The sequence below is a fragment of the Phoxinus phoxinus genome (assembly GCF_949152265.1).
Source record: "Phoxinus phoxinus genome assembly, chromosome: 11".
In the NCBI taxonomy this organism is placed as follows: Eukaryota; Metazoa; Chordata; class Actinopteri; order Cypriniformes; family Leuciscidae; genus Phoxinus; species Phoxinus phoxinus.
The window spans coordinates 24,314,902-24,369,450 of record NC_136886.1 but is presented as its reverse complement, the minus strand read 5'-3'; the positions used below and the strand labels follow the sequence as shown (position 1 = coordinate 24,369,450).

The 54,549-nt window shown below is 41.7% G+C and overlaps 2 protein-coding genes across 2 annotated transcripts; both read left to right on the top strand.

Annotated features, from left to right (window-relative positions):
* The first annotated feature begins 12,329 nt into the window (after nt 1-12,329).
* aldh1l1 (aldehyde dehydrogenase 1 family, member L1) lies at nt 12,330-28,557 on the top strand. The gene is made up of 23 exons (XM_079629077.1): nt 12,330-12,461; nt 14,725-14,870; nt 15,570-15,804; nt 16,340-16,505; nt 16,695-16,796; nt 16,905-16,994; nt 17,097-17,237; nt 18,475-18,600; nt 18,781-18,872; nt 19,001-19,148; nt 19,394-19,513; nt 19,601-19,728; nt 20,247-20,397; nt 25,575-25,645; nt 25,780-25,885; nt 25,978-26,065; nt 26,252-26,345; nt 26,619-26,718; nt 26,839-26,937; nt 27,232-27,397; nt 27,477-27,579; nt 27,779-27,978; nt 28,065-28,557. The coding sequence occupies exons 2-23, from the start codon at nt 14,741-14,743 to the stop codon at nt 28,118-28,120; spliced, it is 2,712 nt and encodes a 903-aa protein (XP_079485203.1). The 5' UTR covers nt 12,330-12,461; nt 14,725-14,740; the 3' UTR covers nt 28,121-28,557.
* Nucleotides 28,558-36,363: 7,806 nt separating this feature from the next.
* ddx17 (DEAD-box helicase 17) lies at nt 36,364-47,919 on the top strand. The gene is made up of 14 exons (XM_079629320.1): nt 36,364-36,611; nt 36,702-36,761; nt 36,959-37,115; nt 37,309-37,405; nt 38,737-38,870; nt 38,973-39,038; nt 39,204-39,345; nt 41,413-41,573; nt 41,793-41,965; nt 42,097-42,207; nt 42,285-42,346; nt 42,443-42,502; nt 46,683-46,916; nt 47,078-47,919. Exons 2-14 carry the CDS (start codon nt 36,712-36,714, stop codon nt 47,599-47,601), a joined length of 1,971 nt encoding a protein of 656 aa, XP_079485446.1. The 5' UTR covers nt 36,364-36,611; nt 36,702-36,711; the 3' UTR covers nt 47,602-47,919.
* Nucleotides 47,920-54,549: the final 6,630 nt, after the last annotated feature.

Sequence of the window (54,549 nt, the reverse complement as noted above, 5' to 3'; positions counted from 1 at the left end):
AAACAGAAAGAAAAAAAAAAATATTCTAAAAGCAAGTTCTTTAAGTCATCTTTAAGGCTTTCACATTGTAGGGGTAGGCTACCTAAAAACTAAAATTGTGAAGGATAAAGGATAAAATAAATTTTAACAGGACACATCCAACCAGGGTAAGAAAAAAAAACACAACATAAGAGTAGCCCTATTACAATTTTGGTTGGTGTTCAGTTTTGTACTAGTTCAAAGGAATATTTTTTTCTTCTATTCAGCACATATTTTAATTTCAATGATTCCACTGGTAGGTATGTGATATAATCCATATTCAGAAAAATTACTGAAATAGTAGATCACAAATAGCAGACCGGCCTACAGATATTTTTAGTAATTTGCTGCATGCTGCATTCTACTGATGGTTATATGTATTTGATTAATACGTTTACTGATCAAAATAGTAGAAGTACAAGTATTTTAACCTAATTTTTACCTCACTTAAAAAGGGTTTGTGGATTAGGAAATGTTACTTGAGTTACCTTTCGAACGGTCACTAAACTCCCTTTCCTCGATTTACTGAAGTTTATATGTAAAACACATTTGCAGCTGCACAGCTAGCACTTTGAGCATCTGACTGCTCATAGGCTGTGGTGGAGCAACTGCACACCCAATGGCGCTGACGTGTGACCAATGAGCGAGCCCTACGCCATGCACGTCAAAGCCCCCCGAGGGACGTGGCCTTAGCCTATAATAGCCCCAGAAATTCGGCATTATAGCAGATCTTACTCCTTTAGCGACAACTTTACTGAACTTTGCCATCGAACAAGCCCTTTCAGCCTTTCAGCCATTTTCTCCTGACCCCGTCTCACCTGTGGCTATCCGGCGACGACGTGATATCCTTTTAAAATCTAACTGTCTTAACTTGTACAAGGCGATAGTTCCAAATGCCTCGCTCATCCTGTGCCACGTGCGGAGGCAAGCTGCACGAGGTCGACGAACACTCAAGCTGCATTTCATGCCTGGGACCCCACCACGCAGAGAATGCACTCTCGACTGGCGGAAGTTGTGGCCTGCAAGGGCATCCCCATCTCCGTGCTGCAAACTCGGCTAGCTCTCTCTCGAGACGGCGACGCCGCATCACCTGCTCTTCCTTTTCCGGCGCTACTTCACCCAAAAAAAAAGAAGCACCGCAGCCAAAGGCGCCCAAAGCATGGACGTCAGTGAACGCACGCCGGCCACGTCCCCACGTGGTTCACTGTCGCCAGAGCAATCACCCTCACCGGTCCTGTTCGCGGGAGATCAGTGCGTATTCCGCCTCCGGTCAGGCTGCGCCGGCCCTGCACACGATGTCCGTGTTGCAGGTCTACCAGGCCAAACTCCTCCAATCCATGGACGAGGCTGGCCCGGACCCCGAGGCCTTCCGTGATCTCCGAAGCGCTAGGACTTAGCCTTGTGTACTAGCCTATCGAGCACTACCTCTGCCTTAATCTGACTGAGATTAAGGATGCTGACAAGACGAGGTTCCTCGACGCCCCGGTATCCGGCTCCGGCCTCTTCGGCCCGGCGGTGACGGGGTTCTCGGAGAGGTACACGGAGGCACAGAAGGCGTCCCAGGCCATACAACACTTCTTGCCAAAGTGCTCGAGCTCAGCGTCCAGCAGACCCAAGCCAGCACCGTCTTCAACGCAGCAAGCTAAGCCAGCGAAGCAGGTCTCTCAGCCCCGCCCTGTGGCTGACGCCCGCCGCTTTCGGCGGAATGTTTTCCGACGCCCCCAGCGCCAGGGCCCGCGTCCCAGCGTCATGCTCAATGTGGTGCCGCTGAAATGTCATCCTAGCACCAAAGGTAAAGAGAGAGGGCTCGTGTCTCGTGCTAGCCGGACAACCCTCGAAAAGACCTCCAAAACTTCCCACAGTTCCCTGTTCAGTTCAGGCAGCTGGGGATTTTATTATTGTAAACAGGCCCGCAGCAGTGAGCGCATCTCTACAAACAAACCAAAACGACCCAAATAAAGCACAAAAAGAGTATGTTTCACAATCATAATTCATGGGTCCCCCCCCCCCACACACACACACACCAGATGGCCCCCTCCCTGTTGTAACACTGGCCTGCACAGTCAGTCCAACACTCAGTATGTGCACAAATCACAGTGTAAGGGTGCCAGGTCCCCATATATTAGGCAACCTATCCCAATCAGTGTGTCGAACCCTAGCCACACGGGTACTGGCCTGGCAAGCCATCCCAGATGTTTCGAGTTGGGTCATAAACACTATAAAGCGTGGTTACTCGCTCCACTTTGCTCGCAGACCCCCAAAGTTTCAGGCGGTTGTCGAGACTTCGGTGTGAAGCAGTGCGGGTCACGTGCTTCGCGCCGAAGTGCAGAATTTATTAGCAAAAGGGGCGATAGAGATAATCCCCCCGGCGCTAATAAATTTGGGTTTCTACAGCCGCTATTTTCTAATCCCGAAAAAAGACGCGGTCTCAGACCCATTCTAGATTTGATACGTTTGAACAAGGCTCTCATGAGACGGCCCTTCAAAATGTTAAATATCAAACATATCCTCGCGCAAGTTCGCCCCGGAGATTGGTTTGTCACAATGGATCTGAAAGATGCATACTTTCATATTCAGATAAACCCTCGTCACAGGCCATTTTTGATATTCGCCTTTGATGGTCAGGCTTATCAATACACCGTTCTACTGTTCAGTCTGTCGTTAGCACCCTGTACATTCACAAAGTGTATGGATGTAGTGCTTTCTCCCCTGAGACATCAGGGGGTGCACGTGCTAAATTATCTCGACGATTGGCTGGTACTAGCACAGTCGAGAACCGAGCTTCTAGCGCACAGGGATTTGATTCTCGGCCATTTGAAATGCCTGGGTCTCACAAGCAATGTTACCAAGAGCAAACTGATCCCCAGTCAGAGCATCTTTCTGGGTACGGTTCTAGACTCTGTAACCATGACAGCGCTGCTCACACGAGTGGGCGCTCTCTGTGCGGACGCTGGCAGCCTCGTTCAGAGCGTGCGAGCGCACGCCCCTCAGGAAATTTTAGAAACTTCTCGGTCTCATGGCGGCAGCATCATCAGTACGTCATATGGGATTACTGCGTATGCGCCCGCTGCAGCACTGGCTGAAGCGCCGTGTGCCAACCCATGGATGGCAATCAGGCACCCTGCGCATCACGGTGAATCACGGTTGTTTGAGAACACTGATTCCCTGGCGGGCTCAGAACTGGTACAACGAGGCTGTGACCATGGGAGTGGTTTCCAGGAGGAAAGTGGTGTTAACAGACGCTTCCAACCTAGGTTGGGGATATGGAGTGTGTTTGGAGAGGCCTCAGCTGGTGCTTGAAAAATCGTTTTGACCCAGACTCATGTGAGGTACCTGTGGTGCTCTCTTTCCTACAGGAGCGGTTGGATGCGGGTCGTTCCCTGTCCACGCTCAAGATGTATGTGGCAGCTATTGCAGCGCATCATGCTCTGGTAGCTGGCCAATCATTTGGGAAGAGATGAACTGGTGGTATGGTTTCTGAAAGGGGCTAGGAGGATTAACCCCTCTAGACCTCCTTCTGTGCCTCCTTGGGACCTTTCCACGGTCTTGGGGGCTCTGAAGGGTCCGCCCTTTGAACCGCTGCAGTCGGTTGACTTTAAACCTCTCTCGCTAAAGACTGCTCTTCTGTTGGCATTGGCATCTATCAAGCGAGTAGGTGATATGCAGGCGCTCTCTGTGAGCCCCTCCTGTTTGGAGTTTGGAGTAGGGGACTCTAATGTCACTCTCAAACCCTGGTAATGTACCTAAATTGCTCTCAACGCCGTTCAGAGCGCAGGTTATCACATTATTAGCCCTTCCCCCTTTTGCCGAGGATGGGGAGGTTAATCTTCTCTGCCCTGTCAGAGCACTGAGAATCTATCTGGAGCGTTCTGCATCTTTCAGACATTCAGAACAGCTTTTTGTCTGCTTTGGTGGCCGATCCAAGGGGGATCCGGTCACTAAGCAAAGACTTTCTAGATGGATAGTGGATGCCATTTCTATGGCTTATACCTCAGTGGGTCAGGTCTGCCCCATAGGTATCAAGGCCCATTCGACCAGAGGCATGGCTTGGTCATGCTTGGTCATCTTTCCCATTCAAGATATTTGTGATGCGGCTGGCTGGTCCTCGCCTTCCACATTTATGAAGTGTTATCATTTGGAGGTGCCTTCCCTTCAGGTGAAGGTGCTTTCGGTATGATTAAGGCCCGACGGTGTCTGGTCTGATCTAAATACTACTGTGCATAATCACATATATAAAACCCGCTTTTGCTGGTTAAAAATTCCCATACTGTATCCTGACGGTGTCATGGTTATTGGTTATATTTTGTCGGTGTTAGTGCTGACACATGTATATTACTCTAGACCCGACGGTGTATATATATATATATATATATTGGGTTTTCTGGCCTGTTCTATGTGCTCAGGGGTCCGGAGTCACTGTGGCAACCAGTTACTTACTGTGCGGCGTTTTGCATGGCGTCCCCACTGCTTATAATACTCGGTTACTATCGTAACCTCAGTTCCCTGAGATAGGGAACGAGTATTGCGTAGCCGGCCGCACCATAGTAACCTGGAGAGTTGTCGCTTCAGTCGTTAAAACCTGCTATAATGGCGAATTTCTGGGGCTATTATAGGCTAAGGCCACGCCCCTCGGGTGTGCAGTAGCTGCAGCACAGCCTATGAGCAGTCAGATGCTCAATGTGCTAGCTGTGCAGCTGCAAATGTGTTTTACATATAAGCTTCAGTAAATCGAGGAAAGGGCGTTTCCCCCACTGTGTATAGCTACGCAATACTCGTTCCCTATCTCAGGGAACTGAGTTTACGATAGTAACCGAGTAGTTCTTGCTGATTCATTCACTTCTCTGTAATAAGGGTCAATAGACATCTCAGATGTCAATCATTAACTCTAGTATGATAATGATTTTAGGCTGACTGAGGTCCAGTGGGAACTGGATTAAACCAGGACACACTTTTTTCATTTGCAAAATATAATCTTAAACATATGTAAAATATGCAGTATAGCAATAAATAGGATTTTGAATAGTATTCTAAATTAGGGTGTACTGTTTGTCAGCTATATTGATATATTGGCATTGCTGTTTGTACATTGCTGTTGTACAAAACAGAAAGTATTTTAATAAAGAATAATATCTTCTTTTTGTTTTAGTGTTAAGTGTTATACTATCAAAAGTGTTGCATGCTGGTGTTTTTAGTATTTATATGATTTTTGGAATGATATAATATTAATACCATGGCTTTTGGACATGGTATTCTTAGATTTATTTGGTTATATAATACGGTAATGGTTTAATACCGTAAGTACCATTGCATTACTATCTGATACTAAAAATGCACCACTACAGTATTCTTTAATAAGCAGAATCTCAGTTATGAGAGGTCAAAAATGCTGGGTGAACTGACAGCGGAGACATTTTTCACATGCGTTTCAAAAACTGCTGATAATGCTGGACGTTCTAGTGGATTCAGTCCACTAAAATCAATTGTTATATATATTTGTATCTACATGTCAACTAACTATCATTACATGTTAAATAACTCTCACTATAGTATTGGTTGACTGGTAGGGTAAGTTAGTAGAATAAGTTGATATGTACTTGCAAAGTTAAGTAACTTGCAAAGAGTCCGTATAATGTCTGTTGGGAACCATCAAAATAAAATGTTAGCAGATATTAATCAGTCTACTAATATATAGTTCTGGTGCAATGTTACTTCAAGAGAATTTCTTAAGGGGAGCATCAAAATAAAGTGCAACTAATAAAATGTGCACTTTTTATAAAGTAATCATGCATATATTAACCCTGTATTGAAACCAATCCTGGACCACACTAAAGATAAATGCCCTACTTTTTGCAGACACGCCTCTGATCCCTGGCATTTAGGATAGTGTCACAATTCTACAAGAGATAGGACCCAGACGCAAAGGAGCAGACAAGGGTTTTTATTAACAACAAAGACTAGAGACAGCAGGGACAGTGAAGTGTGAATCAGTTCAACAGTAGGGCAGGGCGGACGACAGGCAGGATGGGGGACCACCGAGACGACAGTAAGATGACGGGAGTTATAAAGGCAGCGCTAAAGCAAAGACCAGGCAGGAACAAGGAAATCGTAGCTCGATGTAGATCTAAGATGTTGCACCAGTCTTGCTGCCAGGTAGAGGCTCACAGAACCAGAAGCTTGAAACAGAAGTTTGATGCACCAGTCAGGCTGCCAGGCAGATCCGAGTCAGTGGCAGGGGACTCAGGATACAGGGCAGGAACACAGAAGAACATACAAGACAGACAAGATATAGTAACAATTAAGAACCAAAAAACCTGATAAGATAAATAACTAGAGAAACAAAAGTAGAGAAATAAATAACAAAAACTAGATCTAAGATCACAACTGGAACTACAAAAGAAAAGCAAAAAAGTCTATAAAAAGTCTCCCACTAGACAGGGAAAAAAGAACGTAAAATAACTAAAATTAAAATTCGAAAACAAAAGAGAACTCAAACAAGATTATAAAGACAGAGATCAAAAGCTATAAGCAAAACAGAGAAACAAAAAAGCAACAAGGATACTCTGATACTAGGAAAGATCAATAAAAAAAACTAGATTACACGCATGGCACAACAATATTTTCAAGAGCACAAACTGGAAAAGACCACAAAGTACATACACAAAACAAACCATAATATAGCTGCAAGCAGCGATTACGGGCCCAAGCCGGTGGCACCGCCACCCTGGTGCCTTTAGTTACACTAAAGGCACCGGGCTGGCGCTGCCACCGGCTTGGGCCCTCCATCGCTGCTTGCAGCTATATTTATTTATATATATATATATATATATATATATATATATATATATATATATATATATATATATATATATATATATATATATATATATATAAAGCCGCCACCCCGTTGCCTTTCGGGTTCCTGTGCACGACGGGCAATAACGTAACCCCGCTTTGACTGTCGAGAAGAAGTCTGCTTTAGAGCTTGTATCAGTGTGAGTCTTTCTGCTCCCCTCCAAACACACACAGAAAAGGGGGGGGGGGGGCTGTCTGTGTGTGTGCCCTCCCTCCCTCCCCTCCCCCCCACTCCACACACACACACACACACACACACACACACACACACACACACACACACACACACACACAGAGAATGGCAGGGGGAACTCTGTCAGAGAGAGACAAAACCACATTCAAACCAAAATATCTGACTTCCTGTTGGTCGGAGCTAATGACTGTAAATGAGAAAGTTGTCCGGATCGATAAGCACAATATACAGACCGAGTTTTGTGACTGTAGGTAAAAATAACCCACCCACTTTAGTCAAAAGTATCTTGAAAGTAACACACTTCCTGCTGCCAGTTGGTGGCGCTATAACTTTGACTCACAATAGTCACATCCATGTGATCGCCCTCTTACAACAAACACACTGCTGAAGTTTCATCCAGATCAATTAATGTATGAAGACGTTATAACACATTGTGTTTTTCTTTTCTCGCCATAACTTCGTTTCCTCGCCACGGCCAAACCGTTCGAGATATCAAAAATCCGTCCGCAATTTAGCGTCCTCAATGTCTTGACTTCATGCTGACCGAGTTTGGTGGCGATAGGATAATTTTTCTTGGAGGAGTATATCAAATTCCAGGGGCATGCATTTTCATACAGCCCATAATAGCCGACTTCCTGTTGGACTGGTGTAAAACTTAGAGCACGAAAGTTGTTCGGCCCGATTAAATCTATATGTGTACCGAGTTTCATATTATTACATGCAAACGTGTTTGATATATGGACCAAGTTTTTCGGACCACGTTCAAGGGGGCGCTGTTGAGCTCCCCTGCCACGCCCGGGTACCAGCTTCAGCCCAGCCCTGATGGCCGCAGATTCTGACCTGTGTGCAAAGTTTCAAGAGTTTTCGAGCACGTTAAGGGCCCCAAAAGTGCCCGAGAAGTCCCACACAGCAGAGAAAGGGTTAAAATAAAGCCCCCCTCCTCTCTCACACACACAGACACTGAGAGAGACTGGCAAAATTCCCATCAAATCACATTCAAACCAAAATATCTGACTTCCTGTTGGTCGGAGCTAATGACTGTAAATTAGAAAGTTGTCCGGCTCGGGGAGATAAATATAAATACCGATTTTTGTTACTGTAGGTAAAACTAATACCCCATTTTTTACTAAAGGTGGCGCTACTGAGCCCCTCCACCGCGCCCGTTTCTGAAACTTCACACATGCCTAGTACCTAATAAATCTGATATGCATGTTGAGTTTCATGCAATTTGAAGCATGTTAAGAGCCTCAAATGCACCCAAAAAGAATATAAAAGTTTAAAGCGTTGCCATGGCAACAGTATTTAAGATATCAATAATTCTTTCACAGGTCTACATCTGCCGTGTGTTTACATTATACACATAAAGTTTGAAGCAAATCGGGTAAAAATAAGAGGGTGAATTCAAAGCATTTTGAAAGTGACACACTTCCTGCTGCCAGTTGGTGGCGCTATAACTTTGACTCACAATAGTCACATCCATGTGATCGGCCTCTTACAACGAACACACTGCTGAAGTTTCATCAAGATCAATTAATGTATGAGGATGTTATAACACACTTCCTGTTTCCAATATTCGCCATAAATTCGTTTCCTCGCCACGGCCAAACCGTTCGAGATATCAAAAATCCCCTGGCAATTTTTCATCCTCCATGTCTTGACTTCATGCACACCGAGTTTCGTGGTGATTGGTTGAATCGTCTAGGAGGAGTATTTTAAATTCCATTGCATGTGTTTTTTAAACTACTCCAAATAGCCGACTTCCTGTTGGGCTGGGGTAAAAAGTCAGAGCACGAAGGATATATGAACCGATGAGATCTATAAGTGTACCGAGTTTCATATTATTCCACGCAAGCGTGTTTGATTTATGGACCAAGTTTTCGGACCCCGTTCCAGGGGGCGCTGTCGAGCCCCCCTGCCACGCCCGGGTACCAGCTTCAGTCCGGCTCTAATGGCCGCGGGTTCTGACATTTGTGCAAAGTTTCAAGAGTTTTTGAGCATGTTAAGAGACCCAAAAGTGCCCGAATAGTCGTAAGAAAAATAATAATAATAATAATAATAATAATAATAATAATAATAATAATAATAATAATAATAATAATAATAATCCGAAGGAAAACAATAGGGCCTTCGCCTTTTCAAGGCTTGGGCCCTAAATATACAATATAAAGGGACCAGAGCACATGAGGATCAGGTGAGCACAGTTAGTGAAGCGTGGACTAAACAAGGGGGCATGGTAACAGGAAACATGGAGGTGGGACATGGGGGACATGGTAAACCAAGACCAAGAAAGAGCCGTGCTCAAACACAAGACAAACATAGAAACATGAAACCAAGACAACACAGACAAGGCTGCTAGGGCAGAACCCTGGCAGATAGTTGCCTATTAAACAGATTTATTGGCAGTGGACACACTTAATACATTTCTAAACTTATTTAACTTCTTATGCAAGATCGCTCAAATAATCTAAACTGGAAGTGTGCATTGTGTCACTGCGTCATCTGCTCACTGATTTAAATGGGATTGCATTTGCTGTATACAGTGCCCTTCAATAATACAGGTATGTATGAACAAAACGGGCTATGGAAAAATTTATTCGCCGTTTACTCATTGGGTCACAAAAATCTAATCTCTGTAACATTTTACAGTGTCCTTGTTATACGTTACATGTTATTATAGTAAATTACTTTAAATTGTGCATAATTACATGCCACTAACCCTAAACCACACCCTAATCCTATAATTGCATGTAGTTAATTATTATTACTTAAATGTATAATTATAATGTAACACGGACACCTTAACCTTAACTGTCACCGTCCCGTATACGGGACGCCTATAAATTTACTTCACAATTATTATTAAAACCTAATCTAATCATGACAAACTATATTATCATTGGAAAGGTTTAAGACTCCTAAATAGATATTTTAGCACTGTTTTTTGTTACAAAAATGTAGGAACAGTAATAGATACATTTCTGACAAGAGTGCGCCTCAAAAAGTACATCATAACAGGAGTTCTGACCTTTGTCACAAAAAGTAGATGCACCCACTTTTAACAATTGAAACTTTGGTTTTCATGCTAAAAGTTCATAATAAAACATATAATCTAGTATTTGTCAATACAAAATTATAAAATAATATTATCCTCTAAAAAGTATAACATATATTATCCTCTAAAATATAATATTATCTTTTTTTATCACCTTTTTTATTACATCACATTTTTTAGTAGTTATCATAAATTATGTATCATTTGAAAGCTTACAAACTCAGAATTCATCCTGTGAAAACCTTTTTGAAATTGGACATTGCGTTACCATAGAAACGGTACTCTAAATTATTTTATCTGGCTCCTCCCCTTTTGGGCATCATCATGTTTCATAATTTATGATCAAAACCTTTTCTAATCTTGACAAAACACATTTTGTCAGTAAGGTCTGAGTCTCAAGGTTCCATATTTCGTAACAGAAGTGATATTTGGACAGAAATGTATTAATTTGTTACAGCAGAATCATGCATACAATTAAATTAAATGGAACGTATATCACCCGGTGGGTTCTTTTGGTATTACGCCTAAACAAAATCTCATGGGAACTTCAATTTTTGTGATATCAACTTCAAATTTGGAACACAACTTAGTTAGATATATGGCTTTAATTTTATAGTAAAAAATGTTTTGTAAAATATATATTTTATATAAAATAAAAAATATGAAGTACTGTATATTTGATTTACTGTACATTTAATCTTCCATAACTTTTTCATAATACATTTTTTTTAAGTGCTTTCACTTCAGCAATAATCTGCTGAGTATTTTCTTTAAAACAAGACTCAGGTCTATATTCCAAAGCATTCTTGAATTACAACCATTTAAGTTTGAATAGTGCATTTTAATGTCCACTCTCAAAAAGGGGGGTGACAGTTAAATGGTTTTTAAAATGAAGTGTAGCCTAACCCAGTAAAACAATTGCAAGAAATGTTTTTTTATCGTAAAACAATTTTTTAATATATATATATATATATATATATATATATATATATATATATAAATATATATATATATATATATATATATATATATATATATATATATATATATATATATATATATATGCCTCAATTATTGGCACTCTTTCATTTAATACTTTGTGCAGCCTCCCTGCAAAATTACAGCTCTGAATCTTCTCCTAGATCTGAGACCATTTCTGCGTGCAGAACTTTCCAGATGCTTCATAGTCCAGAAATGTGTACTCTCCTCATAAGCTCACCCACACAGGTTTTATGGGGTTCAGGTCAGGAGACTGGGATGACCATGGCAAAACCTTGATTCTGTGGTCAGTGAACCATTTTTATGTTGATTTTGATGTGTGCTTTGGATCATTGTCACTCTGGAAGATCAAACCACGATCCAGTTTAAGCTTCCTGACACGTGATGGTGTTGATGCATCATGCCATGTATTCTATGTTTTTGATTTGAATTTTGATTTAATTTTGATTGAGCCCATGATGTCATGTATTCTAAGTTGTACTTATGTGCCATCTGATCACAGTTTTGGAGACTTAAACCATTGTATCGGGCCAATAAAACATCTCATTGATAACATCTCATTTGATTTGTTCTCTGTAATCAATCAAGTGAACTTTTAAAAAATATATACAATATAAATAAGAATATGAAGAATATGTCAGTTACAGTTGTACTCAAGCATTTCAAGGTAATCTATTCATTGACACACATGGTTTGGAGGGGATTTTTTTTTTATTAACCAAATTTTTTTATTTTTTTATGCTATTAGGCCTATATAATAGCTTACATAATTTTATACAATAATTTTAGACAAGCTGTGTAGTCTATTTTCCCAAAACAAAGTTACATAAAATGGCAATATTGCAGACATATTACATAACTTCTTTGTAATTTGAGTGTTCTGCTCTTCAGGAAATCTCACGTTATCACATAATATGCAATATTTGACTAAAATACTACAGAATCAAGAATTTCCTCATCCAAGGCTTGTTAAATTGCCAGGTCTGAATCACTGCCCAGACAGATAGTCAGGTCAATAAACTTTATACAGTCAAGTTGAGCTATAGGCTATAGCCTATTTTGGCCCTTAAATTCAGGCTACATTTTATTGCTAGGCTATTATAATCTGGCTTATTCTTATAAAAACACACAAAAGCTTGCATTCTTGTCATGTTTTTTATTCACAAAGATTTCACCATATCCTTCTATAACTGTGGAAGCGGAAACTTTCGGTTCCTCCCCCTTGCGGTTGTAATAACGCTATTGGTAGTCTGATCGCTGGCCTCTTGCAAATAAGCAGCAACAGGGTCTGCTGAATCCTCCTTTCTTGCAGTTGCAGAGGAACAACTCTGATCTGGACGTGCAAAGGTATGATACGATTAATATCTAGTACATGTAGACTACAGTGTTTGCAATGACACATTCCCTTGACAAAGGACACACTCTCGTTTCGTGTCGTGTAGTCGTAAACTAGTTGCCTTAGCGAAATGTGTTGTGCATGATACAATCTGTGTAAATAAGGGGAGAGATTTGCATGATCGCACTTATGAGTTATGAATGTGTTAGCAAAACTTGAATCAATAGTTTATTTCCTTGAAAATAATTGTGACTTTAATTGTGGAAGAGCTGATGAATAAATCTGAATGAAATGGCTTCACGTTTTCATTTTTATATTGTTTTGGTGGGCGTATCGAGTTGATCGAACTTTGTTTGACCCTGCATGGTCATTCTTGGGTTACATTATCCCTATAACTTTTCCGTTGGTCACTCACTACGCTTTGATATATATATTTAGTTATTGTGTTTTTTTGCCCTGACTCACTTTTAAATACTTATTCTGATTGGAATGCTCTTTCATGGTGTAGTAATTTGAACGAGTCGAATCTTTATTTGAACCAGTTATTTTCAGTAGCCTACACCAGTTGAACCGGTTTCACAATTTGAGTCGTTCGTTTCGAGTCTACAAAACGAATCAGTTCGAATTGTCGAACCATGACAATGATAGAAGATTTAATCCCCCATTTTGTCAATTGGGCATATAGAAAAAGTAATACAAAAGTATAGAAGTTAAAGAAAAAATAGTAATAGTCTTAATGTAAGATTTCAATAATGCCCTTACATCAGTCCTATGAATGGCCTACATTAATAAATAAGAATCATTATTCTGCACCCCCCACCCCCCCACCCCAATGGCTACTTGATGCACAAGATTGATTAACATGCTGAACTGAAGGACCCCTTTATCATCAGTTTGTCATTCACAAACAAATCTATTTGTTTGCCCGTATCTTTGAAGTCCCACAGAATCAATTACATCTTTTAACAACCAAATTCTTATATCATAGTTATTTTATGTCATCATGATAATATATATCACAATAGAGTTATTTTTGCTGGAAATAAGGCTGTTACAATACCAAATACAAAATACAAATAAAAGTTTGCATTTCTATTTCTGGGTGTAATAGCTGGACATTTTAGTGCTATATATTATTTCACTAGTTCGCCTGCCCATTCAGCCTTAAAGGTTAATAGTAAACTAACTTGGCTTGCTTTCCTTGGAGGAGGCTCGAACCCGAGGCTCGGCTTGAGCCCCCAAATGTATTTTTGTGAAAGCTAGCAACACTAGCTAAGTGAATTCCCTATTCACACTTTGCTCATTATTACCAACACAAACACTAATTCACTAAGCAACAGTTTTGGAAGGTTCTGCTTTGAGCAGAGTAAAGTGGTAGGCCAGACTACCTGACTTTCCCTTGAACATGGTCTTGCATAACAAGGGTAGCCTTGTGAAGCTCTCAAACATTTACATTTAGTCATTCCAAAGTGAATTGACAAGCAATAGGCTACATCATAAGAACCAACTATATTTTCAAAGTTCTAAATTACAAGTTTTGATACCCGTCATGTACGTCTAGAAGGTCCAACACATCTGATAGTTTTAAACTGTGTAATAATAAACAATTGATAACTAGGATTAACAGCCAAAACCTGTGTTTTCAACTGAAACACTGTGTTATACTACCGGTCACAATTGTGACCGTTAACAAATTTACGTGTCTTACGAGCAAAATATATATGCAGGAGTATAATTCTCAAAATATATCAGTAGTAGACCCTTTAAAGAATATATGTACAAAATTTGATAGTTCTATCTTTTAATTAAGGTGTTTTATATACTACTTTTTATAGTAGTGTGAGGAAGACATCTTCTTCTAGATGTGCAAGCAGAAAATAAACTGATCTAGTCATGTGACCTTTCACACCAGTCACATGACATTTATACATTTTAATCAAAACAATCTATTTTTTCTTTTAAAAGTTGAATTTCTTGCCCAAAGCCAATAACAACACTTTTAGAGCTTCCAGAAATAAGAAAAAATATGCGGTCACAATTGTGACCGGTGGGATTAAACGGACAGAGAAGTAAACAAGCAAGAGAAGTAGAATGCAGAAAGTTTTTTTCTTAAAAAAAAGTTATATGAAGTAAATTTGTTTCAATTAACTGCTTGCGGAAGAGGTCTTCAAACTATTTTATAATGTATTCTAATATGCTACTATTTGTAGTAATGATAATATTTTATAGTTGTAGTATGACTAGTCAATATAATGTGTGTTCCTTTTATTTAAGATATCAGTGAATATCTATGATGAAGATTTCCGTGATTGGCCAGAGTCTCTTTGGGCAAGAAGTGTATAAAGAACTGAAGAAGGACGGCCACACAATTGTTGGTGTGTTCACCATTCCTGACAAAGATGGAAAAGTGGATCCACTTGGTAAGTCTCTCATTCTCTTTATTTCATGTAACTTCATGTGACTGTTAAGGACTGTTGTTGACACCAACACAAACATTCCCCATGAAAATTTGGTGAGCTTTTCACATGTGATTTGTTCAGACCAAAAAAATGGACCGTAACGACACTCTTATGTAACAACAATGGCCCTGCTTTTGCACCAAACATTCTTGGTCTGAACAGGCTTTTATTATATTGTCCTTTTCATTTATGATATAAAAAATATATATAAATACTCATTTTGATATTTTTGTGGGGCAAAAAGTAGGATATGTCTGGGTGATAAAAAAAAAGAATTGGTAATTAAAAGAATGACAATATTTAAAAAAAACATCATGTGGTGTTGCCAACATGTAGAAAACATGCAGTAGAAAACTCACGATGTGTCAAGGTCAATAATAAGTCTCTTGAAATATAAAATAATTTGACCTATATGATGACAGGGTTATTTCAGGTTGTTAAATGTCATGTCTTGTGATATTTATGAATTAAAGCAAGGCTATAGAACTTTGGACTCTCTATCGCCATCTGTGGTTGAAATATAAAATTGCATGTTTCTTGCAGAGAGTTCTTTTGAAGTTGGTTTTGCTTCGGCACTGTTCTTTTTGCGCATATGAATCTGATGGTTTGGGGAAACTTCATGGTTACACAAATTAAACTAAATCTTTAAACTTTCTCCAGCGACCGAGGCCGAGAAAGATGGCGTGCCAGTGTTCAAGTTTCCCCGCTGGAGGCTGAAGGGAAAGGCCATCACAGAGGTGGTGGATCAGTATAAGGCAGTTGGTGCTGAACTGAATGTTCTACCTTTCTGCTCTCAGTTCATCCCTATGGAAGTGATAGATCATCCAAAGCACGGCTCCATAATTTATCATCCCTCCTTGCTACCCAGACACAGAGGTGCCTCTGCCATTAACTGGTCAGTATGTGTGCGTGTTCTCTTCATGTTTTTTAAGAGAGTGTGGTAACTATAATTAGAAGTATGATAGTAAGATCTAATGAGAGGCAGGTGGGTATAACATAAGTAGGCTATTGGTGTGTTTTTACTGTCTGCTTTTAGCATCAACACTACTATTACAGTTGCAATTGTCTCTTTTTTTTTTTTTTTACATTCTTGTTCTTGAAAGAATTTATTTCACAAAATATATCCAGTGCATTGCATCATCATCAATTTTTCTGGACTATATTCCCAGGAAAGAGAGAGTAAAATTTTTAAAAGCATGTATCTCCCGAAAGTAAACTTTGTTGACTCTTAGAATGTTTAGACTAAAAACAATAAAACGTTAATTTTGAATATATGGAAATTTAGCTTTAGCTTCAGAAGACGTATTTTGTAGCGCTTTAGTCATGTTATATTTTGGTAATAAACGGCATGAGGGTGTAATATAAATTATGTAAAAATGTGTTCTTTTAACATAATTTCCTCTTTGTTATTTTGTATGTATTTCTCTAAGGACTCTGATTCATGGTGATAAGAAGGGTGGGTTTACTGTGTTCTGGGCAGATGATGGACTGGACACAGGACCAATTCTTTTGCAAAGAGAATGCGATGTTGAGCCGAACGACAATGTAAACAGCATCTACAAACGCTTCCTGTTCCCAGAGGGAGTCAAAGGCATGGTGTGGATTATTGCAGATACATCTACAGCCTCATATTGCAAAATATAATTTGCTATCCATTAAGTTAAAACAGCATATCAGTCATTGTTTTAATGTAGGAACAGCAGGATTTGAAGTCCAGAAAGTAGTCTGATGTAGTTGTTGTATATGCACTTTTGGATTCTTATGTGTGTTTTTGTTTTACTGTAGGTGGAGGCAGTCAGGTTAATCGCAGCGGGTAAAGCTCTGAGAATCAAGCAACCCGAGGAAGGAGCCACATATGAGTGTATTCAGAAGAAAGAAAATTCAAAGGTGGAGTTTCTCCAGCACTGCACAACAGTCAATATATAGATGTATAGCTTGTTTGATTCTAAGTGTTGTACACAACATTTCAACAACCGTCTATGGTTGGGTGCATAGATTGACTGGAACCAGCCAGCAGAAGCCATTCATAACTGGATCAGAGGGAATGACAGAGTCCCTGGAGCCTGGGCAGAGATTGACAGCAAAGTGAGTGTTTTAACTAACTGTTGAGCACGCACAACAGCACAGCAGACATGTAGTAGACACTCTTAGTCAAATGCTACAGTGTTGTTTTCGTTCTTCTGGTAGAATGTGTCATTTTATGGATCAACACTGTTGGAAAATGACCATTCTTCCAGCAATGGTCAACCTCTGGAAATCCCTGGAGCAAGTCGACCCGGTCAGGTTACCAAAAGTGGCCTTGTTCTCTTTGGGAACGATGGCAAAACGGTAAGGACTTGGAGAAACTTTATGCTTTTAAATTTGCTGTAAAAATGTCATTGTGAAAGGACTGGCGAAACCTTAAACATACATAATGACTATTTCTTTCTTCTACTGTGCACAAAAGAAGATATTGTGAAGAATGTTGGTAACCAAAAAGTTTTGGTGACATATGACTTCCATTGTATGGACAAAAAAAGACATTTCCCAAATTATTTTTTTCCATCTTCTACACAAGAAGGAAAGTCATAAAGGTTGGAATCAGCTTTTATTTATTTTTGGAATAGAGTTTTTTTTTTTTATTGTTTTTTTTTTTTTTTTTGGGTGAACTATCCCTTTAAGTGCAAGCTGCAATCGTCACGGGCTCACGGCCCAAGCACATGTAAAGAGACCACGATTAAGATATACGAATTCAAAAGAATATATCCTGTTGATGCTGTGGATAAAATTGCTTCAGTGTCAGATGTCAACTTCTTTGAGCACAGTTGCAAAATAGGTTTTTCTTAAGATATAGCCCCCAGCATCAGAAGCATTTTCAATGTAACATGCTAGACAGAAGTCTCAATGTTTCAGCATGTCACCATGAAAAATTGTCACCACAGCTGAAAAATGAATTAGATCACATCTTAGAAATTAAGTACCAAATCAAAATGTCTTTGATACGTTTTTGTCATGAGGGTCTCTAGAAGATCTGTACCAAATTGTGTGTGAACTGGACAAGCGGCCTAGGAATACTTTTGAAAAAGTAATTTTTGGGGGGAAATAAAAAAATATACAGATTAAATATATTTTATAGTTGAGAATGAAATCTGAGCTATACATTTCTTTTTGTCCTAAGGCAAGGATTCAGCAGAATTCTAGCCCACATGTTAATGGGCATAAATGTAAATGTACTTGGGGCCCTAAAACCTTAAAGGGATGTTTCACCCAAAACTGTCATTATTTATGCACCTTTGTTGTTCCAAACCTATATTACTTTCTTTCTTCTGTGGAGGAGCACAATGATATTTTGAAGATTGTTTAAACTTTTTGACAATACTATGAAAGTGAGATGTTGTTGTTTTATTAAACGTAAGAAGAAGGTTTCCCCATGTATTTTACACCTTTGATAGTGAACCAATGCAATATGGACTAGTGTGAATACTGTATGTTGAACACCATTTATTCTATTTTTTTTCTGAGGTTGTAGATGCGTGTGAATGTGTATTTATACATAAAGTGTGTTTGTACTTATGTATGCATTTAGTTGCTTGTGAAGAACCTGCAGTTTCAGGATGGGAAGATGATTGCAGCGTCACAGTATTTTAAAGCTGGTGTCAGTTCCACTGTGGAGCTTTCTGAGGATGAAAAACAATTTGCTGAGCAGATGAGGGTACATTTTTTGTCATTAGTCACCATAATATTATTTTTTTGTGTGTGCGTGTCTGCATGTTACAAACCTTGTACCCATATTAAATACTAATAGTTTTGTTTTTGTTTTGTTTTTTACATTCTGAAAGATAACGTGTTGAAGACAGAAGACTCATGTAGTATTTATTGCATTTTTATCCAGGAGGTGTGGAAGAGTATTTTGACTAATGTAGAGAAGATTGAAGACACTACTGAATTCTTTAAGTCTGGTGCTGCTTCGATGGATGTAGTCAGGTAATTATGTGAGCATGTATCATTTTCTAATTCTGATGATATATAATGCATGTAAATATACATTATTTTCCTCACTTTTCCCTTTATAGAATTCAAATATTTTTTTTCTTCTTATTTTCATACTGTAGGCTGGTGGAAGAGGTGAAGTTAAGGGCGAAACAGTTGCAGTTGCAGAATGAGGACGTTTACATGGCAGCAAGCTTTCAAGAGTTCATTCAAATGTGTGTGAGGAAGCTGAGAGGAGAGGATGAGGAAGACGAGTTCAACGTAGACTATGTTAGTATTGCTCCTGTTAAATGGATAGTAGTTTAAACTTAACTTGAGATTATACTAATAAATGGTCTGTGCCACTCAGTTGCATTTATTAGCTCTAGAATTGCCATAGTTATCCAAGTTTGAGTAGAGCGATCAAAAGAACCATAACTGATTTAATGAGTCAATCACAGTATACAGTTTTTTTTTGTTAAATGTGTATTTCTAATTTTGTACTTTCTATTCAAGTATCTGCATGTCTTTTGTAGGTAGAAAAAAATCTGAACAATATGACAATCCGAATCCCTCACCAGCTTTTCATAAATGGCGAGTTTGTAGATGCTGAAGGGGGAAAGACCTATAAGACCATTAACCCCACCGATGGACAGGTACACAATGGACACAAACTTTTCCACTCTTAATCTATCTGCATTATCTTTTCCACATGCTCAATTTCAGCTTGTGTTTGTGTGTAGGCAATCTGTGATGTGTCCTTAGCTCAGATCTCTGATGTGGAAAAGGCAGTGGCTGCAGCTAAAGAAGCATTTGATGAGGGAGAGTGGGGCAAGATGAACCCCAGAGACAGAGGCAAACTACTCTACAAGTACATAATTAATTGCATTTTATATTTTAACACTGCAGTTTAAACATTGGTTTCGTTACCCAAAACGTTCATCATTTACAGAATTTAAGTAGTAAATGACAAATAATTCCTAATCGTCATTTTGACAGAAATGGTAAACGCATGATAAACATTCAAGCTTAGCCCATCAAGATATGTATGAGTTTGTTTCTCTTTATTTGGGTTTTTATTTCCAAACCAATTCTGTTGCACTTAATTTCATTTGCATTTATGTTTATAGAACTCAGATCATTTTTGCTCAGTCCATGCTAACAAAAAGTTATAAAATTATTAAAAGCTTTTTGCAAGATTAAACTGTTCTCTTATAATTTATCAAGAAATTTAACAAAGATGACAACAGAAAGGAAATATACAACTACCCTACCGGTATACATGATGGATGATGATTATTTGTCTCTGCAAGCGATACACATGTTATTAAAGTGTCTACAACAGATCGGTCTGAAAATAACTGTGTAGTGTATGTGGGCATTCTCCAGACTGGCTGATCTGATGGAGCAGCATCAGGAAGAGCTGGCCACTATTGAATCCATAGACTCTGGAGCAGTCTATACTCTTGCCCTCAAAACACACATTGGAATGTCTATCCAGACATTCAGATACTTTGCTGGGTGGTGTGACAAGATTCAGGTTTGCTTGTGTCTGTTTATATTATTTATTAGAATATTTATTTATCAGCCATCAGTTTTAATGTATGCCACAGTGTCATATTTAGGATATTCTGTTATAAGTAGCCTATATATTCTGTTTTTTCAAGATTTAGTTACCTTGTTTAAAGATTTTTTTGCAAAGGATAATAAGAGGGGCCTTAAAGGAACACTTCACCTCTGGAAAGATGAATGTGTATTTAAAATGGGTCATTTATGTAGAAGAAATGTGAAATTATTTTTGAATTTGGAGCCTTCTAGACTGAGAAAAGCCAGAAAATGTATTTTTGGCTTATGGGGATGAAAGACAACAACTCCCAGAATGCACTTGCTTCGCTGCCCTAGGAGGCCACGCCTACCGGTAAGAGATCGCAGTAAACAACACAGCTATGCTAACGTTACTAGTGAGTCTCCGTGAGTCTGCCCAGTATTTTGATGTCGCCCAAAATGTCCAGGATTCGGCTTTTGCGTTCTACAGTCGCCATTCCTCATGTTTACTGTGACGAGCAGAAACGAGACTGACGGCCGCGGAGAACGATGCGAGCCCGGTGGCGTGATTACTGATGAGTGGCGCCGGCGCCTGTGAGACGCACCGGTCTCGTATCTCTCACGGAGGAGCGGGAATTTTCCTAGCAATGTTAAAACGCACATCAAACGATCACTTGTTTAGCGTTCATGTAAACACTACATTCAGATTCACCAATCGGAATGAATTCAGTTAACGTTAGATTGAAACAAAAGGTGTGCATGTAAACTATGAATGCGACTGCAGAAAGCAAAAGCCGAATCCTGGACATTTTGGACGATCTCGACGGCCGGACATGTACGGGAAAAAGAGGATGGTCACCGCTACTACTCAGCTTTCTCCACAGAATAAGAAACTTTTAGCTTAGCTTCCAAATAAAGAATGGCTGACACTATATGTACATTCTGTGAGTGAGATCCCTCTATGGATGGGTTGAAAACATGCGGAACAGCGCCTTCTACTGGATAAATGATGAGCTAGTGTTTGTAGTCTTACCCTTATTCAAAGAAATTTGACTTCCTGCTTTTTATGACGCAAATTGACGATTTTTGCGTCATAAAAAGCAGGAAGTGGAACACTTAAATCCTTATTTCTCCCATCTCAGGGGAAAATAAGGGAATAAACCATGACCATTCGAAAATGTGACTGGGTTTCTAAAGATACAAAGTCTAATGCAAATGGGTGAAGTGTTCCTTTAAAGGGCACCTATTATGCCCCTTTTCACAACATGTAAAATAAGTCTTGTATGAGAGTGTGTATGTGAAGTTTTAGCTCAAAATACCCCACAGATAATTTTTTACAGCATGTTTAAATTGTCATTTTTGGGGGGCTGAGAAAAACGCTCCGTTTTAGTGTGTCTCCTTTAAAAGTTAATCCACGCACAGGGGGAGGAGCCTAACCAGCTCACACTCAGAGCCATGGCAATCTCAGCTCACAGAAAGATGATAATATCAAAACAGAAACTCACAGTAACGCCGTTTGAGTCGGACAATAATGCCCACAGAGCTAGAGAATATATGCCGAATAGAGATAGAACAGGTATGTTTATTTTAATTACGTTTATAACTTATTTGCCATCTGCTCCACTATTAATACAAGCCTGCTGTAGTAGACCCCGTCTGAATGATGACCAAAATATACTGATGAGTTCAATTAAGTTTATTGTACATCACACAAAAGATGAAGCGTTAGTTTTACTGCAGAAAATCACTAAGAATAAACACAGTATAAGAAGTGCGCATTAAGTCTTATCCATAAACTCTCTCTCTCTCTCTCCTTTTCATTATCATGGAACATAACGTTACACATAACGTAACAGTACCGTAACGTTACACATAACGTTAGTGGGTGCTTTATAAACTGGTAAACTGTATATCTGTAAAACGACTCTGAGCTCGAGCTGTCATAAAGTGCTCGCTCTCACTTTAATTTCTGCCAGTAACGTTAGTCCTGTCGCTCCGGAGACTGTAAGCTGGATCACGAGAGCAGTTGCACTGATCAATTCTTGAGTAACAACGAGCAAATGAAGACTGCCAAACAAAACACCTCAATCGCTTTCGGAGACATTCTACAGCTGCTCCAGCGTCAAAACAATGGCAGACTGTGTCCAGCTCACTCAGGGCGGGTCTATGCTCAAACTGCAGTGTCAATCAACAGTCGTGGGCGGGGCTTGCGCAATTCTACGTCACATGTTCTGACCACCCCCTCGTTCTGAGACAGTGCTTATGATTTATGGGGATTTAAAAAAAAAAACACTGGTTGGATTTTTATCATTATAGGGTGGTTGTGTACACACACTGCCAACACACATTTATGTTCAAACACCATGTAAAAGTGCAATATGTGCCCTTTAAATCTTTAAAGATAAATTCCAGGTTTAGTATCGATTACCACAAAAATGGTCCCTCGTTTTGGTTTACAGTGAGCACTTACAATGAAACTGAGACCACTTTGGCGATTTATATATGACACCACCGACATGTTGTCCGTGCGGACTAAGACATGGTGTCCTTTGAAGTTTGACAGAAATGCTTTCAGGGCCAAACAAACTGCTTTCATTTCCAGACAGTTGATATGTAAGATATGTTCGACCAGAGGCCGGAGACAAGCTTGCCCTCGTGCAGCGCTCCCCAACCTAGGTTTTACGAAAACCTCTTTCCTCCTGGAGGCCACCCCCATGGCCACGCCCTCGTGGTACCAGTCCTGAGCCCACCAGGGAATCAGGGTCCGTAAACAACCGTGATTCACTGTAATGTGCAGGCTCTCCGACTGCCATGCATGGTCTGGCACACGGCGTTTGAGCCAGTGCTGGAGTGGACGCTATGCAGTAATACGGAGTACTGGTGATGCGTCTGCCATGAGACCGAGAAGTTCCTGAAACTTTCTGAGGGTTGTGAATGCGCCTGCTTTGAAGGAGGCTGTCAGCTGTCAACAGGAGGGGCGTAGCCGTCTTTGGAGAGAGCTAGCCGCGTCTGCAGCACAGAGACAGGCATAGAGCCACCGGCAGAGAGTGCAGTTTCAGCATGGGCGGTTCCCAGGCATTTGACGCACTCCGTGTGCCCATCGGCCTCGTGCAGATGGCATCCGCATGTGGAGCGAGGCATTTGTAACAACGCTCGCGAAATTGCTCGTTTAGACTGTATGTGTGCACACAGTAATAGTAGCAGAAAGGATTTAGCGTTGATCGCCGGATGGCCGCAGGAGAACGGCGTCAGGAGAGAAGCGGCTTCCTGGTGAGTGAAGACGCTGCCTGCTGTGTGATGGCTCGTTCTAGCAGAGAAGGCTTGTTTCCAAGGCGATTGCTTCAGAGGAGACGGGGACGTGAAGTGTCACTGAAGTAGAGAAAATCTGCTATAATGGCGGATTTGGGCTCCTTTTATAGGCACAGCCACACCCATTTTTGCGGTCTCTGACGTGTGTTGGCGTGCTGATATCCGATTGGCGCACACGTCTCGCCATTGGATGTGCAGTTGCCGCAGCACAGCAGCCTATGAGTGAGCCAGACACTCACTGTGCTCTCTGTGCAGCTGCAATGTGTTTTTACAAAAAAGCTTCAATAATCTGAGGAAAGGAGTTTCCCCACTGCGTATAGCTACGCAATACGAGTGACCGTTCTCGAAAGGGAACATGAATTTAGTGTGGAAAAAATTTACTTAGTAACCTTTTCTGTGTAAGGTTAGATTTATTTTTCATACTAACAAAATAATACCCTAAAATGACTGTATAAATGACGAGAATAACTTTACAGCTCAAATAATACACAAGTTTTAAAAGAAGAATCAACGTTCAAGTGGTTTTAGAAACTACCGTATTGCCTGGTTTCACAGACAAGGCTTAAACTTAGTCCCAGACTAAAATGCATGTTTGAGCTGTTTTAACTGAAAGTAACTTGCACTGACACATCTTAAAATATGTCAGTGCCATTGTTTTGTCTCAAGATGCACACCAGTAATGTTTTTTTTTCTAAGGCGCATTTATAAAAGCTACTTAATGTCCTAATAGAACTAAGGCCTAATCCTGGCTTAATCTAAGCCCTGTCTGTGAAACCAGGCCTACAAGTATCACATTTAGTCATGGCCAGATGGTTTGAGAGTCAGACTGGTAACCCAAAGGTTGCGGGTTCAATTCTCGATTCTGTTAATTCAGCCTAACTTGTATTGAACCCAGAGGATTAGTTTCACCAAAAATGTAAACACTGTCATTATTTACTCACCTACAAGTTGTTCCAAACCTGTATTAATTTTTTTTCTTCTGCTTAACACAAAATAATATATTTTAAAGAATGTCAGTAACCAAACAGTTGATGGGCCCCATTGACTTCCATAGTATTTTTTATACTACAGATAGAGGACAGTCTGAACTGTCACCTTTTTTTTCCTTCTGATTCCTTGGCTCATGACGATTCGATTGCAAATTAATATGACGTCATTTGAATTTTGTGAAAAACCTGCTTTTTCAAACTCCTCCTAGGCCGTTGCTCCGATTTTTACGAAAATTTAACCAGACCATCTTCAGACCATGGCGACAAAACTATGGAATTCAAATTGATTCGGCAAACAGTTCTCGAATAATGCGCGAACGAATTCGATGAAGTACCCGCCAAATTGGACATGAGGCTATATCTCCGCAGCGCTTTAACGTATTCTGACCAAACTTTCGTAATCGCCACCTATTGGTCAAACGTGATAAAACATTAAATCACATTATTAGTGATTGTATTTGATTTTTCAGGTATTTTGCCTAAAATCATCTTAATATGCTCATTGTTGCCGTTGGTCTGATGCTCCCAGCCATGCAGTAGTGACTTGTCGTGCCTTCTTTGTGCTCGGCCCCTTTAATGACTCCTTGCAGCTATATTCTTCAAAATATTTTCTTTTGTGTTCAGCAGAAGAGAGAAATTCATACAGGTTTGAAACGACTTGAGGGTGAGTAAATGACAGAATTTTCATTTTTGGGTGAACTATCCCTTTAATATAAGGTAGCTATTATCCCAGAACAAAACTGAAAAAAAAATACTTTTGTTATTATACAGTATATGATTGGAAACTACTGTTTTAGTAACATTTTTAAAAATGTATCAAAATAATGAACCTATTCTGGTGTGTGTCTGAAAGATCTATATTTTTTCTCCACAGGGCTGCACTATTCCTATCAACCAGGCTCGGCCTAATCGAAACCTTACCTTCACCAAGAAAGAGCCAATTGGGTAAAATCAACCCTCCCTATAAAAATGAAAACTCACACTCCAACCTCACCATGAAAAGTCACCTTAAATGCTATGTATTTTTTATATCTGGATAGAATGTTGAGAATATTTAGCTCTTGCTTGTTTATGTTCAGTTTGTGTGCCATTGTCATTCCATGGAATTATCCATTAATGATGCTGGCATGGAAGACTGCAGCCTGCCTGGCAGCTGGAAACACTGTGGTGCTCAAACCTGCACAGGTAAAAATTGGAGTTAATGCTAAACAAACATGCACAAGCAATGTTTGGAACAGAAATGAAGAATTGTGTGTTGTTTCTGTGTTGAATTCTAGGTCACACCTTTGACTGCTCTCAAGTTTGCCGAATTAACTGCACTGGCAAAGTTTCCAAAGGGCGTGGTGAACATACTACCAGGATCCGGTGCATATACATGCAAAGCATACACAACAAAGTTCATATACTGATATACTTTTTTTGTATGTCATTCAGTATCACTATTGTAAATGCTTGGCGCATTTAATTTTTTTGAGTGAATTTGGCTGTTTTTAAGGCTGTCTGCTTATATATATATATGAATCGAATATTTATTGAATATGTCAATTTTAGGGTCTGTGGTTGGTCAGCGGCTGTCTGACCACCCTGATGTTCGAAAACTGGGTTTCACCGGCTCCACTGAGATTGGCAAACAGATAATGAAAAGGTGAATGAGCATCTCTTTTTAAAAGGTTGTGACTCTTCTTTTCTTTTCAGAGTTTTGTAGATTTTGTCTTGATGCCACATTTGGGCCACAAATTGAAAATAGTGGCACATATTTTAATCTAGTTATTCTAATCATATTTTAATCTTAATAACTCTGAATAAATTATACAAACACATTCAATATTATTTTTACAGCATTTTTTTCATTTAAGGTAATTACAAATAGGGTTTAAATAAAAGTTGGGAATCCTAAAAATGCTTGTCTATCTTGTAGCTGTGCAGTCAGCAATGTGAAGAAGGTTTCACTTGAGCTAGGAGGGAAATCTCCTCTCATCATCTTTAATGACTGTGATCTGGACAAGGCTGTCAGAATGGTTTGTTCACCTCAGTACCATGAACGCATGATCATATTAAAAATACATTCTTTGTTTATCGAAGTCATGTTGTAATCTCAGACATGTTATGTACCCTCCACACACACTTCTTGTCTACAGGGTATGAGCTCTGTGTTCTTTAATAAGGGAGAGAACTGCATTGCAGCAGGGAGACTGTTCATTGAGGAATCTATCCATGACACTTTTGTGGAGAGAGTGGTAAGGAATACACATAAATGAAGATGTAATAGCCTCTTAAGCTGAATGTCTATTTTCACATATATTCCTTTTGATTCCTTACCTACAACTGAATCATAGTTATGCTGATATATAGTCATAACACACTCTTGTCACTGTGATATGGCTTTAATATTATATCTGAAGTATAGTCATACAATCTGGATGAGTGGTGAAACCTCTTAATATAATTTAACCAAGATAATTATTTGTGATGACTTCATAACTCACCATTTTATAATTAAAAACTCATATCATATAACTACATCTATGTAGGTTAGTGAAATAAAGAAGATGAAGATTGGTGATCCACTAGACCGTTCCACAGACCACGGCCCACAGAACCACAAAGCCCATCTGGACAAACTAGTGGAATACTGTGAAAAAGGGGTCAAAGAAGGAGCAAGATTAGTGTGTGGAGGGAAACAAGTAGACCGTCCAGGTGAGGGGAGTGTGAGCATTTGCATTAGTCTTAGTGGGAAAGAAAAGTGCAAAGTTGCTTACGCTTTCCATCTCTATAGGGTTCTTCTTTGAACCAACTGTTTTCAGTGATGTGCAGGATCACATGTATATTGCTGTTGAGGAGTCCTTTGGGCCCGTCATGATCATCTCCAAATTCAATGGGTTGGTAAAAACAAGCTACTTTTACCTCTAAAATGCTGATTGTCTCACACCAGTCAATCTATATAAACTCAGCTTCCAGCAATGATTAATGATTTGTAGTGGATTTAACTGTATGCATCATGCTTTTTTTATTTGAATTGTAACAACATGACAAAAAGCAACATTGTTAACTGCCTTTTCCCCAATGTCCCTCATTCAGAGATGTTGACAACGTACTGCAGAGGGCTAATACTACAGAATATGGTTTAGCATCAGGTGTGTTTACACGCGACATCAGCAAGGCTCTGTATGTGAGTGAAAAACTTCAAGCCGGCACGGTGTTTATCAACACTTACAACAAGACAGACGTGGCAGCTCCTTTTGGTGGCTTCAAACAGTCTGGCTTTGGCAAAGATTTGGGTAAGATTGTGTGAATGATATAATTGTTTTGATACATTTGAGTACCGGTAGGTATTTCTTTTTAACTGTGTATTTCTCCCCAACAGGTCAAGAAGCTCTGAATGAGTATCTGAAGACTAAGTGTGTCACCATTGAATACTAACTGATAAAATACTGGACATATACTGCACAAAAAAGATGATTGCATTTTAGTGCTCTAAAGTGGATTTTTGTCTCATAGTTTTACATGGTACCTGTAAATGTCTAACTGTACATAAGCTCAGAGAAAGTGATTTCCGTACAGAAGACTTTTTTTCACTTATTATGATATATCACTTTGTCATTTGTTGTGATATAGTTTGTAATAGGTTAAAATACTGTGAAATAATGCTTGACTAGCCATCAAAACAATTTCAGGTAAACATCTGACACTGTTATTTACTGCACTGATACTGTTTAATTGTTTTAAAGATTTCATATTGATCTAAATAAGTGTATTTTATCCTTTAGAAACCAGACCTCCACCATTGTTTTGTCTTCTTTCTAAACATTTTCCAAGCATGTGCCACAAAATAATTAAATCTGTCCAGTATTGTCTTATTACATTGTTTTGAGTGTTTTATTAATGTGCATTTGTGATAAAAAAATATGTACTGTGTAACAGAGCCAGATCCAACATCACGATAACCTAGTTTTCATTTTAACAGTATTTGAGCAATTTGTCAAAGATTCATTATTTTTCTTGACTATTGGTTATTCAAAGTAAAAGTTATTACACTGTCACAAAGATATGGTTATTATAATTTTTCAAATAAATATTTAGAAGTTATTTGAGAATTGACAATTTATCTACCATTTTCATACTAGAATTAACATATTGTTGTAAACAGAATTTAGAGTGTGGAGTGTATTATTTTAGTATTGGTAACGCAGTTCAAATGTTATGGGAAGTTCATTCATTCAGGCCCTTAGCGTCGATGACGACGATTGGCATGGCGCTTCAGTCTTCTACTGTTAAGAAAGTCTGTGTACTGCTGCTGGCAAGATCTTTTGGCACCAGATCTAATGGTGGCGTGCCACATTGCTCGGTCACCAGCAAGCGTTTCCCAGGTTTCGCTAGGAAAGCCGAACGACTGAAGGTCACGCTTCAGGACATCCTTGTACCGGAGCTTCGGCCGGCCGACTGGGCGTGGGGCATCAGCAATTTCGCCATACCGAATTGCTTTCGGTAATCGGTTTTCATCCATGCGGTAGGTGTGGCCAGCCCATAGTAAGCGACATAGTGTAAAGGTCTGTGCTCTTAGTCGTGGAAAGGATAGCCGAATTTGAAACATGATCCTTCCAAGTTATGCCAATAATTGAGCGCAGACAACGAAATTTAAAAGTGTTCAGACGTTGTTCATGTCTGCTATAGGTGCACCAAGTTTCACTGCCGTACAGGAGAGTGCTGAGAATACAGGCCTCGTAAACTTTGATTTTTAGGTGGAGAGACAGTGAATTGTTCTTCCATACTCTCTCACTAAGCCTGCCGAAGGTTGTTGATGCTTTCCCAATACGGATGTCCAATTCGCAGTCTAGACTGTTGGAGGCTGATCTTCAATCCAAACTCCTCACAAGCAGCAGCAAAGGAGTAGCACATAGCCTGCAGATCAGTCTCAGAGTTGGCAATGAAGGCGGCATCATCTGCATATAGGAGTTCCCGGATATGGATGCGGTTGATCTTTGTTTTTGCGCGTAATCTTGCCAGGTTGAAGAGATTGCCAGAGCTACGTGTGTGAAGTAACACTCCAGATGGAACAGGGAAAGCTTGGCGCAAGACAGCGGAAAAGAATGTTAAGAGTGAATGAAGAGAGTTGGAGCTAGTACACAACCTTGCTTCACACCACAGAAAATTTAAAATTCCTTAGAGCGAGAGCCCTCAAACTGTATTGTTGCCTTCATATGATCATGAAATTCTTGTATGATTTTCAGGAGTTGGGTGGACAGCCCAGTTGACGGAGGATGGTAAACAGGCCGAACCTGCTGACGTAGTCAAAGGCCTTAGTCAGATCGACAAAGACTGCATACAGAGGCCGACCTTGCTCAATGTATTTCTCTTGGATTTGGCGAACTGAGAAAATCATGTCTATGGTAGAGCGACCGGGACGGAAGCCGCATTGGCTCTCCGGGAGTATCCTGTTTGCAATGACCTGTATGCGTGGGAGGGTGAGGCGGGCAAAGACCTTGCCAGGCTGGGAGAGAAGGGCTATACCCCGGTAGTTGTTACAGTCACAGCGATCCCCTTTGTTCTTATACAGAGTAACTGTGTTAGTGCTACGTAATTCATCGGGGATGTTGCCTTCATTTCAGCAGGTTGAGAAGAGGTGATGGAGTTCCACGGCAAGTGTGTTGCCACCGCTTAAGATGATTTCAGGTGGAAGCCCATCCGCACCAGGGGCTTTGTTGTTCTTCAGGAGGCTGATGTTTTTTTTAACCTCATTTAGAGTGATGTTGTCAAGCTCGAGCTGGATTGGGAGTTGGGGAACAGCAGATACTATAGCAGCTTCACTAGCTGTTACAGGCTCAGCATACAGTGAGCTGTAGTGTTCCACCCAGCGATTGAGCTGATCGTCAAGGTTTGTGAGTATTTCTCCTGTTGAGGATCGTAGAGGGGAGGACTTCTTCACAGGAGGTCCTAGAGCTTGCTTTAGCCCCTGGTACATACCACCAGTATTACCGGTAGCAGAGCAATGTTCTACACGTCTGCAGATGCTTTCCCAGTAGAGGTGTTTTACCTCCCGTGTTAGGCAATGCACCTCTGAGCGGGTCTGCTTCCAATGAGCAATGGTACGAGGGGAGGAGTCTTGTTTGACAGCCAATCGTGCCGCACGCTTATCTGCAAGAGATGGTAGGAGAGTGTATGCATGACACCTAAACCAGTCAGGCTGTTTTTGAGTACGTCTGCCGAAGCTGGAGAGTGCGCAATCCCTAACTATGTTACGAAAACGCAGCCAGGCCGATGTAGCATCCTGGGTGGGGGCAGACAGAACAAAATTGGCTTGCAGCGAAGCCTGAAACTAACAACTAAACAACTAAACGCAGTTGGGAGGCAGTAGCAGGATGACGACCGGGCCTAGAACGCGAGCCCTGCCGAGCAACGACAGTACCCCTGCTTGCAGGGGGCTCCCGAGTTGCCAGTCGCTGAGAGTTTTTTCCAGACAATTCCATCGTAGTTGCTTGAAACGTTAAGCTCCGGGGCAAGAAGTTAGTGGATAAATGCATGCCCAGAACAAAGCATCCACCTCTGGACCCAGCACTGCAAGCGCCAGCGGAGCACAAATGTGCGACTGCTGGAGAAGTGATAGGTTGCCCCGCAGTACCCGCTAACTGGGTGTTGATCCCTGACCGTTGATCGTAAGATGGTACTTCCGCTCAGTTATCTGCCATGGGTGACCGGTAGCTGAATCCTTCGGCTGCACTCACACCATGACTGCCAACTCCTGCTGCCAAGATGGCATATTGCTATTTAACCCATAGCTGGAAAAGAAGTAGTGCAGCCTAGTGGAACTATGGCTTAACCCATAGTTATGGGAAGGAGGAGGCGAGAACCGGCGAACATTCAAATATTTTAATAAATAAATAAACCAATATAAAAATGAAAGTATAAGCCAGCAGCCCCTTGCGGACGACTGCTGGCCACACAAAACAGAAACATAAAATCAGGCCTGTTCCTCTCTCGATCTCGCTCCCCCTACAGTTAGACATTTACAGGTACCATGTAAAACTATGAGACAAAAAAAAAATCCACTTTAGAGCACTAAAATGCAATCATCTTTTTTGTGCAGTATATGTCCAGTATTTTATCAGTTAGTATTCAATGGTGACACACTTAGTCTTCAGATACTCATTCAGAGCTTCTTGACCTGTTGGGGAGAAATACACAGTTAAAAAGAAATACCTACCGGTACTCATGCTTCCGCTCCTCCGTGAGAGATATGAGACCTGCGGTGTCCTCCCACGGCCCTCGACCTCGTCCTGCTCGCCACAGTATTATTTTTGTATTATTATTCTAAGCTCCAAAACTAATTTTTACTAACTATATAGTAATGAAGCAGCTTCATTAAAACCTTGAACCGGAAGTTGCAACTAACTTGTTGGACCCTTTTCACAGACTCTGATGACACGTTTTAACGGTCATCAGCATAGTAATTTCTTCAAGTTTTTTCACACACAAACACATTTGCACTCACATTCACACCTATACTATACAATTTAGAGTCTAATACACATATGCTGCATGTCTTTGGATTGTTTGGGAAATTGGAGCACACAGAAGAGGAGCTGAGCGAAGCCCGGAGTCAGCGGTGGTCTAGCAATAGTGGTGAAGGGACTACGTCTCCGTTCCCTCCTTCAGGGAACGAGGGTTGCATACGCAACCGAGACGTTCCCTTTCAGTCGTTCAAGTTCGACGTAGTCGACGTAGACTAAATGGAATCACCATTGAAACGGCATTAGTGCTTTGGATAACACTGGGAAAGCGTGCCCTTTCGATGGAAGGATGGACGCTACGGAAGCCACATCCAGCCCGCAAGGAGGTAGTATGTGGAGGATACACATATGGACTGGGCGTTACCGGGAAGTACAACATATGGAATGTCACTGAGGTGGCTCCAGCCTATAACAGGGGGAGACTCAACCGGTCAGCGACACGGGCTCACAAGCTAGAAGACTTTCGGGGATCTTCTCAGTGAGAAGAACACCACTCAACGAACAGGTTCCACTTCAGGGCGTAAGCATGCCTCATCTTTAGAGGGTGCTATCGCAGAAGTGATGGTGTTTACGACATGTTTGTGGTAGAAGACCAAGAACCTCCGCTTGTTTGGAACCAGACATGGATTTCCCAGAGGTCTGGATGCGGGTGCCAATGGTGCCCCGTCCCTGAGATGTCTCAGATGAATGGTCAGGAAGGTGGCTGTCAAAGGAGCATAAATTTAAGAGAAATAAGTCTGGTTGGGCCATATACCTGCTCCTTCTCCTCCCAAACTTAGCACAGTGCTGTGCAAGAAGGCTCACTGGGGTTTTAAACGCATTTCTGCGATGGCCCCGGGGCCAGCTGTGTGCCCGTGTCTCTGTACCGAGGGTTCTGCTTGAAACCCTAGGCAATTGATACCAATGCAGTCCCCCCAGGCCCGCCCAGACCCCCTTTACTGCATGCCCGTTGTACGTGGCCCCTCAGAAGGTGTTGGTGGACACTTGGAGACACCGTGGAGCGGCTGGCCCGAAGAAACAAAAGGTCTGATCACGGGCTGAGGGTTTGGCGGCAGGCCGTGTGATTGTCACACGGAGCGTGCCGCTCTGCTACGGCCACCTCGGGACTCGGCCATGAAGCCAGTGCTGAAGCAGTTTTCATATGGAGGAAGCCGTTCTATTGGGGCTGCGTCTGCCATATGAAAAGCCTCTGAAAAAGTTTCTCACTTCTGTATCTGTACGTTCACACCGCCGCCGGCGAGAGCGGCAAAATTCGCTCTCGCCGCCCTGCCATCGACGCCGTGAGATTCGGGGACTCTCTGGCGCTCTGACGTAGATTTTAGAATGCGTGATTTTTTTCCAACTTTATTTAAAGGAGCCGCAAAGCAAATAAGAACTGAACATAAATCAGTATCATATTTTGTGCATACTGGCTACACGTAGGGTATAAGTTAACCTATTAAAATCTTTTAAATGTGAAAGTAACAAAACACCAACAATTTCAGACACCTTTTTCCATTTGTCGTTCTTTTTATTAATGTATGTAAACAGGGACACGTCGTACAATAACGGGAAACCCGCAACAGAAATAATTAACTTTTCCTCCATTTTGCTTAGGAACTAATGTGGTCGGAACCAAAGTTTACAGGATTGTGTTCTCTGGTATCCTCTCAGGCGGAGGAATTCTACATTCCGATTGGTTGCCGATGGTTGCCGCCGAACCGCGTCATAGCTTATTACCATAAAGTTGGCAAATTTCAACTCTTCTCGCCACTCTCGCCGTCCAAGACGCGCCGCGCCGCGCCGCCCTCGCCGGAGCTCGCCGCCGGCTCTCATTGAAAATTAATGGCTTCCGGCCAATTTGACGCTCTCGCCGCCAGTTGTGTGAACGTACAGTTAAGCACCGACCGGACACGTTCCTCTTGAGAGATGTGTTGAACCGAGTCCATCTCCATACCGGAAAAAGAGATCCTCAGCCCGTGGGCAAGTCTACTCCTTTCCCAGTTGACCTGAAGACCCAACTGGCTGTGGAGCACTCGAAGGGTAAGACTTTGTATTGACTTTGAATCCTCGATTGCAAAAAGCACAGGTACAGTCTGCGTTGTGGAAGGATAAAGATCTGAAGTACTTCCGGTTGAATGCTGCAGACCAATCTTAGGGACGGAGCATTCGAAAATGCGTTTCTGCGTTAGCAACTTGAATGGAGGCTTAAAAAGGGGCCCGTTTCCCGACTCGCAGGTCCAAGATAGGCCGTAACACACTACCTTTCTTGGGTACAGTAAAGTACGGGCTATGATTGCACAGGGGAATGATTGCAGCAACACTGACAGGAATGGCGCAGCCTGTACCAGTGAAGCAATCACGCTGTAGAACCACCAGCACCGGGAGAGACTTCCAGAAGAAGCTCCGACACGCAAATGCATCCGTGTTGCTCTTTTAGGAAATGAAAAACTCTTAGCAGTGTCGGAGCACACAGGAGAATGCTTGCGGCAACACTGACAGCAGGAATGGTGCAGCCTGTACCAGTGAAGCAATCGCCCTGTAGAACCACCAGCACTGGGAGAAACTTCCAGAAGAAGCTCCGACACACCCGCTCGTTGAATGAATCAACACTCTTCAGAGACACCGTCATGAAGACCAATCGGCTCCGAAGCGAAAGACAAGTGGTGCATGCATCCACTTCCGTATTTATACTCGCGCTGCGGGGCGTGCTATTTTTTTCCCCCCAGGATGGTAGGGGAAGGTACTGCCTTTTTCGCCTCTGATTGGCTACTAGGGCTCTCCTCCGATTGGTTATTTGATTTGGCCGTGAAACGTCATCTCATGTTCATGGCAGGCTGTCGGCTAGTCTATTCACACACACACACACACACACACACACACACAGACACAGACACAGACACAGACACAGACACAGACACAATCACTCACTCACTCACTCACTCACTCACTAACCCTTCTAGCCAATCAGAGGCGAAAAAGGCGGTACCTTCCCCTACCATCCTGGGAAAAAAAAATATCGCTTGCGGAGCGGAGCGTGGATGCAAAGCTCGCACGCCAACGTGTGCATTGGCGTTTTTTTCAATACTGGAAGATGACAGGAGATCCCATTCAGACGACTGAAAGGGAACCATACTTCAGGTGATTAATGAAAATTATTTTTGTAAATATATGATAATCTCTTCCTTACAGTGTTGTGAGACAAATTAGCCACAAATTAGTAGAACACAGCTGTTAGTAAAACATATTAAATTGAGTTAAATAGCTATATTTTAATAATCATAAATAAAACACAATTTACCATAATTTATAATTCATTTAATTTTAAATATCATATAGTAGGCTATTTTCTATATAGGCCTATATTTAGGCCTATATTTATGTTTTAATTATTATTAAGCAAATAAAGCAGAAGTAAGAAAGCTGGAAACTGCATATTTCGTATAAACTCGCGCGCTCTGTCCTCTCCGCGGTGTAATTCGTGCTTCAGCAAGTGTACATCGGGTGCATTGTTGATATAAACCACGTAGGGAATTAAGTTTTTATTTTATTTTTTTTGAAGCCCAGTTTTTTATATGTTATTTTTTTTATTATTAAATTTTAATAAGAACAAAACATACTTTACATACAAGAGTACATATTAATTAAATATGTCAAGGGTAAAAACAAAATAATAATAAGTAATAGAAAAAAGGCATTTTACATAAAAAAAACTTATGCTGTCTAACAATTCTGTAGTTTTTCTAGCTTTTAAGTTTTTACTTTTAGATATTGTTTCTAAATATATTTAACATCAATTTTAAAATGTTCAAAATTTCGTAGGGAATGAAGTTGTTCATTCAGTATTCGGACACCACTTCAAAATGGCCGACACCCTATATAGGGCACTATTTAGTGGATAGGGAACGGTTTCGGACACAGCAACAGTACAGTCCTATCTTTTGTTGTGACTGCTATAAAACAGGTTTGAAATTATTTTATATTAATCTAAACTAAGAAATTCGTTCGTCCAGTCATCCAACGCGCAATTAATTTAGATAAAGCCTCCTTTAGATATTCAAATCCGTTAGGTTCACCAACCATTGTTTTTACGCACCTACGCGAATTCATCGTCATACTACGCAGTTTTCTTTGCGTTGTGTGTGTACTTTCGATACATCCCTACGCACAAAGTTCTACGACATTAAACGGGGCGGGTCCAGTTGCTTAGTGGCAGACGACATTTTACTGAACCGAGTGTACGCCCGATGTTGTTTGTCTAACTCAAAGCTGGTGTATTTTTCGCTGCTGTGTTGTTTGTAAAAGTCTGTTTTCATGCTGTAAGGAGATACTTGCAGATTTTACATACTAACCTTGTCTTAAACACCCTCATTAAACATATTACATATCTACCGCTTATCAGAAAAAAATACATTTCTACAAACCAGGTAACGTTAACGTTAACGTTAGGACCAGCCTTACTTCGTTTTGTTAGGAGGAAAAGGTGATTATTCTGCTGGGGTTTTACTTTACTGTAGGGTAAAGGAAATGAGGGGAAGTAACTCGTATGGAGACAGAGATCGAGGACGGGACAGAGGGTGAGCTATTATATTTAATTGATGTTTGTTTATTTGTGTGTATTAAAACATTTAATAATATCAGTTTAATTGGATATTAGGTCATTCATATTTTGGTTTCAGGTAACAGATTTAGCTACTGGTCCATACAGTATCTCAAACAGTGCTCATAACTGCCAGGAAAAGGATTCAAAGTTAAAGAAATGTATCTCTCACAGGCCTCGCTTTGGATCAAGTCGAGTTGTCCAACCTCCACCTAAGAAGTTTGGGAATCCAGGAGATCGGCTGAGGAAGAAGAAATGGGACCTGGACCAGCTGCCCAAATTTGAGAAGAACTTTTACAGCGAACACCCAGAGGTTCAGCACATGAGTCAGGTAATAAATAACCTAATAAAAAAATAATAAGAAAAAGGAAAAAAGTGGAGTCTGAAATGGGTTTCCGTACATATCAATTTATTTACAGCAAAAACCTTATTGACAATGTTATTTTGGTAAATCAATATAGTGAACTTTAGAATATAGTCTGGTCTACCGTTTTTGCTTTTATTTATATTTGTATATTTAATAGTATGATGTTGAAGAATATCGCAAGAGAAAAGAGATCACCGTCAGAGGCTCCGGCTGTCCAAAGGCTGTCACCAACTTCCATCAAGCTCAGTTCCCTCGTGAGTTTATTTCACATGAGTGTGTTGAAAAAGTTTTTTTTTTTTTCCTTCATCACACTTACTAATATAATTTCTTCTTGTATTATTTTCTGCTAGTGATGGGTCGTTCATTAACAATTCATTAATTTTGAACAAATCTTTTATACGACTCTGGAATAATGAGTTGTCTTATTCATTTTTTGTTTGCTGTGCATGCACAACAGCAAAACATCATTTTGGTTGTTTGTAACTAACTGGAAAACTACATAGGCTCTGTACAGGAAACAGAGGGTCAGGAAAAAAAAGGTGATTACACTAGTCTTCATTCATTTACTATATTTAACATACAGGTGAAACTCGAATAATTAGAATATCGTGCAAAAGTTCATTTATTTCAGTCAGCAGCCATATCACCATGTAGCCCAAGACTGGTTTCCCACTGAAGCTTAGCAGGGTTAGCCTGGTTAGTACCTGGATGGGAGACCTCCTGAGAAAATCAGGTTGCTGCTGGAAGAGGTGTTAGTGAGGCCAGCAGGTCTGTGATATGTGTGGGTCCTAAAGCCCCAGTAGAGTGACGGGGACACGGTTTTAAAGAGCACCGTCCTTCGGATGAGATGTAAAACCAAGGTCCTGAGTCTCTGTGGTCATTAAAAATCCCATGGCATTTCTCGTAAAGAGTAGGGGTGTAACGATGTCCTTGCCACATTCCACCCATTGGCTCTTACCAATCATAGCCTCCTAATAATCCCCATTCACTGAATTGGCTCTATCACTCTCTCTCCTCTCTCCACCTATAGCTGGTGTGTGGTGAGGTCACTGGCGCCGTTGTACTGTGGCTGCCATCGCATCATCCAAGTGGATGCTTCACACTGGTGGTGGTGGTTGAAGAGAGATCCCCTGATATGATTGTAAAGCGCTTTGGGTGTACAGTAGTACATATGAAAGCGCTGTATAAATGCCTCCATTCATTCATTCATTCCATTCAACTTAAAAGGTGAAACTATTAAATGATATAGACTCATTACATGCAAAGTGAGACCTTTTCACAATATTCTAATTTTGAAATTGGGGTTTTCATAAGCTGTAAGCCATAATCATAATTTTTTTTTTTTTCGAGTTTCACCTGTATTTGTGCTCCTACTAGTCTAAATTAAGATTTGGGTTTAACCGCATTTGGCCAAATTTGAGTCTGAACTTGTGACTCCCCCCTCCCCCCATCGCTTCCTAATTCCTAACTAAATTGCTTTGTCATTTTGTTCAGTTATGTTAAAACATCTCTTTGAAATATTCTGGTCTTGTAGAGCAGTGGTTGCGTATAAGGATATTGAATATTGTTTCTATGTCTTTTAAAGAATATGTGATGGAAGGGCTGCTGCAGCAGAACTTTAAGGAGCCCACTGCTATCCAGGCTCAAGGTTTTCCTTTGGCTCTCAGTGGCAGGGACATGGTGGGCATCGCACAGACTGGCTCTGGGAAAACACTGGCTGTAAGAGACCTTCATCTACAACCAACAGCCAGCGAAAAACACACATACTTGAATACCCATTCCAAGTATACTCATGTTTACTTATTTCAATGTTTTCCACAGTATCTGTTGCCTGCCATAGTGCACATTAACCATCAGCCATACCCAGAGAGAGGGGATGGCCCCATCGTAAGTTGCCATACAACTTTTACCACAATAAGTAGAATTAGGCACTGATTTAGTATCAGAATGGTGTACTGTTGTTGATTCACACTACGATGATCAAAATGAATCCATAGTGCTTTGTTTGTACATTCTTCAATCCTGCTGTTTCCTGTTTTCTGTTCTGTTTAGTGTCTTGTGTTGGCACCCACACGTGAATTAGCCCAGCAGGTGCAGCAAGTGGCTTATGACTATGGCAAATCATCCCGAATCAAGAGTACCTGTGTTTATGGTGGAGCCCCTAAAGGTCCACAGATCAGAGATTTAGAAAGAGGTTTGGACACTGACTAACATCTACAACACACAAACAAAATTTGATGTAAAAAAATGACAACAAAAATTACCTATTGTTAATGCCTAAAATATAATCCTGATTATTCTGAGAATGTTTTATTATTAATTTAATTCCTATGAACCAAGCCTATCCGAAACACTGAAAGTGTGACATTAGTGAGCTCACTAATGTCATGAGCTGCATGTGTGTAAAAGAACACAGTGCCGTGCTTTACTCTTAAACATGTAGTGTTGTCAGGCTATAAATGTATGTAGTTAAATCGCAGCGTTTGCCAGTAATTATGACTTTATGGTGCCATTTATGTTTGAAAATGCTTATCGCATTTCTAGAGCTTTAAATGGTGTTCATCTTAAAATGAAAATTAAGTCATAAAAGTTCTATCATTAAATAATGCTTGATTATCATAGATTTTAAGTACATTTAGATTTTTAAAAAGCTGTGCCATTTTACAAAGATTAGCTGACTTGGTGGAATATTAAATAATAAAATAAATGTTTAAAAATAAATAAATAAATAATAATAATAATATATTTATTAGGGCTGTCAAAGTTAACGCGTTAATTAGGCGTTAACGCAACATCATATTAACGGCACTAATTATTTTAATGCGCGATTAACGCAGCGCGTATTTTCAGTTTGACCCGTGGCCCATCCCTAGTTGGAGAAATGGAGATACACAGTGTTGCCAACTTAGCGACATTGCAGAGCCCTTTAGCGATTTTTTTTCTCTTCAATAAAGCGCCCAAACCTTTAGTTTCTGAGAATCGCCGGTACTCTCCCAGCACGCGCGCAAGTAATGGGAACCTGGTATTTCTTTATTCTTTCTTCATGTGTCTAATAGACATGAACAAGTTCTTTGAAAAACATCTATGACCTTTGAAACATGTCTCGTCTTCATAATCTATGTTGACTATGGTTTCAATAATAAACATACATTTGCATAAAGCATCCATATTTATCCATTCCCATAATGATTAGAGTATTATACAAACTTGAAAAGTATTAATTTAAGGTACATTTAGAACAAATAAAAAATGTGCAATTAATCGCGAGTTAACTCATGGCAAGCATGCGATTAATCGTGATTACATTTTTTAATCGATTGACAGCCCTAATATTTATATATATATATATATATATATATATATATATATATATATATATATATATATATATATATATATATATCATCAGTCATATAGTCGAACTTTGTCCATTGGTCTTTTGTGCAGATCTACGTGACGTGTGCCTTGCCCAGAAAAAGCACATAAGTTGTGAGAAATCAAACAAAAACGCAACATGAAATACAATCTATAAATCCATTATGATTGTCATTAGAAGTTATCGTGTTCAGATCCGTCTGCTGTCATTCTGACTGTCATCACACAAATGGAGTTCCAGTCTGGAAATGTTTACACAGATTAAATACAGCGATACTTTTTGGGGATTTCTAGGCGTTGTATTTCATGTCGCGTATTTGTTAATCTTAATTTCTCACAACTTGTTTGTTATTTCTGGGCAAGATGGAGTGAACTACGGCGCTAACAGAGTCTCACGAATGCGCATGTCCTGAAGCCGTGGACAGAATTTTTTTTTAATCCAACCCTATCGTATTACCCTAGAACACTTGGAATATATGGTACGTGTCACATTCTGTTATACTTTTGCGTCATTTTTAAAAAGCTTGATGCTGGTCGTTATTCACTGCCATTATATGCCATTTTTCTCCTTTTGTAGTCCCCCAAAAAAGAAGGGCATACAGCATTAGAACACCACCAGGGTTAGTAAATGATGACTTAATTTTAGAGTGGACTATCCCTTTAAACAAGTTCATTGACAGTCGCTGATTGTTAACAGTTCAATGGAAGTTACTCCCATAAAGTCATGCAAAGCGTCATGGGGTGTAGAAAAAAAAGTTGGATTGAGCTGTGGTTTCTCAACCCTTTTCCTGGACTAGTGTAATAGTTACTGTGAATATTTTCTGATTAATTGAGCAGGAATAGTTAAGGGCTCTTCATTCAATAAACTTAGTTTGATCTCCTAAAGGTGTTGAAATCTGCATTGCCACACCTGGCCGTCTGATCGACTTCCTGGAGGTAGGAAAAACCAACCTGCGCCGTTGCACCTACCTGGTGCTAGATGAGGCTGATCGTATGTTGGACATGGGTTTTGAACCCCAAATCCGCAAAATTCTTGACCAAATTAGAGTAAGTTCTGTCCTTTTGTGAAACAGTCTCCAGTATTCACTTGAAACAGAATTTGACAGTTCATAGATGTTAACATTACACACACAGCAATGCTAGACTGAGAATCTTAATCAGCAGTTATGCACTCAAAAAATTGTCCTGGTCTGTGTTTAAGATTGCTACCCATAATCGCTTTCCTCTGAATGCATATCAAGCTCAATCTGTTCCTGTTTCCTTCAGCCTGACAGACAGACTCTCATGTGGAGTGCTACCTGGCCTAAAGAAGTGCGTCAGCTGGCTGAAGATTTCCTCCATGACTATGTCCAAATCAATATAGGAGCTCTAGAACTAAGCGCAAACCACAACATCCTGCAGATAGTGGATGTCTGCATGGAAAATGAAAAAGACAACAAGTGAGCTGAAGTATTGGATATGAAATTTATTAAGCTTTTATTATAGTCCTTGCGATTTGTGTTGGTCTACTTTCCTATTTGTCTGTATAAATCAAGATGAAAATGTTTCAAAGAAATGTTTGTGCTCAAAGGCTGATTCAGCTGATGGAGGAAATCATGGCTGAAAAGGAGAACAAAACCATCATCTTTGTCGAGACAAAGAAACGTTGTGATGAACTGACTCGCAGGATGCGAAGAGATGGGTGAGAGATCTTTATAATAAAGGTTTTTATAAAATCATATAGTATGCTGATGCAGTGTATGTTCTGTCTTCATCCAGGTGGCCTGCAATGTGTATTCATGGTGACAAAAGCCAACCAGAGAGGGACTGGGTACTATCAGGTGAATTTTTTTAAGCTTCACATTTTATTGAAGCAGACTGTCACATTTTTTCCTGACAGTTCTCACTTTCTTGTACTGTGTGTTATGTATTTCCAGAGTTCCGCAGTGGAAAAGCTCCAATTTTGATCGCTACTGACGTTGCTTCACGGGGTCTGGGTATGGTCTGATACTTGATACTCATTCAGAACCATTTTTTTTTTTGTCTAAAATTCTAAACGGAATGATTCTCTGATCGCCACTAAATAATGCAGATGATATATAGTCAACACTTTGACATGTACAACATTGACCCATACAGTCACATAATTGTGGAATGTTCAGTGACGTCTCAAACTTTGTGCCCATAGAGATGCACTGGTTAAGCAGATGTCATTCCTATTCACACAAACACAGGGCAGCAAACTGCACAATTTCTTTTGGAGGAATGTTATGTTTTGAAAGCAAAATCGCTTTCGTGAGACCCGAAAATAATAGGTTTAACCTCAAATACATGAAATCATAAAAATGTATTGAAATGTTTGCTAGAAACTTATTCTTTCATGAGAAATTCCCACTGAAGCATGTCCTCGGATATGTAATTGTTTGACCTTTTTCACACCTTAGGAGTTTGCATCCCTGCAAACAGCTAATCAAAGTGTTTTTTCAAGTAATTATGTTATGTCAGACAGACACCTAAATGTTGATCGATAAATAAGCGCACTAATGTCATATCTTGTCAATGCGCACAGCCAAGTCCCATGACCCTCAGAGTGTGTTCACACTTGTTGTTCAGTTCTTTTGGTCCGGGCCAAAAAAGAAAGTGATACATTTTTTGTTTTAATTGGACCAAACCGGTCAAGTGTGAACTTTTTTTTCAAATATATCAAGTGAAAAGTATTTGTATAATGCTTTTCACAGTACACATTGATTCAAAACTACAGAAAATAATGAAGATATTATAGACATGAAAATAAAATATGACAAATACATACATCATGCCTCACTCTGGGGGAATTTAGAGAAGTCAGTTCAGATTGACAACTATTTACAATGGCCATGCTATTCATTTTTTAAGAGAATTGAAGGTTTCCATCAATGTGTGACTTTTGGCAATGCAATGAAGTTAAGTAGAACTCAACTTCCTAAAAATGAACTGTGATCCACCACCTGATACTACAGATGGATAGTCGGTCAAGTAGGAATTCTCATCAACACAACCGTACAGATAATTGGCAACATCCAGTTATTTAATCTGTATCACTGTGAACGCCCCTTTGACTTTTTGTTCAGTTGATGAACAGAGAACAGTGTTTTGTGTAGGGTCTATTTCATTTTCCAAGATTTCATCTTGTGCATATAGTGGACCTTTATTTTTTTAACCGCTCAAATCACTTGCACATGCGCTGTTGTCTGCAGACAAGTCTCCACAGTTACAAAAATTGGGCTGCATGTAGACGGTGTGCACAGACATCTGCGGATTGTGCCAAATTGTCATATTGACTGCCCACAATATGAAGTGGAATGCGAAAAAAATGTGCTTTCAGATTAACAGTTGTCAGACTTTAGGAGGAGGATAGACATTAAGAACAGTTTTTAACCTAAATTTATATCTATAGTTTCAACGCCTAGAAATCAGTACCTAGAATTCTACTATTTGTTTAGGATTATTTTGGTTCAGACCTTAATGGCTTCTCTCTTTACAGTTGGAAAAACATCACATTTTGGGCTCTCTCTTTCTCTCTCTCTTGCATTCATATCTCCACCCCACCCTGTCCTTTCCTCTCTTATATATTTTGCTCAAAACAAGTGAAGGCTGGGAAGAAAATATATTTATTGACGCGTTGTCAAGTTCACATTTAATGGTAAAAAGGACTCTGGGCTGATGGTGACTGACGGGCGGGCTGCTTCGTCTGTTTCCAAATTCCACAAGCAAGCTGTTTCAAACATGATAAACTTGTGCTGTCTGTTTCTTGTTACTAATGTAAAAATCCTCGCACATGTGGGGCTCACCGGCTCGCTGTTGACCCTAGCACGGATCTAGGGGAGCTGCTATCCTTCCCTCCTCTTCCCTGGGTCCTAACGCCAGTCTCCTTCCTGAACAAATTGTGTACAATTGTCCTGTTATCTTGGAAGATGTTAATCCGTAGTCATGGTCAAAATAGAGTTGGTCAGAACTTTTTTTTTTTTTTTTTTTGGTGTGCAAAACCTCTTTCTGGAATCATGTCTGGGTGAACAATGACCTCACAAAGATATTAGAAATTGCTAATTTGTTTTGTCTGGGTATGTTTGGGTTATTCTAGAGAGTCTTACACTATTATTGTTCTTTTTCCCCTTCAGGATTTTTGACTTCCTAACTGCCAGCCCAGACATGCTGTGCTAATTTGACACAGTGGCCTCCCTCTACCATGTTACCAGACACTAGAACAGGGCTTGATATGGATAAACTCACTCAGCTGCGCCCCTATTTATCTAGAGTCTTATGGGCTAGCAGCATCAACTAGCTTACTTTTGTTTAGTTTTCTTCTTCTAAATCTGGATTGACCATTAAAAAAAAAAAAAAATCTCAAAAGGATACTATGGCCCCTCTGGGCTCTGTTAGATTCCAGGAAAGTCTGCCCCTAAGATAGATTTGGGGCTGAATGGCCCACAGAGTTCTAGAGAGAGGGAGAGAGAAAGTTAAGAGTGCTGGATACAGTCCGGTCCGGTTTGTGGAGGCCCTACAACCCAGCGAGAGAGAGAGAACTGGGGCAGAGCCGGTTCTGCTCCCGCCTGGCGTTGCTGGGGCAGGGCCGAGGGTGAAGGGGGGGCAGCTCAACGCGTGAGCCCGCATTAACCTCTTCCTCTTGGGCCGCTCCACGGGACCCAGGACTGATCCCAGCCAAGAGTAACCTAACCTAGGGTAAGTACCTGATCATGCCCTAGTCACTGCCCTGTTCATGAGAACTGTTTCCATAGTGTGGCAAATGTCCTTTAAGTTTGTTTGAATGGGTGTGGTAAGTGCCATGGTATATTAGGTCATTATTATACATGATTGTATTTCCATTTTAGCACGTTGCATTCTTTAGATATCTAAAATAGCATAAACTATCATTATAATTTTCCAAAAGGAGACTGTTTTATTTTAGGGTCAATAGCAGTGTTGTTAGAGCCCCTTTTAATCTGTAATAAGAAACAGACTTTTAAGATGTGTAAAAAAAAAAAAAAAAAAAAAAAAACACTTCAACTTATGTTTAATGACCTCCTGACATTTCTCCTCTTTAATATTACCTCAAGTATTGCTGGTTACAAATAGTCTTAAATATGAATCATATTGTTAATTTACATTAATCTTTAGTGTATTAAGTATTAATTACATGAACTATCAGATAAACCATTTATCTTTGGAATAGGTGAGTACTCAAAGCTAAGTTTTTATTTAATTATTTATTTTACTGTATAGCGTTGGTCTCCTTAAGGGCGGTTTCTCACTAGTCGACTGAAAACAGCAATTAAAAAACAAACAAACTCATACTATTCTGTTCAGTGCTTTCACACTAGCACTTTTTGGTGCGCACTCGGTTTTGTTTGACATCAGTGTTCAGTTTGTTTGGATGATGTGAACGCTGTTGACCATTGGAAATCAATTAAAAAATCAGCTAGTGAGACCCTGTCTTTAGGTTGAATAAAGACAGAGCTTTATCTGAATGATTAATATTATAGTGATGCACTGAAATTTCATCTTCTGAAATTCAGTTGTGGAGGGAAGAATTCATTGACTGAAACGGTGGCGTTTAATTAGCACTCCTCTGATTGCACGTTTTAAATTAATCCTGTGTTTATTTTGTGTACACAACGTGAATAAGCTATAACTTGGGCTGGGATGACAATGTAAATTTCAATTTTTTTAAAGATTTTAATTTTGATGGACTGCGATCATTTAGTTTTGAGCAAACCTTCACTAAACATTATTTGTAGTGCAAATACAATCCAATAATCACAGTAACATTTGTGCTTTGTTACTTTGATATGAAACTAAGTCTGAGCTTTCAAATTCTGTCAAGTTTGACAAAATTCAACAGTAAATGTCCTTTGAATGTGAACTAATTAAAAAAATATTTTTGGTGCATCACTAATTTTATATATATATATTTCATATACTAATTAACAGTCAAAAAATCTGTGCCAATTGTCTTGGTTTTATGATAGACAAACTTACTCCAAAGCCATGCCTGTAAAATCCATGAAGAGATCCCAAACACAGATGAGTGAATAATTCCAGTACGGCTGTCGCAGTAAACTAGGCAATGGCTATCCTTCTGTCTACCTCACTAATTTCTACCTTTTTTCTTCCTCTATAAATGACCTTGTCCCCATGAAGATGTGGAGGATGTAAAATTTGTTATCAACTATGACTATCCAAACTCTTCTGAGGATTATGTTCATCGCATTGGGCGCACAGCCCGTAGCACCAACAAAGGTACAGCCTACACCTTCTTCACACCTGGGAACCTTCGGCAGGCTCGTGATCTGGTCCGGGTTCTTGAGGAGGCTAGACAGGCCATCAACCCCAAACTACTGCAGCTGGTGGACACAGGCCGTGGGGGAGGTGGAGGTGAGAGTTTCAAGATGAGCTGCAGTTGGGCAGGCATATTTGAGTTTGTTTTATGTCTTTGAGAGTGTTGAATCTAGTTTGGCACCATTTAGTTCTTTTTCACATTTCAAATTGTCGTATCTCTAGCCTAATTTCTGGCCTCCCACTGGCTACTTCCATAGGTGGAAGGATGCGTTACCGTGGCAACAACTCAAGCTCAAATAATCCCAACATGATGTACCAAGATGAATGTGATCGGCGTATGAGCTCTGCATCTGGGGGGAACAAGGGCAGCCGCAGCAACAACTTTAGCCGCGATGGAAGGTCAGTTGGGAGCAGCCGTGGCGACCGTTTGTCCTCTTCTTCTTGCAGAGATCGCAGTAGGGATGGACGAAACAACTACAACTCAGGACCCTCCTACAACAGTGAAGGAGGTGACCAATACCAGAGCTATGGGGGTGGAGGAAGGGGGCAGTATGGCTCCAGACGGGGAGGCTCACATCCAGGTGGGGGAGCGGGAGGGCAAGATCAGGCTAGACCTCCCCAAGGTCTGTTTGGAGCGCCGCCTCCAACTCCTCCTCAGCCTGGGCCAGGTCCGCAACCACTCATGGCACAACAGTTCCCTCCTCCACCACAGCCTTTCATGGGTCCTGGCCCATACTCATTTGCCTCACCACCACCCCTTCCTCCCCCTCTGAGAAAGTAGCATCCAGAGGCATTGCTGTCTTTTTGTAATAGTAACCTGCCCTGCTACCAGTTGGAACATTTGAATATAGCTGTGTAATATGGTGTGCTCCTTTCTGTTGTGTTGTCATAGAAAATAATGGCTTTGCATTTAATTAAGCCAGTGGTCTGCTACGAGGCATCTTTAGTTTGTCATAGTTTAGTTTTTATCTACTTTTTTAATGTGTATCTTCCTAAATGCATATTTTGATTACAGGTGGTCAGTACTTATTCATGATGACTACTGGTGTTTTTAAAGCGGTGTAATTTGTTTTATTAAAGATACTTAATTGATTTCTTACCGGTAATTTAGTTTTTCTTAGTTTTGTTAACTTTTAGCCATTTTGCTAACTTCAACCACACACCATGGAAAACCCTCCTGCCAATGTCTGCCAACTCAATGTCATCAACCTGCAAACATGCAGAATATGCAGATTCATGATCCGTGTATACTAAACGAATAGAGGGTGTAGACTAGAGTTACAATCAAGCTATTTTGAGGGATTAGAGAGTTTTTCACATGAAAAAACATTTAAAAATAAAATTTTGGTGATCAAAGATGAGTTAAGGTATAACATTTATTGACTAAAATTATTCAACTTATCCCCCAGAGTTAGATAAGTCCATACATACCTTTTTCATCTCCGTGCGTGCTATAAGTCTGTTTGACGCACCCACCGCTAGGCTAGCTTAGCACAAAGACTGGATGTAAATGGTTGCAGCTAGCATACTAATCCAAATAAGTGACAAAATAACGCAAACATTTTCCTATTTACATGTTGTGATTTGTATAGTCACAGAGTGTACAAAAAACAAAGTCACATGAGACACAGACATATTTTAACCGTATAAATACTGGGAACTATATTCTCTGAAGGCGAAGCACTGCTACTTGGGCGGAGTGATAACGTACTCGGTTACTAACGTAATCTCGGTTCTCTCTAGAAGAGGGAATGAGTACTGCGTCGAAAAACGCTACGGGAAAGATTTCTTTTCCGAGATTGAAGCCTAAAAATTAATCCTTAATTTTGTAAAATTTGTAAAACGTTTTTCTGTAGCATACAACCTTAGACGGAGCAATTCGCGCGCCTATTGGCTCCTATTGCTCCGCCAGAAAAGCACAGCCTATGCGAGGCCAGTGACGCTTGACCAATGACCTCCGCCGAAACGGGCGTGGTCTTGGCCTATAAATACGAGCATAGCTGTCTTCCACTCTGATTTTCGCCACTGAAGCGACGCAGCGTGGGCACGCACGGCCTGAGACGCAGTACTCGTTCCCTCTTCTAGAGAGAACCGAGGTTACGTTAGTAACCAAGTACGTTCTCTTACGTAGAGTTCTCTCTTACTGCGTCGAAAGACGCTACGGGAACCCCTGTAACACGCCGTGCGTGCTCTTGGACCGACACAGACACCCAAGGGCGCGCGCGCACTGGCATACAAGCGCCTACACCAAGAATGTATAGGGAGAGCGGCTAGAATTAGCATCATCCCTTCATAATAGTGCCCCTGAGGGCATAATAACATATATATATATGTAAATAAATAGATATATGAGGGGTCATAGCATGCTCATGGGACACATTGTCAGTGAGTGATGCTTAAAACATTGGAATGACCTGGGCCGCAGCGCGGGGCAGGAACACCATACATAGTCTTCTAGACCGAGAGCAGTTTAGCCTGCAACGCAGGAACCTCTAGGTTATAGAACCTTATAAATGTAGACAGGGAGGCCCAGCCTGCCGCCATACAGATATCTTGTAACGAGATCCCGCTATACCAAGCCCACGAAGAGGCCATGCCTCTCGTAGAATGTGCTCTGATGCCCAGAGGGCATTTCAAACCTCTAGATGCGTAGGCCAACGCAATGGCGTCCACCACCCACCGAGACAGACTCTGTTTCGTCGCGGCTCGCCCCTTAGAGCGTCTACTGAACGAAACGAAGAGCTGCTCCGTCTGTCGAAAAACAGCGGAGCGGGACACGTAAGCTCTTAATGCCCTGACCGGGCAAAGACAGGGAGCCGACAGGGAGATGACCTGAGCCATGAACGGTGTGTTGAGGGACTTGGGTACGTACCCATGCTTTGGTTTCAACACGACTACAGAGTCGTTAGGCCCGAACTCCATACAAGACGCTCTGACTGAGAGTGCTTGCAAATCCCCCACACGCTTCACTGAAGCAAGAGCCAAAAGAAACACGGTCTTGAAAGACAGGTGTTTCATGTCAACTGAGTGAATAGGCTCGAAAGGGGCCCCTTTCATAGCGTTCAACACCGTAGAAAGGTCCCAAACGGGGACTGAAGGAGGCCTTGGAGGATTTAACCTCCTGGCTCCTCTAAGGAAACGGACCACCAGGTCATTTCTGCCCAGTGAACGGCCAAGCGTTGGATTAACGAACGCTGCTATGGCTGCCACATAGACTTTGAGCGTGGATGGGGTTCTACCCTTATCCAATAGCTCCTGCAGGAAGGAGAGAATCTCTGTTTCCCCGCACTGAAGGGGTGACAGACCTTGGTCTGAACACCAACCAGAAAACACAGACCATTTGGAAGCGTAGAGCCGTCTAGTAGACGGAGCTCTAGCCTGCTCGATCGTGTCTAACACTCCCCTTGGGAGGTTAGCGGGTACCCGTTTATGGCCCACACATGTAGGGACCAGAGATCCGGGCGAGGATGCAAAATCGAGCCCTTGGCCTGCGAGAGGAGGTCCCTCCTCACTGGAATCGGCCACGGTGCAGTGCTCTTCAGCCGCATCAAAACTGGGAACCAAGGTTGATTCGTCCAGTATGGAGCAACAAGTAGCACTGAGCATCCGCTTTCCCTGATTCGCTCCAGCACCTGAGGCAGGAGTGAGACAGGAGGAAAAGCATAGAGCAGACGGCCAGACACTGGCCAGCGCGTTCACGCTCTTTGAAAAGAATTCCGGGCAGTGAGCGTTTTCCTGGTTTCCGCTCTGCCGAACGTTCTCCACAACAGGCACTGTCTGTATGTGTAGCGACCACTCTCCTGTCGGAACGTTGTTCCGTGAGAGTCTGTCTGGGACTACGTTCAGGTGACCTGGCACATGCATTGCTCTCAGCGAGCGCAGGTTGTGCTGGGTCCATACCAGGATGCGTTCCGTCAGCCTGAAGAGGTTGCGGGATTTCACGCCACCCTGGCGGTTTATATAGGCTACTACCGACATGTTGTCCGAACGGACCAGGACGTGGTGCCCTTTTATCCGAGGACGAAAGCGCCTCAGCGCAAAGTCCACCGCCATCATTTCCAGGCAGTTTATGTGCGGTAGTCTGACTCGTTCTGCCCACTGGCCAAAGAACGGTCTGCCCTCGAGCAGCGCTCCACCAGCCTGAGGTGGACGCGTCCATGGACACCACCTTCAGGTTCGTTCAGGATTTCGCCATTTGCAGGGTGTTTCGCCTGCGCTGTGATGACAGCCGTGCTGTCATAGACAGCGAGTTCAGATCCAGTCCTAAAAAGGAGATCCTTTGACTGGGAAACAGTGAACTTTTCTCCCAATTGACTCTCAGACCTAAGCACTCGAGGTGATTGAGTATTAGGGTCTTGTGGCGAGTGAGTTCTGAAGGTGATTGAGCTAGAATCAGCCAATCGTCCAAATAATTCAGAATTCGAACGCCTCGGAGTCTCAGGGGTGCCAGCGCCGCGTCCATGCACACTGTAAATGTACGAGGTGCTAGAGACAGGCCCAATGGCAGGACTGTGTACTGATATGCCCGGCCCTCGAAGGCGAATCTCAAAAATCGCCTGTGACGTGACGCAATTTGTATGTGAAAATACGCGTCTTTCAGATCTATTGCCATAAACCAGTCTCCTCGGCGAATCTGCGCGAGGATTTTTCTGGTCGTGAGCATTCTGAACTTTCGCTTTGTTAGCGCTTTGTTCAGATGCCTCAGATCTAAAATGGGTCTGAGACCCCGCTTTCTTCGGTACCAGGAAATATCTGCTGTACAGACCCCCTTCGCTCTGAGCTTGAGATAAAGGCTCTATGGCCCCTTTGCTCAATGGCTTCGCTACTTCGGCTCGAAGTAGATGTGCTACTTCTGCTTTTACCGTGGTTTCGACTCTCGCCGTGTAACGGGGAGGGCGTCGATAAAACTGTAGCGAATAGCCTCTTTTTATAGTCTCTAGCACCCATTCTGAGACCCCGGGAAGTCTTTCCCATGCATCTGCACGCGTGACTAGGGGTTGAATGTAATCTGGGCCCTGGTCGCGAAATGGCGGCGACACGAGAGCAACCGTGTGCTGTAACATGGACGCCGTGGCGTCTGAGGCGGGGGGCACGTTTAACACTCGACTCTCTGAGTTGAGAGAGAGCGCGCGGGGCGAGCCCCGTAGGGCTCGTTATGTTTGTGAATAAATGTGGGCGCGTGGTAGCGGGTACATCTATAACACCGGGAATACTGTGTTTGTGAACTGACTGACCGTTCGTTGGTTTCGTTTTTACAGAAACTGCGAAACGTGCAGTGTGTAGTGGTTGTGGGCACTGGACAGCGGGCACGCTCACTACATGTAAAGCACAATCGACATGAGTCGATTTTATGTGTGCAGACCCTGTGTTGTACGGGGCTGTGCTTGTGTGAATGAATGGGCACTGGGTGGGCATTGCAGTTACACACATTACACCATCGGCCGTGGCCGGAACACCAGAAATGAAACTCTTTTTTTAGATTTATCTGGGTCGCCGTGAAAACGGCGTTTGTGTGCAGGCAAACGGGCTTTACGGCCGGTTTGTTGGCTGCTGAGTACACTGGTACAAACGCGGAACTTAGGGCTGTACAAGCGGGAATCTTTGCTGGAAGTCCGGCCGCGGCGGGACCCGAACACCGTCTTTTTCCTAGTCGGGCTAGGATGGCGCCGAGGCCTCGGGCTTGATTGAGATCTTAGGCCGAGGTCCACGCGGCGGGCGGCGTCCGGCGGAGCGAGACCGTGGTCTCTCTCGGGCCTGTTGCTGCTGAGCTGGCGCGGCGGGCGCTGCTGAGTTCGGACAGACGGCTGTTTAGGGCGGCCTGTTGCGGAACTGGAATGCTTCGGCAGGAAATGTTTCATGGCCTGCGATGTCTTCTGTACCTCAGCGAATCGGTCCGCGAAGTCTTTGACGGATGATCCGAAGAGGCCAGTTGCTGAAACGGGAGCGTCGAGGAACGCAGAGCGCTCTGACTCCGCCATTTCAGAGAGCGTCAACCACAAGTGTCTCTCGGAAACAGTTGCTGAGGCCATAATCCTACCAATGGCGTGTGCGGCGGACTTTGTAGCACGAAGAGCGAGGTCTGTGGCGCTACGTAAATCCGGCACGTTGATCGCGCCCGGGCCTTCCTCGTCTAGCTTGCGGAGGAGGTTGGCCTGGTGGATCTGAAGCACCGCCATGGTGTGCAGCGCCGATGCAGCTTGTCCGGCGGCGGAATACACGCGGCCATTCAAAGCTGATGACGTGCGGCAAGCTTTAGATGGTAGGACTCCCTTAGCCCGCCGTCCCGCAGAGGGTGGGCAAAGGTGAGTCGCTACGGCCTCCTCGACCGGAGGGAGAGCGTGGTAGCCTCTGTCTCGAGCACCGTCCACAATGGAGAATGCTGGCGAGGCAGAGGTACGTACCCTGGCTGAAAAAGGCGCCTTCCAGGATTTCGCCACCTCTTCGTGAAGCTCAGTGGACCTCCCCTCCCCCGCTGTTCCGGAACGCCGAGGAGGGAAGATCCACGGAGCTCGCCCATCCCTCGCTTCCCGAAGCGAGAAGCGAACAGCAGTCGTCATCCCCCTCAGATAAGGCTTGCTGGTCGTCATCCATGACGGACAAGGCGGCGGGCTGCGGCCGTTGTCCGTCGGTGAGCGATTCGGCGGCGGCGAGCTCCTCGTGGAGGGAGGTTCCGGGACCCGCTGAGCGCGGCGCTTTTTACGGCGTGGCGCTACGGGGTGGTGGAGCAGCTTCGGTGAATGATGCGAGGCGAGTCCGCAGAGTCGCGATGGGCATCATATCACAGTGATGGCAGCCGCCATCACCGAGAGCGATAGCTGCATGTTCCTCGCCCAAGCAGGAAACACACAACACGTGGTGGTCCCCGTCGATGAGCGCGGCTCGGCAGGAGCCGCAGGAATCACGAGGCATCTTGATAAAGACACTCGTACTCTTTTGTGATGAAAAAATATGTGACGCAGCGGCGAACACACACACAAAACACACAAAGTTGAAAAGGATATTCCACGCAGGAGAAGCGCAGCAGGGAACGGCAGCTGAAGGCGGCGAAGACCAGCGGCTTCAGGTAAAGGGCTCGTCCTGCTGAGGTGCTTGAATTAGTTAAGACTTTTTTCCCTTGGAAATTTGCAATGTACTGTACCTGACACATACACCAATTAATCGATACCAAATTGAATTAAATTGGAATCTTGAGAATCGAATCGTGAAATTTGTCAATACTCAGCCCTATAAGCAATGTTTTCATATCAACAGTTTAGTGATTGTTTGACTGTCGAACACGACTGACTGAATTAATTCTTTACCATAAGTGAGTCTCTTTTACAACTTCACTAAATGAATGTGGCGTGTGCCACTCAAACCAGCAACAGATCGAGTAAATCTAAATCAGACTACTTTTCTGTTTGGTGATCATGCAACATCAAACCACATTTACAGTAGGCTATCAAAGTCATGTGTCAGAGGTGAATATATGCAGGTTTTAAGATTTTTAGGTTTCTTCTCATCATGCAAGCGCATGTTATCACTTAGAGAAAACCAATGAAAAACAGAAAATAAAAATATTTACAGATGACGTACATAAAACATTTACCGGTATGTTAAATATGGCCTGAAAAATCGTTTGGAAGGACGTCTGTAAAAGTTTGGCATTTTGAAATAGAAATTGTTTAGAAACCCTGGAAACGAACCATTTTTTAACATAACTTCCATTTTAAGCTAACCACGTTGCACT

Excerpts from the sequence above, each read along its gene's own strand:
- aldh1l1 (XM_079629077.1), top strand. The coding sequence starts at position 14,741 with ATGATGAAGATTTCCGTGATTGGCCAGAGTCTCTTTGGGCAAGAAGTG. Across the intron at positions 26,719-26,838 it reads TGGACAAGGCTGTCAGAATG|GGTATGAGCTCTGTGTTCTT; the intron begins GTTTGTTCACCT and ends TCTTGTCTACAG. Across the intron at positions 26,938-27,231 it reads ACACTTTTGTGGAGAGAGTG|GTTAGTGAAATAAAGAAGAT; the intron begins GTAAGGAATACA and ends ACATCTATGTAG.
- ddx17 (XM_079629320.1), top strand. The coding sequence starts at position 36,712 with ATGAGGGGAAGTAACTCGTATGGAGACAGAGATCGAGGACGGGACAGA. Across the intron at positions 37,406-38,736 it reads CCATCAAGCTCAGTTCCCTC|AATATGTGATGGAAGGGCTG; the intron begins GTGAGTTTATTT and ends TGTCTTTTAAAG. Across the intron at positions 46,917-47,077 it reads AGGCCGTGGGGGAGGTGGAG|GTGGAAGGATGCGTTACCGT; the intron begins GTGAGAGTTTCA and ends CTACTTCCATAG.